The sequence below is a fragment of the Phalacrocorax aristotelis genome, chromosome 23 (genome assembly GCF_949628215.1).
Source record: "Phalacrocorax aristotelis chromosome 23, bGulAri2.1, whole genome shotgun sequence".
Taxonomy (NCBI): Eukaryota; Metazoa; Chordata; class Aves; order Suliformes; family Phalacrocoracidae; genus Phalacrocorax; species Phalacrocorax aristotelis.
Window position 1 is genome coordinate 7,757,908 of NC_134298.1, and position 60,889 is coordinate 7,818,796.

Consider the following 60,889-nt stretch of genomic DNA (forward strand, 5'->3'; position numbering starts at 1 on the left):
TTTCATTCATAATATCAGCAAAATAAAACTGACACCGGACCCAAGATGAAAACAATCCAGCAAATCACCAAGAATAATTATAGGAATGTACTGAATATTTCTTTGATTTACCATTAACTCTAGTAATGAGTCAGACAAGTGTTTTAATTGCATCGATGAATAAGCTGCTCTCTTATAAATGGCTTCAAAGAGTTATTTCCTTGCAGATCTGTGGATGGATCCAAACGCAGGGGGAAGATTTTAAAGAGTAAACTACTTCAGCAAAAAGCTACACATGTAGTCATTGCCGCTCATCAGCAGTATTAGTAGGTCAGGTACCAAAATGCATACAACTTCACAGAATTCAAAAGGAACACTATTTCACATTTAAGGCACCCACAGAAAAGCCAGTCTAAGGCAGCAGAATAAAGTCATTGCAAAAGATACCTTTGCTGAAGAAATCCCTACCATCCCAAGCCACAGTCGAGCCCTTGTCAGTCCCCTTTCACAGGGACGGAGCAGTTGGCCCGGCAAACAGATGCTGTCCAGGGCTGGGATGCCTTCAGCCTGCCCACAAAACGGCTCCTGATCTATCTAGGGCCAGGTACAACTCGAAGCAGGGGCAGTAATATCTAGCCTCAAGCAGAAAGGAGACAAGAGAGAAGAATCAATCACATCTGTGAAGTGCGCTGAGATCCACTGTTCCCCGTGATGCTGCGTGACTGACCCGTGTGACCTAGGCAGTGCCGGCACAACGTGCCTGACAGAGCCACGCTGCTTTAGTCAGCGTGCACCGGCCTCTGCAGAGCGGGCTCAGGCAGCCTCCATCAGCCTGGGAAGTCACACGAGCCCCTGCTCTGCGGCGGGGCTGTGTAGCCAGACAATGCTGCAACCCCGCTGGAACCCAGCTCTCGCTTCTGGCAGCCCTGTGCCAGACTGACGCACCCCCCAAATTCTGCCATCAGTCCCACCAGCAGGGAGCTACCCCTCCTTGGAGGGACAAGTTGGAGTTCCAATAAATTCAAGATGCACTTTTGAAGTCCCTTCCCAGAAAACACGGCCGAAGTGAAGCAGCAAGGCAGGGCGTGCAGGCGAAACACCCCCCCGCATCTAAATCCCCCGGCAGGAAAGAACAAGGGAGATGTCCGTACAGCCCCATCAGAACAGAGCCTGCTTTGGGAATCCTGCTGCTGTCTCCTTCCTTTGCCTCCTACATACATTAAATGGGTTTGCCACTTTAACATTCGATTAAGGCAAGCCTCAGAGCAGCTTATTTACCCTGCATAATGACTACAATGCTCTGCTAGTAGATGCATTTAAAATCTCTACGTTATAGCAGGGAGAGCAACGCCCCGTTCACCTCCTTTTAGAGCAGGAGCAGCCATGCTATTGGAATGCAAAGGGTGTTCCCCGGCAAACAGCCACCACCACCACCACCTGCCCTACCTGCGTAACGTCGAGGCTACAGATTGAGGCTACAGATCGGGCTGCAGAGTGAGGGGTGGAGAAAGTGGTGTGCTGGCATCACCCTGCACGTTCAGGTTGTAGTCGAAACTGACATAATTTGGCAGCTGTATTAAAGGGGATTCTCAGTTATACCCTACCCCCTACTGCTTTAGCCTTCTCCAGGCTAAACAAACCCAGCTGGAATCTCTAGCACATGGACTTTTCCAGCATATCAGTCTTTAACATGCATGCCACGCAGGTGTTTCCAATATCAGCAGCAGCAGCTGTGGTGGCCCTAGAGTCTTGCATGTCACAGGGTTCTGGGCAAGGAATTGGACCAAGGAGGGAACAAGAGGAGTGACAATACGGTTCAGTCTCACCCCTTTATGTGGGAAGCGTCTGGTATGGCAAGGAAAAGGCATCAGAGGCACTGCACAGACATTTTAGATATAGACATGCTGCACCATGCTCCAGAAGAAAGTCTGCTGTTTTGCTCTCTTAAGAACCAGAAACCCTCTTTGAGAAGCAGTGGAATCCTACATCAAAATTCAGTATTGCCAAACGCAAAGGGCCTTTAACTGTTGAGTAATATTTTTACTTTGATGCTTAATTAACCCCCACAGCCCACAAACCCCTCCCCGTTGCCTCAGTGTGCAGCCTCCACAACAGCTATGAAGCAAACAGCAATCACACATTTATTCCAACATTAATGTAACCCGAGCGGGCTCTGTCAATGCATAACTCCATGCTGCCTAGCAGCAAAACATAAAGGACAGTCTGAATCGCTAACAGCCTGCTTACTGTCCACTGGCTTCCACATCAGCAGGGCTGATAATGATGAAGGACAAAGCTACACCTAATTAACATACATGAATTTTAACCAGGAATTCATTTCCATGTATTAGAAAATAAGCCCTGGACAGCTTCTGTCCCTCCATGGCTTGTTAACAGTTTCTCTAGCAAGATAGGGCAGCCTCACAGAAATAAACTTACTTGTGCTGGTGAAAATGAACCCCCAGATCACCTCTACAGGGCCCGAGGTCTTGGGCTGTGCCTGATCTCAGGTGCTACAGTAGCCAAGATCCAGACTAAATGTTTTTGATGAGTCTGCCTGGTGCTACAGCTGTGATCCCTATTCTACATTGCTGAAGGCTCGGTGAAGGAAAGAACAGAAATCGTGCCTGGCATAGCCAGGCATCAGACAAAAGGTATTACCCAGAATCGGATGCTAAGGATTCTCAACAACACCTTCAGGGAAAAAAGGGAGGCAGGCTGCAACGGTGCTAGTGCAGTGGCTGCGAGACAAAGCCGGCCTGTTACTGCCCCAGTGCGAGGGTAGCTCTGATTAGCACAGGATGTACTTTGCTCCCCAAAAGTAGTAAATTCATCTCCTTTGCATTAGGAATTAGTATTTAATAGGCTAGAGAAAAGGGGAAGGAAAGGAGTCAATTGCTCCACCCTGCCATGGAGCTCTGAAAGCTTCCGTACAGCAAAGCATTACTCTGGTGCACTGGCTCCTACCGATTCAGAGAAACACAGCCTGGACATGACGTCAAGAAAGTACTGACCAGAAAGACTGGGTCAAAGCTCTGTGTCCAAGATTCTTCCTGCAGCAGAGCTCAGGTTGCTTGGAAGTTGACCCTGACACAGCTGCATCGAGAAAAGCTCCTGTCAAGTTACAAAAACAGAGCGGTTTTAATTACAAATATAGCGCTTACCTGACGGTAAAGCCTCAGGCAAACCAGCAGCAAGCATCGGCCTGTCCTTTGCTTCTTCCCTTGCTCTAGTGAACAGCATTCAAGGCACTCACTGATTCCTAGCACAGCTTGTACGCAGCCCCTTTAACTAGGTGCCTAGTACTTTAACGATGTTGGATTCTGCTGCTCCTTGCCCTCAGGTCATTACTGAGAAAGGCCCAGCATGGCCCAGCCACGACTCGAAAATAAAAATAAAAATTCACCTCAGCGGCTTCCTGCCCTGGGAAGTGTCAAAGCTGCTCGGAGGAAGCGCAGCTTCCTCCTCATGTATAAAGTGGCGTTTCCAACCCATAAGGTGGCTGTGAAGCTCCAGGTGCTGGGCCTCTATTACTGAAGGTGGAAGTCGGACTTGGGAAGGCAACATGGATCCCATGACGGAGGCCACGCCGGCTCCCCTCAAGCTGTCTTACTTCTCTGGAAGCATAACCTTCCTGTATCTAGCTGTTTATTCAAACCGTTTCACTTCATTCAAATCTTAAATGAGATGCAGATTACTGCAGAAGTTCATAGATTATACTTACTTCATTAGAAAGAGGGTTTCCACAGATCTAGTCTACTCACCTCCAAGGAAGAAGGGCAACGCCACAGGTGTCACGCCTACGGACAGTTATCGAGCTGGAGCTCGTACCCTACCCGCCAGAAAGGATCAAGGATCTCTGTGTGAAGATCTGAGGGACAATTTCACAGATGCAGAACAGTCTTGCTGGGCCTTTTACTTGCATCTCACAGGCAGCATTTAAGTTGTCCCCCCAGCTATCTTTTGAAATGTAGATTATAAAACACAAACCCCAGTGTGGGCTCTAGAGATAAGAGGAGCGCCAGTCTGAAGGTGAGGCTGTGTTGAGCAGCCTCAATAGTTACGAAATATTGTCACATAGAAGAAAACAGTAATGTCTGTCAGCTGAGCACACGCTTCCAGCACTTACACCACCAGCAGCAATCCCTACTTAGACCACATTTGCCTCCTCTTGGCAACTGCCAGACACCTGATAACACATTTGCTCCTCAGACTGATGGAAATAACAATTCCGATTCCAGCTCTGAAATTCTAATTTACATTTCTGACCTCCTCCAGTACGTCTCCACTCACTTCCCCCGTCCCAAGGAGGCTGGACTTCAGATTTTTTTTTTCCATATACGCCTCAATGCAGATGCCAAGTGCCTGATCCACATAAGAAGAGCTAAACAACTACGTAAAATACTTGCCAAAATAATTTTATTTCCTTTGAGCATTCCAATATTTGTAAACACAGTGTCTATAACTTCCCAAGACAACCTAGCAGCATCAAGCACCAAACAATTCTCTAAACTTGGCTACAATTTTTTTTTAAACAGCTTTAAGAAAACAGGTTCTCTTTCAGCTCTGAAAGTATAACATTATTTATGAAGTTGAATTGCTTGGCAACAGAAAGAAGCAACATATTTTCTTCCATAAAAAGCAATTTATTTTCTTTGCAGTCTCATTCTGCCGGTAGGGACTATTAGAAGCAGATTTTTATAGGGCTTATTATAGGTCACTGGGATATTAAAGTGCATCTGTTTATTATCTCTTTGTAGGTGCCACATATACTTCTCAGATATAAGACTGAGTCAACTCTGGTATAGGCTTGTGGTTTTAAGGATTGGTTTACACTGAGACTCACGCGTTCGCTTTTCAGGGGCCGTACCTGTGGATGATTTTCCTGGTTAGGCCAAGCTGGCACTTGTATATACAACAGGGGAGCTGTTTGCGTAGTTTAACACAACTGTAATCCGTGGCCTAAGATTAACCAGGCTGATGCATTAGTAATCACAAAATAATATTCCACTGTTTTGGTATACACCCTTATTCAGGGTATGCATTTATGCAAAATGAAAACACGGAGGTTACTCAGGAGTGCAAGTACATTTTAACTTGAGCCCTGAGCCCAATATTACTCTTGTAAATGACTGTCTCCAAAACGTCCTCAAGTATATAAACAGGAACTGGCTGCAATGGTAAATAATACATCACTATTTCTCTGAGGAGGCAGTGTCCTAAATTTTCTAACGTTTAAAAATTTATTTTAAATTAATTTTAAAGCACTATTTTGAAATTAGAAAAGTTCATCTTTAAAGAACAGTGGGTAATTCCATCTTTACATGGCAATGTTGTTTAAGTAACTTTATTGTTAATAAAAATGTAGTTATTTTACTCTGAACGAGAACACTACGTGCATGTAATCTCTGCATAAGTGACTTCAAAATTCTCAGTCCTTAAAATAATTACCAAAGTATCAGCACTGATGAGAATTTCTGAGCGATGGAAAAAGAACTGCAGATCACCCTTAGGACACAAGGTAAGCATCGAACTCCTGGCATGTGTAGCAAGCAACACTGTCTAACACCCACTCTCGAGTCACCATGGCAACGTTGTTCTTTTGCTGGATTGCTGAAAGACAAAGACATAAATGATAAAACTATTATCAATGAGTCAAAGCAAGCTTAAGGTGAGCTTACTGATGTCTTTCAGATTAAGCTATTTGCTTTATCTTTGACATTTTACAGGCCTTGATAAAAAACAAGAGTCTAAAAGCAGTGATGTGGCACTACTTCTTTTAACAATGGAGGTAATACTGCTGCTCCAAAAAGAATAGCTGTTTGGCAAATGGTCAGGCAGGAAGTTTTCAACACCACAGAATAAACAATAAAAGCAGAGTGCAGTCCTTGTTATCTTTTAATTTAGGACCTCCATGGCAGAGCCGCAGTTCCTGCCTGCTCAGGCGTACTCAGTATGCGATAAGCAATGAGTCTCATTAAGAAAGAGGTGACAGAAAATTACTGAAGTGCTCCCAGACTGTTCTTCACTGTTTCAGGATCTTTTTCTTTATTTTCTCATTTTCCCAGTGCCATGGAAACAGCTGTTGCTTTTACCTCATCCTCCTGCTGCATTTTTTTGTTGAACTCCACTATAGCCTAACTAGCTCCCATTCATCCCGTAACTGCCACCATCTCATTTAGAAGCAAGTTAGTCTGGAACTCTTGCACTTCCAAAGTCTCATGGTTTCTCTGGAGTGTTTTGAGGGAAAAAAACAAAAGGGGGGGTGGAGGAAAAAAAAAAAAAAAAAAAAAGAAGAGAGAAGGAAGGGGAAAGGGGGAAAATGGGGGGAAGGAGGGGGAAGAAAAGGGGGAAAGGAAAAGGCAAATATATCCCAGTTAACGCTTTGTAGCTAGATATTCTTTCCACACTATGAGAACCTTGTCCTGTCTGAGGCTTTCTCCTAGATCTTACCAGTCTCCAAGGGACGTGCTTCCCCACCGTTCAGACACTACCTCCAATGAGACAAGTTTCTGTAAAGCTGATGATATGCAGGACAATTGAGCCAAGAATAGGATTTGCCTGCCAGGGTACCTTCTAAGACTCTACTGATGCTTGAGATATACCTTGTACTTTCACGTTTTTCTTCCAGGACATACCTCCATCTCCAGATGCAGTAGGATTTTACTTCAATTCCTCTACAAGCTTCTCTAATATTTAAGTATTAAAAGGACTGAGGCGATAAAGACATTCAATGTGTACCATAAAACAGTCCATGACAGTGGGTCGTTTTACCTCTGTAATCTGTGTTTTCCATCCATGCATCTGGCTGCACAACCACGACAGCAGTTGAATTCTGGGATTTCAAGATAAGAAAACAGAAATGCTACCGTTATCTGTCATTAAAACACTCTCACACTATCTGCAGAGAGTGGTAACGGGGCTAACTCTGCTTCAGTGAATCAGAGTGCTCTCCTTCAGAGAGGACTTTAAGAAGCGATAATAGAGAGAGAAATACATTAGTTCCTAAGATTTGTCAGTGATTTCTCTCCAGAAATGCTGTGACTAAGTTAAGGCACTTAAAGGCTTTTTGCGCTGGGAAGTGAGGCTCAGTGCTGATTTCAAGACAGATTAGCTATCTGGCCTACACAGAGTACTCTGATCAGTTTTCCACTACAGGTTCGCCTGTGGCCTTAGTGGCCAGATCCCAGAACACCAGAACGGCTGCCATGCAGTTTGGCATCATTACTGTGCAGACAGCTCTAACATACCTGCATGCAGTCTTTGACAAGCCCGCGAAGGCCACGTAATCTCTCAACATGTTGTCTAGTGTGTAACTATAGACCATTCACTACCTTAAGTGCAACATTCATTAACACTTACTGTTTTGTGGGTGAACAGATGAAGTTGCTTCACTACAGAGGCGCCACAAAGCTCCACCATCCATTCTAGATGTTCTGAAGAAATCAGATAAACAGTCAATTACTTCAGTGTTTTATACCAGGTTGAAACTGATACTATTCCCTAAGCCCTCATGTGTTTGTTCCAAGATATAAACTATCATCATTTGAAAGAAATGTAAGCCTTAGTAGAGAATAAGTCCTTTCACTTTCTAGCCTGCTGAGGAACATCAATTCACCCTCTTGTCAGGACTAAACAAAACAAACCCTGAAACAGCAAAACACCACATGCCCAAAACTTAAAGAGAAAGTCACAAACAATTTATTTCCTCTTAACATAATGATGTAAGACATGAAACTGAAAAATCAGAAGTTAGAACTGTGATTATCTTTCATTAACAAAAGTAGCCAAAGTACTTAATCTCCACCAATTTGTTGAACTGATAGAGAAAAAGGTAAGTCTCTCAAGTATAAGAGCCATAACTGATGATCACTGCAGCAGGTGAAAGCACTGTATCCTCTGCAGCAATAATTGTAGATGTCAAGAGGTGTGAGGATATTTCAGCCAGTCAAAAAGAGAAGGTATATTGGACAAACAGGAAAGTACCTGCTGAATAACCATAGAATGGTTTGAGTTGGAAGAGTCCTTTAGGGGTCATCTAGCCCAGCCCCCCTGCAGTGAGCAGGGACATGCTCAGCTAGATCAGGTTGCTCAGAGCCTCGTTCAACCTGACCTTGAATGTTTCTAGGGATGGGGAATAATAAAACAACAACAACAACACTACCTTATTCTAGGGAATAAGCCACACAAATGGGGACGTACAAATATTTTAGGTAGGAAAATTCTAGCGTAAATTTTCAAAACATCTACAACACTTTATTCAATTTTAAACTAACAAAAAGAAGCTATCCTGCCCAGCTTTTTCTTTGTATATAAAATCCTGGCTTTATTGTGTGTTCCAATTTTAACATCTGCTGCTAGAGAGAGATTATGCTGAGGATGTGTCAACTGCTTGAAAAACAATACTTAGCAACTGTTTACTAAGACAGAAGAAAAAAAATGCTCAAATACAAGCGTTAAATGGCATCTAAACCAATTACCAGACAGCATGATATTTATGCTTTTCCTTCATTGTTAGAGAATCAGAGATAAACTAGATAGAAGGCCTGTTTTGGAATACAGCAAAATTGCCAGCGCAGTTCTCTCAGGACATCCAAATAGAAGAGAACACATTTCCATTCCCTCTGGATACAGAGCTGCATAAAGCCTTTACCTACACTATACCTCCTGTAGGTATTCTGAAAGTTTCAGAGTAAAAGAGGTACAAGGGTATCCAAGTAGGGATCAAAGATAAAACTCTGGTGAATGCGCACAATCCCTCTCCAAATAGTTTTTTATGATAAGAGTTCATTTAATTCCACTAAAATGACACACCTGTAGTCATATCAGTGAAAGGTCCACAGCAACAGATCTCAAAGCCTTTAAAGATCTGAAAAACAAGGAATACGTTAACAGAGTACATATGGTATCTTTAAAGGACAATACTTAATACGCCGGTTTCATTGCACTTCTAGGACTGGTTATCAAGCTATTGCTGTTTCACAAAGTATATCTGAAGCTCTTTGTAACCTACACAACAAAAGAATATAACAAAAAAACTCCCAACGCTTTGCTACCCTACACTGCTGTTATGAAAAGACACTATTCATTCACTCTAAGATAGCAAGTCACTCGAGCACATCTGCACTGCTGCTGTCAGAGCTCACCTTTCACGTACAGAAATGCTTCATTTGCACAACTCTATATGCGGAGGAGCAGAGAAATTGGAGTAAGTTCCAGATATTCAGCTAGTGTAACCACACATCTGAAACAGTAACAGCAGGACAGGATTTCCCCCCCCCCCCGATGAGCTCATACCTTTTCAGTCAGAGACTGCCTAGCCCTTTTAGGACCTTGGTGGTTTCTCCCATTGATTACATCTCCTCTAACTTCAAAGTTCTCCTGGAACATAACATAAACAAGCAATGAGAAATTAGAGACTGAGAATACTTCCCTGGTCAGAGCTCTGGATGAGAGCAGGATAAGTTGTCAATTTTCAGAACTAGAAACCTTACAATTAAGTGTGTGCAGAAAATTAATTAAAAGGCTTTTAAAGAAAGACGGTGGAGAACAGTAATGGAACCCCTGCAGCATCAGACAATTTTTAAAGAAACAAATTACAGCCAAATTGTAGTGTAGCAAACTGTAAAAGAAGGGGCACACTCCAAGGCTAAACAAAACAACCCTGAAAAAGCAAAACACCCCATATCCAAAACTTAAAGAGAGTCACTAACAATCACTAACATTAACTTATCAGTAGAGTCTCAGTTGATAGAAAGTAACAGCACATAACCTCTAGATCTTCAACATCTATTTTCTTTCAAGGCATTCACTTAGTATATAGATAAATAAAAAAAACACAGTAGTGCATTGGATAATTGCAGGCCTACATGTGGCTCAGACTCCCACTTCTCCAACGCTTTCTTGAAACTTCTCCAAAACTCCCATGCAGTCTAACCTGCTACAGGAGTATGAAGAGAAGCTGCATGTTTTCAGTTTACTTGGAGAAAAAAAAAATAGTTTTCATTACAACTGGGGCTCTTCTCCTTGCTTAAAGCAACACGAGTGCGTATGACGATGTTAACAGCTGTCCCGTATTCTAGCATTCCCAGTCAATTCTGTAGCAACTTCCCCCTTTCACCCCAAGCACAGGACAGCCTTTAATACCCCTTCCTAGGGTCTTTTTGGGACCACGGCTTTTCTTCTTCACCCTTGGCTTGACAACAGGGCACAAGGGTTTCATACCAGGAAGTGCGCATTTCTGCTCATTAGATACACAAAACCCATACTGTGTCGCTAATTTGATATTCTCCAGAAATCTGTACTAGACCATGAAAATCCAAAGTTATGAGGAGTGCCTGAGGGAGCTGGGGGGGGTTTAGCCTGGAGAAGAGGAGGCTGAGGGGAGCCCTTCTCGCTCTCTGCAGCTGCCTGAGAGGGGCTGGAGTGAGGGGGGGTCAGTCTCTGCTCCCAAGTCACCAGTGATGGGATGAGAGGAAACGGCCTCAATCTGCATCAGGGGAGGTTTAGGTTGGGTGTGAGGGAAATGTCTTCCCTGCCAGAGTGGTCAGGCACTGGCACAGGCTGCCCAGAGAGGTGGGGGAGTCACCGTCCCTGGGGGGGTTCAAACACTGTGTAGACGTGGCACTTGGGGACATGGTTTAGGCGGCCTGGGGGTGTTGGGTTGATGGTTGGACTTGATGATCCTAGAGGTCTTATCCAACCTTAATAATTTTATGATTCTATGAAATACTACCTGGGAATACAAAAATACACCTAAATCAGGGTCATATCAAATCAGTTGTTTCTGCTAGGAGAGGCAGTAAATACTGGAATGGGTTTTCAGTAGTTGGCTATTCTGAAGTTTAAAACCAAACCAAAACTATGTGCACAGCTATATTCCAAACATCGTTTCCTTAGGCAGACAACGTATCTTTTCCTCTATGCTGGAAATCCATATCAGTAGGAACACTTTTTAAAAAAATATGCCTATAAACTGTTACAAAAGCTAAGAAGGACCCATTATGTCTTCAATAGCAATGAATACACAGCGTAAGTGTGGCTTCTGGTCCTACCGTTTGGTAAAACTAGAATCCCAGTTTTAAGAGCCAAATTTCCATATATTAAATATTTAGACAATATCCGAGGCTACTAATAGGTTTATCCATGTAATAGCATTGCTTACATGCTTAACGTTTCACTCAAGATAAAAGACCTACCTCAGGCAGTATCTTTCCTTCTTTAAAAGACTGAATTACCCCTAAATAAAAAGATGAGAACACGACAAGTAATTTCATCCAGCAAAATTGTTTTTCCACTGACAATAGTCCGACTTCTGTGCTATATTAAATTGACAGTAGCTGTACTACAGGAAACTGAATACTGTATGATGCCTGAAAGAACTAATTTTTTTACCTTTTATAAATAACACTAATTTTGTGCTAACTGATGCCATGCATCTCAAAGATTTAAATTAAGAGGGAGAAAAGGCTTTTTCAGGGTAGGGAGCAATCCAATGTGATTATCTGAGAGCAGGAAAGCATTCAGAAGAGAAGGCAGCTTGATGTTGCTGTTTGTTTGGGGTTTACTTATTTATTTAAAGTATTTAGAAGAAACTCTGCAAAACATCAGATGCCAAGACATGAATTGATCTTTTTTTTTTTTTAATGGAACAAGTGAAGAATACATTTGTGGTATTTAGCTCCAAAAAAGGTTGTACTTACACTGATAACTAACTACCCATTTTCTTCCTGCAATACCCAGAAAGTACTTCAGTGTCCGTTCACACACCAGATCCTTATCTGAAGACCAAACAAGAATAAAATCTTTCAGTTTTGCCATTAGTGAAAAAACCCAGCTCCGGTTATTTGTACCTAAAAGCAAAAGTTCTTTGCTAAGTGCAGCAGCAACGTATCAAGACCACCTATAGAAACTTTCCAAAATTCTAGTGTCCTGATTCTACTAAACTGAAGGAAACAAGCAGAAACTTATCACAACTACAACTTCTGAACCCTTTTTTAGTTTGAATAACTAAATTCTTTACTGAATTTACTGAATGTAAAGAAAAGAGGCAAGAAAAAGAATATTAGTCAAGACAGAGGACACTAACAGTAGGATTCACTGCCTGACGATGGCATAAACCTTTAGATGACTAGGCATTTAAGATCATCTTCTACTCTCCCAGAACAGGCACAGCTTCAGGAGGCAGTTAATCCTATATATTTATATGAAGACAGAATAATCTACCTCCCAAAAAACATGTGGTCACAGTGTCTATGATACAATTCCTGAAGAAAGAGGCCATAGATTTTGAGTAACAGGATTTTCTGGCTCCTTTTCTGTGCTGGTTTTCAAAAGAAAGAAAGGCTGCCGTGATAGACTGTATCCAAGTATGAGCCAGCTAGAAGTGCTTCTAGGAAGCAAGATGCAAGCACAGTATAAAGCATACCTGCACCCAGATTTGGCTCAAAATACTTGCTTTTTAAGAAAACGTTGGTTAAAAGCTAGTGGTAGGTTCAGTAGAGAGCTTGAACAGAACTTATGCCTAGACACAGCAATAGAGGAACTTAATGTTTCTGAGGAACACTATCCTTTCCTGAAGTCAATATAATGCTATTTCAGAATACAATACAATATATTTGCCATATCAGAAACTGTAGTATTGTACTAAAATTTCGATAAAGTTTCTTCAAGCTTTTAACAATGGGATTCTTGAGCTCTACCAGAGAGCAAAACCGAATTTAGATACCTTAATTAAACATACAAATAATAGTTACAATGAAACGGTTGTTCTGCTTTGTTCCTAGGGAAGCACACCTCCACTACCAACTACCATCAGTTCCCCATATAGGTAAGTCCCACTTCCAGTTTTCTATTAAAGGTAAGTCTCTCTCCAAAAATCTAGAATCAAACAGCATTTATAATCCCTACAAAGAATTAGAGAACCAAAATAGTATCTTATTTCCAGAATGTTTGTACCCCATTTCTTTAGTAACTATCTTGCCAACTTTTGGTTGGCTCTGAACTACTTCGTGTTAAAGTGCTGCAAACACCTGAAAATTGTGACCAAACAGCTGGAGAAAAAAAATTAAGCAACTTTAACTTCAAACCACACGAGGAAGCAAAACATACCCTCACTCTGATTCTGTGAAATAGAATAAGAGAGATTCCCAAGTCTAAACAAAATAATTATGATAGAGGTGAAAACAATTAATACCTTTGCCTCAAACTTATTCAAATTGATTCCCGAGCTATCTGCTTGTTGGTTAGCCTAGAGGTAAAATTCTATATGGTGTGTAAATATAGGATTTGTTCACATGCCCCCAACAAACCTGTTTTCATTATGACATGGGTTGTTCCTTCAGTAATGTGATTAGATAAAGTGCTCTGAGTTTTTCTTGCAAACTTCTGGACCACCAACTGAAAAGTAGTTAAGAAAATTAATAGTTAGCAAAACAGTTTAAAAACCCCAACAACTCCTGTGTATAGGAGTATTACACAATAAGTTACTTTAAAGTAATGGTTTGTTTGTGTTGGCCCACAGAAAGTACATTTCCTTAAAAGTCAAGAATTTTGGCACCGTTCAACAGGCTAAAGTAAAGAGCAGCTCTTGGTCACTAGTTTATAAGCTGAAAGCCATCCTCTTGGAAATAGATCATACAAACAGGTTTATCAGCAATTCAGAACTGATTAATTACAGAAATCCTCACTATGAATGAGAATTTGGGTAAAGAAGCAGCATCTAAGAACATTAAGGGAACCAACCCACCAAACAGTCCCCTCCCTGCCAAGCCACAAGGCTTTCTAGAAATAAAGTCCTCTTGCTTTGGAATAATGTGTTTTCCCCTTAGACAGTAGGGAGTTGTGCAATAGTGCCATTTTTGGGCAGCATTCTTCATATTTTCAGGAATGAAAAAGTTTGACTTGAGTTGCTGTATTGCTAATCTGCAATTTCTGTAAGGTTCGTTTCCATTATACTTATAACCCTCTGTGTTGAGGGCCATAGTGGTAATCAGGAATGATTAACAAGTGATCTCTCCAACTTCTGAGCTATACTTACATGTTCACTTTGATTCAGACCTGATGCCACGATTGACATTTCTTTTCTGTTAGTTACAACTGGACTCGTGGCGTTTTCTTTCCCAGCTGCATTGTGCAGAGCTGATATAGGAAAACGCACACTTCTCTTCGATTTACGTTCTTCAGCACGGCTTTTATTAGCATCCTGAGCTGCAACAGAACTATCTGTTGCTTCTGCAGTTCGAGGGTTAAGAAGCCTTAGAGATGAAGAAGAGCTATCTGGACTCCTGGTCATGTTTCCAGAGAGGTGTGATAAGACAGATGCACTGTTTAGCCTGGTCCCAGTCTTCTGCTCATCTGCGTTTTCTGAAGGCAAAGAGAAATTACTCCTTGAAACAATTTTGTCCTTTGTGTTGTTATGGTGGAAGACTGTTGCTCTACCTTTTAAATTTAAATGCTGCAGTCACTTCCTCTCCTTAGGTGTTTATTATTTCACCTTTACCTCTGTTGTTACCTTTTCCTGATCTATAGCTGAGACACTAGAATACCCGTGAAACTTCTAGTAGCATATCTGTCAAGAAGTACCAATTTATGAGACACAGTAACTCCCATTACTGTCAAAATGTTGCCAAACCCCACCCTGATGGGCAGCTATACAGCTGGGCTACAAGACAAAACCAACCAAACAAGATGTAACATCTTTTTAAATTGAGCAGGAATATATAAATTAAAATCCTTGATTTACAAGAAAAATTTATATCTTACTGGCATGTAAAAACATTTTAAAAAAGCAGCGCTGTGGTTTAACCCGTCAGGCAGTTAACACCACACAGCCGTTCCCCCACTCCCCCTCAGTGGGACGGCGGAGAGCATTGGGAAAAAGGTAAAACTCATGCGGTGGGATAAAGACAATTTAATAGCACAGAAAAGGAAGGGGCAATAATAACGATGATAACAGAATATACAGTGCAAGTGATGCACAAAGCAATTGCTCACCCCCTGCTGACCGATGCCAGCCAGTTCCCAAGCTGCGACCCCCTCCTCCCCCCGCCAACACCCCCCTGTTTTTTGTTCAGCATGACGTCCCAAGGGATGCAGTATCCCTTTGGCCAGCTGGGGTCCAGCCGCCTCTGGCAGGGCACAAGAAGCTGAAAAGTCCTCATCTTATTGTAAGTGCTGCTCAGCAACAACTAAAACATCAGCGCGTTATCAACATTACTGTCATCCTAAATCCAAAACACAGCGCTGTACCAGCTACCAAGAATAATTTAGCTCTATCCCAGCTGAAACCAGGACAAGCAGGGATAAAAGCAGAAATCAAAATGTGTTGGATCCCTCTTAAACGTTACCTGCTTCAAGGTGATACTGGTTGTATTCTTGCACTACCTCCTGCACAGGTTTTGTCTTTCCAGAAGGAGCTTTGTTCTTCAGAACGCTGTCAGACTGAAGGTGTTCCTCCAGATCTGCTCTCTTTAACAAACAGGGTTTAGAAGATGGAAGCAACAATTCTGGAGACCTTGAGAGGGAAATTGGTTTGAATACCTTTTTTACTCTTCTAAGTATCAGAACCATGTAGCAACAGCTAAGCTATTGTAGTTGCTCAAAAGCTGAGGTATTTAAAGGTTTGTGTTTTTTTTTTTTTTTTAAAATACAAGATTAGAAATAAAATTTTAAAAACCCCAAACCAGAACAAAACCAAAAACATTTACCTTTCTTTTTCTAACTCTTTGCTTTCACTGCTGAGAGAATCACTTGATATAACATGGAAATCATTGGCTGAAAATCCCTTTGAAATGCTGCATTTGTGATTTTCAGAATTTTCTTCTAAGGTTGACTCTGCCCCTTTAAAAAAAGAAAACTGATTCTTAAAGAAGCAAAATAAAAGCAGCCATTCTTAATTGTTTCTTCAGGTCAGACGACAAGCATTCTCTAAAATCTCAATCCAGTTACGCTTTAGAGAGGCAAGTGCCCCAAAACAAACCTACACAAAATGCTAAGCCATTTGAAGCACAGCTGACAACTACATTTTACTTTAGATATTAAGTCATCTACAAAGCTAAGATGTCAGCTATGTATTAGGTGAAAAAGTAGGATATAAAATAGGCTGAAGGCAAATTTACACTGTTTAGTGCAGTTTGTTTATGAATCCCCTCAACTCATTACCGTCTCTGTTCACAAGCAGTAGAGAGGCATTTATTTGATAGCTAGATGCCTGTAATTTTTATCAAACCATCAATAACTCTGATCAGTTTAAGTTTTTACAAGTCAGACAATCCATATTCTAGCATAACAATGTAAACTTGCATTGCATTAATGAAATTATTTTAAGTAGTTTTCCCATCTGAAGAAAATGAATCATTGATTTGCTGACTTCATATTCAGGCAGTCTATTTATGCTTATCCCACAAATTTGGCCTACTGGGCTTAGAAATGTCACATTTTAAAGTCTTGTCTATGAAAGAATATTCCCAAAGTGTAGTAAGGTGAATGCCATGCAATTCAACAAGCTTTGTAACCATCCATGCTCAGTTAACCAGTCTCTAAGCGTTAAATATACTGTTAATGTTTTAACGGCTGAAGATGTCCAAAAGATGAGATAGAGAGAAGGCTGAAAGCAAAGTGCAGCTGTTAAATCAGGAACACAAAATCAGAAGAGGATTACAGCAAATTTCTTCCACAATAAATGACCCTACTTTCCTGTCAGGAATCTGAGTATCGAAGCAGCAGCCACAATAGGAAGGATGTCGTTACCTCAGGTTTTTGAGTGGATTGAGCAAACCACCTTTCAAAGGCTCAGCCTCTTACCTTTTTCTGTCTTAGCTCCCTTTTCTCCATGAAGGAGCTTCCTGATGCAGACTATACTCTGACAACAAAAACTAACTTACTAACACGCGAGCAAAAGACCCTTTGGTATAGCTGCACCGTATTGGCCGATATATTTCATATTTTTTGTAATTTTTTTTAAGATAAAGGTTATATTAATATATTTTATCTATAAGATATATTAATATCTTATAATCTAAAGGTGTCATACCTCACACTGTACACAAAGCCATTGTTCAGGAGATCAAAAGCAACCTACAGATTGTTTCATGATATTTTACTAGCACCCAGAGCAGTGGATTAAAGCCTTTGAATTTAGATAGAAAAGACTCCACAGTGAAAGTCACACACGTTACAGGCGTGATAACACACTAAATAACTTTGAATTCCAGGATGTTAAGTTATTCTAGCTGCCCTCAGAAAATAAAGATAACTGACCGAATAAGACCACAGAATTAGAAATAAATTTTTAGCAGCGAGTAGGATAATAGAGCACTGGTGCAATTTATCTAAGAGTTCAATAAGCATTACATCTTTGGAAATCTGGAAACCAGAGTTGGGTGCCCTTATAGAACTCTGAGAAGTTCAACAATGAACATCTGGGCTTACTGTAGGCTTCATTCTATGCTCTCTTGCAGACAGGTTGTCAGAACAGTAAATCTCAGTACCTTTCTTGCCTTAACAAAGAAAAATCTTAAATAAAGCCCTCTCACTGCTACTGACATGCTGGCAGCAACTCACTTTATCCTCAACACAGAGTAAGCCTTTGGTGATTACTGAAGTATTCTTTACCATTTCTCTACTGCCATGGGCGCTTTCCCACTAGGAACTCTGGGTTCATGCCCTGTTCAGGGGATTTACACACCACTATACATATTCTCCTCTTCTTTGCCCATCAGCAGCCTGACCTGTACTGTATTACTTTTGACAGCCAATACCTAACCTAATTTCTGTCTTCTTCCTTGATACATGTAAGGACAATTTCTACCACAGCAATAGAGGCCATGTCCTTTTGGATGTTCAGCCACTCTCCCAGTCCCTTACCCACTCCAGTGAAAGAAAACAAGAGTATAACTAGAACTGGCAACAGCAACGTGGATTAGTACTGCCAAGCCACAAGGCCTCCTCACACCATTTATACGATTACAGCATGTAATCTCACATAGCCTAAAAAACTCCCGTTATAGATCTAAGTGTAGTACCTAAGTTACAAATAAAACATGTATGTCTCACTGAACAGCTGAATTTAGGTAAAATTCTTCTAAAGTATCAATTTTAAATTAACGCTATAATTTGTGGTAGAGGGGAAAAAAGAACTAGTAATAGTCACACACCTGTATGTAAGAAAGCTAGGAAAGGTTTTCATTGCTATTTACCTCTTTCTTGTCTCATTTGTTCCATTCCAAATGTTCCTTCACTACTGGAATGTGGCAGTTCCCTATGGATAGGGTTAGGTAAAAATCCGCAGTCCTGACTTCCGTGCTGCTTTAGCACTGCTTCAAGTACAGCCATTTCTTGCTGAAGCTTTTTTAGGTTATTTTGCATGACATTCTTCTGCTGCAAAGGACATACAATTGCGCCAACATTAGCAAACTCCATTTTAAGCGGTAAGAATAGTTTCTTTAACAAACGCTTGAAAATTAGAAACAGCAAAATTATTTTGAATTAGTTTTTACCATGTGTTCAAAAGATGACTGTGGTGCTTTTACAGTAACAAATAATGCACACAGGCTACGTCAAAAGCAAAAAACCAAACCAAAACACAACAACAACAAAAACCCAATCACACAGTCATTTTGCTGTTCAAATTACTTCAGTTTATATGGCTCACCAGAGTTTAATCAGTCAGGAAAGAAAGAACTTCTGCACAGATTTCTTTAAAAGCCATTTGCCCCAGCTGCATTAGTTTAAATTTTACATTAAGTGGCTAATGCAATCACGAATATCAAGTATTGAGCCTCTGCACTTTCCACCACCACCACAAGCCCCAAAGACTGTTTAAAAGAAATAAAATATTTCATACTACTCTTCCTTACTTTCTCTCTCAAAAATTACAATACCTTCTATTAAAAACAAGTCACATGCACCTCCTCATGAGAAGAGCTCAGGGCTTCAAAGGGTCCTTTCAAAGACTTAAAACCTTCACCACAGAGGATACAGCAGTTTCCACAGCACCAAATACTACATCTGTAGCTCTAGCACTGGCACCAGGTGGAGCTTCCTTATTACTGAATCAGTAAAAAAACCCCAACCAAACAGAAAACCAACAAACCAAAAAAGTTCGCTCCGACCGATACTGCCACTATTCCACTCGACCCAGGCGTACCTCCTAGAATCTCTGGCAATGAAGCTACATCAGGGAGCAATGTCCTGCCAGTTGACCACATTTTGCACTGAGGCAGTAAAGAGAAGAACCACCCATAAAGCACAAAAATGAAGTTTAATCTTCTTTGACACACATTAAAACCCATAGGGCTGTTAACGCTGAAGAGAGATTTGGCCTAAGACCTACCTTGAAGTTACAGAGGACCAAAAAAAACCCAAACAAAAAAACCACCACAAAACAAACCACCAAAAACCAAACACCAAAAAACCCCACCAAACAAAACAAAACCTCAAAACCCCCAAATGAAATACCCCCCCACCAAAAACCAATACAAAAAGTCAGGTCATTAAGCAGTAATCAGGAAATTAATAGAGAAAACATGCTGCGCTAGACACACCTTTTGTTGGACATTGCCTGTTGGGTCTTATAGATAATATTTTAGTATTAAATTATTTGATATAAACTTTGTGCTTAGAAGGCAAGTTTCTGTGCTTCTAAATATCATAATATAGCAAATCCGATCCTCATCACCAATCATAGACTCCTATCAGTGAAGCTTTTAAATACAGGAAGCTGAGGTTTCCACCACTGGTCAAGTGTGGAGATTCATTAACTAGCATCTCCCACAGTTAAGCACCGTAATCAATACCTATTAGAATGTAACGTTACCATGGACGACAAAGTAGGACAAATGATGGCACAGAAGCCGTTCTACAATTCTTCCTTAGTTATGCTCTTGGAAGTAACCCAGTAACACAAAGAATTATGATGAAAGCAGTTTCCCACTACACTGACTTCACAGCTTTCACGTACTTGCTTATATCCTAGAATGCAGCTACTTATAGAATTTAGTGCATAAACTCACCTGTGTCGTTAGGATTTCACCCTGAGAGAACAGTCCACATGAATCTTCTACAATACTTGTTTCACTGTCATATCCAGACGCTTCACCTTGAAGGTGGAAGAAAACCTGAGTTAGTTAAAAAAAAAGCCCAAACCAAACATCATCCATAATCTCTTACTACACAGACCTTTAAGACAACTGTGAACTATAATGATAAAGTGACAAGTATTGAAAACACCTAAGTTAGAAGCACAGATCTACTTTAAGTGCACATTTCAAAGAACATCATATGGCAAAGGAAATAGAACTCAAAGTTTCAATAGTGATGAGAGTCCTACATATTTATGAAAGCCATAAAAAGTTCAGAATAACCACTACAGAATTCTACAGCCAATTTCAACAAACATTTCATCTGGTGAAATAGCTTAGGTAGGCTTTATGAAATTTTGCTGATAGATACAAGTATCACTTTACAGTAAGAAAGCTAGCATTTCACCCAAAATTAATTCCCATCAGACAGACTCAGTCTGGCCTCTAGTGCCCAGTCTATTAATTTCTGCTCTGAACAAAGAATACTGGGAGAACTTAATTTTCAGGAAATAAACCACTTGAGGGATTTTAGTTTGACTGTTTAGGGCTGATATATTCCTTCAAGAGCAAGCACTACATAAATACAGAACAAAGTTTCCATGCGAACACCAAAAACCTGGGTGCAATGACATAACAAATAGAGCTGCAGAGATAAAAATCTTGGTTCGTACCTAGGTTTGCTCCCACGTTTGGGTCTTCTCGGCATTCATCTCTGAAGTTAGTTTTGCTTCTCTTCAGCCCTCTATTACAACTTTCAAAAGTTTCTTTGCTATCATTCACATTGCTTACTTGTTTGGACGTATGGACTTGTATTAAAGGTTTTTTCAGCTCTTGTGCGCCATTCAGTGATTCTTCAGACGTGTTGGACTGTGAAGAAAATAAGTTGACAGAGCATTCTGACTCCTGGCTTGGTGAAACACACCCATTACTTTCGGCAGCTTCAGGCATCTTCTGCATAGAATTGTCACCATGACTTCCGTTGTGAGGCAGTGTGACAGGGCTTTGTGAAGACTCTACCAGAGATGTCCCTTGTTTATTGATCTGCAAAGGCGCGCTTACTGATCTGCCAAATATTAATGTCTGAAAACACGGTAAATCTTCATCTTCGCTAGATTCTTCATCTGAAGATTGCAGTTTCCGTGCTCTTCTTCGAGATCTTTGAACACCTGGAGATCTTGGCTTAGAATCAACACTTCTATCGTGTAGTTCTTTTACCAGGGCATTGCCACTTCTTTTTACAAACACAGCAGATTCGTCTTTCCTATCAGTTTCAGAAAAGCTGGTATTCTCTTCAATATCATCATCAGAGCACAGTAAGCCATCAGGGGTTTCAGACAAGCCTGTAAAATCACTACTCACTTTAAGAGGTTCTTCTAGAGCCTCTGTAACTAAACACTCGGGCATCCCCGTGCTAGCAGTTTGGGTTGCTTGTTCTTCATTCCCCTTTACTCGTTTTCTTTCTCTTTTGCTACTTTTCTTCCCAACGACTTCACAGCTGAATTCAGCAGGCCTTTGCTGACAAGTTGCGGGACAAATCATTGATCTGGACTGAGAAGACGGTAGTGGTCCTTTGCCGTCAACAGCTTTGGCCTTTCCCGCTTGATTGTTTTCTGAACTGAAGTGTATTTCATCGACTGTGTTTAAATCAGTTCTTTTGAAAATGTGCCCTTCTGTATTACTCTGATCACTCTGGCTTCTATTACTTCCGATTGGATTCTGTCTCAACTCACTTTCTATCCCTATGTCAGCTGACCCTGTCTTTTCATTTCCCTGCTCTCCTTTCTGCAATCGGTTTTTGTCTTCACTTCTAGCAGTACCTGTTCTTATTGGTCTCAGATTCCCTTGGTCTGCGAACTGTGAAACATCCTGATGTTCCCCTGCGTGCATACATTCAGTGCTGCTGACAGAGCACGTTGCAGGACTAACACAAGCAGATTCATGGGTCTTAAGCTTCTTTTTCTCACAAACCCTACTCAAGCTTTCAGCAGCCGTTTTCTCTTCTTGCAAGTTTTCCGTTTTTAAATATTTCCTATGCTTATTTTCTACCTGATCAGCACGTGGTATCTTGGAAGTTTTAGAAGCAGCATCTTCTACCTCACATGCCTTCATGGGAGTAGGATAAAGGCTAAATGATAGGCGTTTTGAATGCCTAAATATATTCCGCAGATACTGTGTGTCTAACTCACTATCTTCAGCTTCCTTTGTCAATTCCAAACCATTTTTAGCTATTGGCAGCTTTTCAGTTCTGAAGTCCCCTGGAATATTCTGTGTATCATGCCCACTATCCTGGGGAAAAGTAGTACAGGGTTCAGTCATCTCTTCAGGTGGGTGGGAAGCAGTTTGCACCACAGTTATTGAAGGAGACTGCAGGAGGAAAGGGCTACCTTGTATTTCACCTTTTTGGTGGGAACCTGCATCAGGTGCAAAGGAACTACAGTTTGAATGCTCACATGAAGGTGTAGGATTGAAGGGACTTTTTCCAGTTTCTGCAGTGTCAGATGAATTCTTTAGCCTAATCCGCATTTCATCTGCTTCTAGATCACCACCCTTCAGATTAGTGAGTGACTTGTAACTTGACATACCCTGGGGCTCACACAGGTCTTCGCATTCAGAAGTGTGAACCAACATATTCCTTTGGTCTCCAAAGACAGACCCTTCATGATCACTGCCATGCTTTCTTGATGCCTTAATTACTACTCCTTTTCCTGTTTCTTTTGTCATTTCTTCAGAAAGTAACTGAAGCCTCCTGCTGCGCCTGACCTGTCTTTGCTCAGAATCAACTTTCCTTCGTTCTTCACTGCTTGGATAGCTATCAATCTGTGGCTCAGCTGGATCAGGAGAAACAGAGTTTCTATCTACTACTAACTGTAGAGCACACATGGTTCTAGTAGAACGCCTGCATCTTTTTGCTGCAGAACTACTTTTTTTAGTGCTTTTCTGATCACAGTTATTCAGTTCTAGGTTCCCATCACAGTGCTTGACAGTCACCTTTTCAGCAGCTTTTTTCCACATGGATCTTCCTCCTTCCTCAAGTTCTGCTAGTGTATTATCCTCTCTCTTCTCAGAGAGGTAACTCTCATTAACAGCAGAACTTTCATCAGATCTTTTCTTTTCAGCATCCTCAAGGCACCAGCTAACACTTTGAGGGTGCCCATCCGCTTTTTCTGTGTCTTTTTTCTTGATGAAATCCTCAGGTTGCAGGACACAGGCAGTCTTTCTTTTTCGTTTTGGTCTGTCTTTGCTGGAATTATTCAAGCACTTCTCATCAGTAGCCACATCTTCCTTTTTTGTAGTAGGTAAAATCTCTCTCAAGATAACAGGGGGATTTGACTTCCTCTCTCTCTGGTATGTTTTCCCAAATATTTTGTCTTTGATGCTATCTGCTGTTTGTTTTGACCATCTCTTGTTTCTTTCAACCACTGCAATTTCCACAGAATCTACCATAGGGTCAGTCTTTTCTGAAACACAGGAATCTTTATCTGATAGAGATTTATCTTCACCTGAAACATCAGTTGCTCCAGCAGAATCATCCTGGGAAGAATCGGAAGACAGAATCTCGTCACTTTTTGAAAACCATTCATTGACTTTCTGAATGCTTCGCTTCAGTCTCTTCCTAGAGACTTGATTCACAGCAGCACAGTGAAGCGTCTCTGGCTGAAGTAGCTTCTCCTGAGGAAGTTCTTTTTCACAGAAAGAATCATTCTCAGGTTCATGCATTTCCACCGCTTCCACACTTTGTACAATATCTACTTCCTTGGTTTTACCCAACCTGTTCTCTGAGCTTTTATCTTTTAAGTCAAACTCTTTGCTTTTATTATGGCACCGAGTTTGCTCTGCATCCATTTCTTCCGTGCTCTTAAAGAAAGATGTGTCCCCCTTCCTTAAGGGACTGGCATTACCTATTCTGTCACGCTGCTCTGTGGGTAGGTCTACAGCAAGAACATTTAAAGGACAACTCTGGTATTCAGTCATATTCACTTGGCCAGGTTTGGCACATTCAGCAGTGCTCCAAGTGCTTTTCTTGCTCAAGCCTTCCATAGAGAAATCACTTTCACCTGAAGATTTATAAGGTATTATAAATTATTAAGCCCTATTTTACACACACAAGAAAAATGACAAGCTTAATGGCTACTTTGTTTTAAAAGAGCTGTTCTTACATTCCCCCAAAGCAGAATATTACACTGCACAAATCTCCCACTAGGGAAAGGGAGAACGATCAAACTACCTGTGACATATGTTTATCCAACTTCCTACATGAATTACCACACAGTGCTCTCAACTTGTATTATAACGGATAATATGGCTTATGTAGAATAGAATAAGTTTTGCACTTTGACCCAGTTACTTTTTTTCCTTCTGTTCCTGTGCACAGAATATCCGCATTTTAAGTATCTAGTCTACAGGTAAAGTCTTGTATTATACTGTCACTAGCTGTAGGCATCAACAAAACTACAACATACACGACTGCAAGTATATACATTTAATCATGGGAAGCCAAAATGTTAACTTGTGGTTTTTCTTTCAAGCTTAATCATTTTTGTCACCACAAAAACAACACACCTACGGCATTTGGCAGAATTGTTTCCTTTCCACCCAGCTTGTCAGGCTGTGCACTGCAAGAGTATTCATTCCACTTCCTGGCACTCTTAAGTTCTTCTAGCTTTTCTTGAGATGAAGACTGAAGTGCTGCTTTGTCTTCTAACCTGTTGGGAAGGGAAATCTACTTTCATTACAGAGAAAACCACAACAGGCATAATATGGAAGGTGATACCTAATTTTCCCTTTTTCACTCTCTGAAATAGTTTCCAGAGGAGTCAGGCTTCATGGTTGACACTTGCCACAACTTGATCCCTTCAGAGTTGCTTGCCATTTCTTTAAAAGATCCCCTCCCACATTCCTGAATTTAACATTTACTTTTCTAAAGCATAGTACATGCTTTCCTCTTGATCTAATGTCTGCGTAAGCAACAAAACATTTAGAAAAGAGCTTTAAAGCATATTATATGACAACTGATGGGACTCAGCTACCCATTCTGCCCTGACGCCCTTGAAGTTGAAAATCATTTGTCAGCTTGAGGAATTCTATCAGTCCTATGCTAAGAAACTAAAACACAGGAGTTAGAATACTGAACTACTGTCTTTAGAAAGCATAAATTCCTTAATTACCTTTACTTACCCAGTATTGCTTGACTGTTTATAAAGGTCTTCAGATGAATCAGAGCCTAAAAAAAAAAAAATCAGCTGTTACTCTGGTTGAAATGATTCAGAGAAAGATGACTTGCCAGAGTCAGTGTTTATTACCACAGAAGCATGCATGCTTAATTCCTCCTAGAGGTAGATGCTTTCAACGTTTATCAGATGAAATAAAGTTCAATTGTGCAGTATTTTACATAATTATAATGATTTCTACGTATTAATATCTACACGGCTCCAGCATAAATTTCTGTTTAAATAGAGTGACTGGTTAACAGAGAGCTACTGAGTTAATTAGCTAAGAGTTAGTTTCTAACTTCTAAACTTATACATGAAACAGCTGCTAGTATGTAGAACTTTGAACTGGAAGTCAGAGCAAAACATTTGAATATCTGTCTTTGGTGCTTTGATTAATCTTGGCAGAAGCGATAAGAAAAGAGAGGCAATGAACACCATCTGTTAAAAGGACCAATTCTTTCCTTGAAGGAACAGGGAGAATAACTATGCACAGCATCTATCTTGTTTCTCACAGCAGTCACCACCAGATAAAAAGGAAGTTCTGAAAAGCTAGGATAGACAGAAATGTAATATTCTTCTCTCAATTAGATTTCATTCTTATCTTTGGTTATTAAGTAAAGCCTCAAGCACTGGTGTCAAAGCTTAATATTCTTCAGAAAACAGTAGTTATTAGCTACAACAACTATAGCTTTTCTCACATCTGTAAGCATCTTCTTTTAATCTTGTACACTAAGCCTTAAAGGTGTACTGCAGCGTTATTTCCTACAATATAATACATTATCTAAAACCCCTTTTGATTGACCAACTTCGAATTGTCCACCATTTAATCATTTGCTCTCATTTTGATGTTAATAAGAAACCCATGTTTATAGAGACTTGAACTTCATAATTTTTCATTACTTTGCAAGCATCATACTTAAGCTCAATTAGCGTGGATTTACAGTAGATCTTACCAAACTCTATATAAATTCCTTTTTCGGAGCCACGTTTCTTGGTTTTGTTTCTCAGGGGACGCCTTTTGACCCTGGTATCTGTAAGCTGTGTATCCACATTAGCTTCCTGCTGACGGGAGAACAGAAAGGAATAGTTACTTATAACAGTAGGCTATCTCAGAAAAAAAGTAGCAATTATTTAAGCTACAGCAGTGGGGGGACGATACATATGTTTTTCAATTGGCAGCCTCTATAAAAAAGTCCAATACACATAATTTATCACACTGATATTGGTAATGGATTGTGTTAATAGAAAAAAATTATCATGCATTTAACAGCTCAAATTATTAACCGTTTTATCTTACTTATTCTATTCAGCTTTGAGCAGATGAGACAAGAAACAACGTACCACGAACAAACTCATACACATAGCAATCACCCTAAGTTGGGTAATGTCTTAAGAATTCTTAAGACATATTCATGGCCTTACCACTAAAAAAGTGGCAAGCCTACCAATGGTTAGACAGCCTTATTAAACAAGCAGTACAGAAAAGCTTTCAACCCTAGTTTCAGTAACAGAATATTTTATGGCAATATTATCTTTAAGTTCAGGTCATTTTATGCAAACAACTTTTTAAAGTAGGCTAGAAAGACAAAAATATTTAAATGTCCTTCTGTGGAATAATATTCAAGTCAAACAGTGACCTGAAAGCAAACTAACATCTCCTATTCCTTTTATTTATGTGTATGCACTTAAACACTATATAATCCACACAAATTGGGGGGGGGGGGGGAATATACCAAGGTACAGTTTTCTTGTCCATTTTCTTTAGCACTGTTCTTCCTGTTTCTGAAGCCCTTACTTTGGACGACAGAACTTTCTTTATGCAAGAACTCAGCAGCACTGGCTTCTGTGGATGTTTTGGGAAAGTGATGACTGTTTAAAACTGAAAAATATCAATAGGAAAAAAAGCAAAAATACTTTCTTACCCTGAGCATGAAAACAGGTCTTACACATCAATAAAATATCCTTGCACAGACCCCATGCAACTAGCACATATAGAGTTAAAATACAATTATCAAAGAAAGAAACTTGATGGAATTGTTAGTCTGATCGTTATTTATGAGTACCCTTCACGTAATAAGTAAAATCTTAATCTTGTAAACTAATTTCCCAACCAGTTTTGCTTGTAAGGATAATCTAGTAAGAACAGGATCTAATAATAGTGATTTTAGAATAACTGAACAAGTTGAAAAGAACTTGAAAAGAAAGCCTAGTTTTAAAGCAGAATACACTAAGGAAAAAAACAAACCAAAACCCACAAGCAACCACCCACCCCCAAGAATATCTTGTTTTCCAAAATATAAACAAGCACGTGCCTGACTTGCCAATACCTTTACAAGGCACTGAGTACTAGAAAGGATAAATTTGGGTTCCAAAAGGATACATCTGAATGGGACAAATTAACATACACCGCTATAGCACTTGCTGATTCAGGCTCTCAGACTAAGACATTAAAATCTGCAAGGTTGGGCATAATCAAGAGCAGGACTTTGCCGCACAGCTATAGATTAGTTATAGACTAGCTGATATACATTTGGCCATATTTCAGGAACTGAAAATAAGATTGGTTGGAGTCATCAAATGCACAGTAAAACCCCTTAAGACTATTGAAGACATCATTGTAGGAAAATCTTGGGAACTTAACGGGACTTAATGCTGCTACATCCAAGAAAAAACTTGATAATTGAGTACTGCACAGTAAATGAGATAGCCTGCAAGTAAGATTTTGACATTTGTATCACAATTATTTGAAAAAAGCGGGGGATGTACATTCACAACACTTACACTTTACTCCAGTGTCAAGTTCAAACGCATGGATAGTCTCCAACAAGCCTTCAATTAGTTCCTTAAATCTGGAATTTTCTTTCAGGCTTCTGAAATAACATCACCACATGAGTTGTTTTAAGACAAACGTATGGGTAAACCATTAATAGTGCTCCTAGAATTTAGGCTTAACAAAAAAAGGAGTAAAACTGCAGCGTGGAAGATGAGACAATGAGAAATTGTTGCCAAGGAATAACAACACAATTCCCCAAAACAACCACCACTGCAGAAATTAAAACTATCACTAAGCAAAAATTTCATCATTTCCTGATATAGGTTTAGCCCAGAGAAACTAGTTATAATGACCAAACAATAATAGAGTCTAACCTTGATAGCACATTTGCCAAGAGTGGCATCTTCACCTGTGATTACTTGAAAAAAGTTTATATTGAGGTAAGACACAAAAGAGTTACTCTTTTAGAAACTGACAGTTCACTTAAAAACCACCTTTTCTTGTCTATTTCAGTCTTCTGCTAAGACGTTAAGACCATGATTAACTTTTCCTTAGCATTCAAACTTCTCACCCTCAAGCCCACTTGCAGAGATGCATTACCTCTTGGTAACTTCAGTCTTGCACAGAGGACACTCTATCACACCTTTTTTCTTTTTGCTGAGGAGTTTGAACATGCAGAACCTGGGAAAAAAGAATAATCATGATGGTAACAAAGGGAGTGAGTGCATCCCTTAATACAAATCCTTCATTACCAAGTTGAATGCCTGGGATTCGTGTTCTGGTGCTGTGATGAATTAATCAATCCCCTTTGACACATCTGTGAAACTGCAGCTTTTTTAACCAGAATTGATTTTTCCCCCAAAATAGCTACACATTAACTTATCAGAACACAGTATACATCGTTAGCACTAAAGAAAAGAAGTACACATGGAGACTAAGGACAGAATGACTAAGCATTGCAATTACAAGTTTTCAAACCTACCTGCAGAATATGTGATCACATTTTGTTGAAACTGGCTCTTCTACCACATCCAAGCTACAGAAAGGAAAATGGAAGAAAACAACAACACAGAAGTTACATATAAAATAGGAGCAACAAATTAAGATCCAGAAATACAGTAACTTTTTTGAACCTAAGAAAATCTTGGTGGCCAAGAGAAGTAGGAGACATCTGACGGTTTTTCATTTGAGAAGCAGGTACAGTAACGAATACTGTCATTATGTGATATACACGTATCTACTAGCTCGTCACAATCTTTGTCTGCCTCTGCCAAAAAGACAGCATTTTCTGGAAATGCCAGTTCAGCAGTTCAGGAAACTTGGTGTTAGAACACTAATGCCTTCTTTTTCCACGCTGACCTCCCATGACAGGAGTAAAGGACAACGTAGTTCTGTCGGTTCAGGAGCCCACTGGACTCTTAGTATGTTTCTATGAACCAAATGCACAGATGTGTCAACACAAACAAATATTTAAGTTATGCCTTTTTCCCCTGGTTTTCTATTCTAAACACGTTCCTGTCTAACACAGTGTGAAAGTTAACATTTAACTTGACACTAGAGCTTTCAGAAAAGCTCTAACCAATTCACTCGTTCAACTCACCTTAAAACATAATCTACCTTGAACACATACTAAAACGAAACAAAAAAAAACATTTTAAAAAATCCTGCTCTAATTTAGGCATACACTGTGTTACAAACCCTAGTTACACAGGAGAGGTTTCATGAGTTTCATAGATGGTGTACGACAGGAAGCCTCTCTGTGACTGCATTCTGTCTACAACCTAGCAGTATGCAAAAAAAGTTTTTATCATTATTCCAATTAAACCACCGCCACCTCCACACTTGGATGAAAACAGCCAAAACAAATATAACGCTAGTATTGCGGAACAGCCTAACTTGTGCTTATAGCAAAACATACACCAAGATGCAAAAGCAGCCTCAGCATTACTTTTGCATGCATTATTCATTCCCCAGCCTCAATCATTCATATTTTGGGATGTTTTAACATTTTAGTTTACCACAACAGAAGAGAAAGATAATCCTTTATGCCTTAAGGCGAGACCTCACCATACGCACAGCCTTCTGTCCAGTTAATAATTACCAACGAAACTGCTACATGCGTTAAAATCCTGGTTTTGAACAGCCGTTCATAACGTGTCTTGCTATTTAAGCTAAACAGTACATGCTTCTGCAACTACTTCTACTACAAAAAAGTAGACGTTGTAAATCTCCGTTCCATGTTGAAGTCAGCTTCCTCCTATCAATCAACACTACCAGACTGTGTAAAATCACTTTCTGAGATGTTTCATTATTCCATCAAATTCCACATGCAATAAAGAACAGAAGACATAGGAAATAGTTTCTATTCTAGCTCTTGTAACACTCTTTGTTAAGTCATTGAATAACCAAGCCAACCATCCAACGGTGATACCTCAGCAAAAACCACGTTGCCTCTTCAGAAAAGTTCGTATGTGAGTTTTTTGTGTAGCACTTCAGACATTCTATGCTTTCTGCTCTGTGCCTTTGTAACAGATGTTAATAGCAACACAGGAATTATTTCGGTTTTCCAATAGCAGTAAAGTGAAATATTTCTAAATGGATTTAAAAGGTAAGGATTTAAAAACATTTGCCACATAGACAAAATAAACTTCAGCAGTTTGGTTCAATGGAAGCAAGAGTCTTTCAAAAGCTTCTCAGACATCCTAGGTATTTAGGCTTTAACTAGAATCTATGCTATTTTGTTTGCATTAAAGAACTACAGACCTCACTTACCCCTTAGAGACAAAGGACAAAGATCCAGCCTGCTTTACAATACTCTAATCCCATCAGTTAATTTTTTTTTTCTAACTGGATCGAGGACTATTAGGTTGCAATAGAAAAGCAACATTTACTAGAACATAAGAGCAAAATACAGGTTTGGTCTTGACCTGTATAAAGCATCAACGTAATTAGCCTTAAAAAACAATTCCTTTTGCTTTCTGATAATCATAGAGCTGACAAAGCATTTGAAAAGAAAGAAGAGAGAAAAACGAAAGACTCATGAATTACAGAGAGTTCACGTTTCTGATAACCCCTAGAGCTGACAAAGCATTTGAAAAGGAAAAGAAAGAGAAAAACAAAAGCCTCATGAACCACACAGAGTTCACTTTTCCCTCCTGGCATACCATATCGGGCACTCCAGGTTCTTCTGCATAGCTGAAAGCACATTTTGTATATCTCCAATAGCAATCACTGAGAGGTCCATCCTTTGCATCCAAAAATACTCTACAGAAAAAAAAAAGTCATCAGCTTTGTTTCTGACCTGTTGTGTCCCAGGACCATGCCTTCTGCTGTACGGCTTTTCTATAACATGCTAAGCAGTATCACATACTTCGCTGCTGTTTCTTTAGAGAGGTTTTATAGCACTGGTGGATTTGTACTCTGAATGTTTACAGTGAAAACCCGTCAAGTCTCTTGCAGTCAAAGGGGCAAAGGGAAAGGGTTTGCATAAGTAGCATTCAGCAGAAACTCAGCAAGAGCGCACACATGCGGAACAGCGAAGAAAAGGAGCTTTTTAGGTGGAAAAGGATGTAGAGGAAACAGCAGGCACGCTTACACAAAGGACCCTGGGAAGCCCCTACGCCAAACAGCACAGGTCAGACCCCGCAGCAAGTATCGTAAATCCTGAAAACAGAGAGAAGCTGCTTGTCCCTTGGGCGGCGGCAGCTGAGGGGCAGGGACGGGCCCTGCAGCGAGCCCTATCAGCAGGCCGAAGCACCCAGCTCGCCGCTCGCCGCGCCCCAGCCGCCCGGCCCCGCCCGGCCCGCCGCCGCAGGGAGAGACGGCCGCCGTTGGTGCGGCCCACCGGGACGCTGCCGAGGCCGCGGCCACCCTCCCGGCGCCGCTCACCCGCCCTCAGGAGCGGCCCCACTGCAGCATCGCATTTCGCGCCTTCCCGCCGCCCCGGGACACGGCGCGCCCGCGCAGCCAATCCCGCACCCCGGCCACAGCACGTGGGCAGAAAATCGTTCTCTTATTAGCTCCCTTGTGGCGCGTGGCCCTCCCACCCCTGCCGCGGCAGGGCGGTGCAGGAAAGGGCGTGGCTGATTTGCTCTGGCGCGGCCGCGAGACCCCGCCGCACGGATTTCATCGGACTGCGCAGGCGCCGGCGCGGCGCATTGTGGGAGCTGCGGCACTGCCTCGGAAGTACGTGTCTGCCGGCGGCGCGGCGCGTGCACCGCCTGCGCGCTCCCCGGCTCTGTTTATTGTTGTGGTTCCACAGCGTCTGGTCCCGCCCCCACCAGCCAACCAGGGTAGTGGGGAGGATGAGTGGCAGGCGGGGCCGCCAGTAGTATCGCGCGGAGGGCGCGGGGCTGGCCGCGGTCGGTCCGCCATGTTAGGATCGTCGGGCCGGCTGGTGGGGCTAGGCTCGCCGCCCCCGGAACGCGGCATGGAGCCGCAGGTGAGCCTTCGCCTCACCTACCGCGGGGAGACCCAGACCTTCCTGGTGTCGGACTCGGCGCACACGACGTGGGCGGATGTGGAGGCCATGGTGAGCGCTGCCCGTCCTGGCCTGCGCCGCCACCGGCGGCAGAGTGGAGGGCCCGCCGCGGGGCAGCGCTGCCGGTGCCGCGGCCGCGGGGAGCCGTCTCGGTGAGGCGCTGGGACTGTAAGCGCCTCTCCGCGGGCCCAGCATCTTCTCCCTCGGCTTCCTAATCCGTGTCCTCCATTTCACAGGCTGGTAGAACTGGTCTTTTTTTCTGCTGTGTCTCAGTTTTTACCTTAGCGTTAACAGCAACGCTTATTCCTGTTTTATACTTGGGAGTGGCGTGAAAAGCCTATTTTGGATAAAACTTCTTATGGGTCGCTTATTTTTCGTTGTGAGCAGGCGGCCTTCGCTCTTTTCCACAGTTAGGGGTACTTGATTTTGGCATCGTACCCCTATAAAGTCCAGTCTGCTCCTCTTATCTCCCATTTTACTCATTCAACTAGATACGATGTAGTAACACTCCTCTGTCGCTTATAGAACATCTTCCTGAAGACTTATGTTTGCTGTCTGGGTACTGAGTCACTAACAGACATTTTTGGTTTCTTGCTTCTTGGTGCCTCGCATGTGCTAGTTTGGGTATAACTGTGTTAGTGGGCCATGCATGTATCGACAGTTGCTTGGGACTGTGTATCATGCACTTAGTATATTGAATAATTTCTGTTTGGATGTTTATTTCCGGTACTAGTTAGTGAAAATTCCTGTATTGGGTGAGGCTGAAATTGTGTCGTAAGGATTCCCTTGGTTATGAGGAAGCTGCAGTAGGTTTTTTTTTGGGTTTGGGTGGTTTTTTTAATTTTTCATTCTGTAACAACTCTGCTGGTTTTTTAAGTTTACTCCCAAAGTTGCATCTTAGGATATCTTGCCAGTATTCTGTTTTCTCTTTTTCGGTTCTTTTTTTTTTTTGCTGATATATTCCAGGGAACGTTGTAGGAGATTCGTGATCTGTGGATTACTCAAATTCAGAGTTTGAACTGCATCATCTTCGCTGATTATATTTCAGTCTTCTAGAAGAGGTGCTAGTTCAGGCTTAAAATACTTGGCAATTAGACCCTGCAGGAATGTCTGAACTAGTCTGAATCCTACTTGCACCAAAGCTGGAAGCAGATTGCTATGTAAGCACGGTGTTGCCCTTAATCTTCAGCAGTCTGACAGTGAGGGTGTGTTTGTTCAGGTGTGGTGTTCTGTTACAATAACTTTAATCAACGTAGTACCACTGGGTGTCTCTGCGCTGTGTTCTGTGAATTACTGCTTCAAGGCAGTATCAGTGAAACTGTGTCTTGCCTGTGTTTTACAGTATTATTAAACATGTTTGGTGTTTGAGGGGTAACTTGCTCTCCAGTTCTAGCTTGAGGTTTAGGGGAACAATTTGTGGTACTAAACAATGTAGACACGATCACAGTTTCTTCTTGACAAGCTGAGTTGGTTCTCTCACTGCACTCCCAAAATCAGTTTGGGCTATATCGCTGGAAGAACCTGGCTGTAGCACATTCGTTGCAGAATGTGTGTAGCTATGTCATTGTGCTCTTGTGCTGGTATGCAAGTCCTATCCATCTGCTGCCTTCTAAGGCTGCTAGTTTTCTTCTCTTAGGTCCAGGCTAGCAGAATGTGTCGCAGATAAGCGTTTTTTTCAGAGAGTTTCCATTGAAGGAAAATACAGCTTATGTAGGTAAATGATAGAAAAAGGCACAGGAGCCTCAAAGACTGTTATACAACACCCCTTCACTTATGGCTCATTTGATGTTGTTCTTTCTGTCCTGCTAATGCAAAACACAAAATAGCTGCTCGGCTTTATTCTCCTAATTCTGACCTTTATAATGGGTTTATATGTTCAGATAATGGATTTATATGTTCAGATGTACAGTGCATCAGCTGACAGAGTAGTAAATGAGATACCTCACTCTTTTTAGTACTTAAATTAATCCTAGTTTCTCAAAACACAAATAAGTGTGTGGAAAAAGGCTGCTCACCTGTGTGAGCTGTCTTCCTGGTGCTTTTTAGTGTGAAAGGTAGCATTCAGTGATTGCTGGCTTTAGCCTTTGTATATTGCAGTGTTTACTATGACCAAATTCATTAACCCTGAGGTAGTCCTCTTAAAAGAGAAAGGTTATTATTATTTATTTTGGGGTAAACATTAACTAGGGCAGGTGAAACATGAAAGAAATGAATCTTTTCATTATAGCAAATTGGTAAACGTTGGAGGCAAGGCACTGAGGAGAGTTGTTCAACTCCAGAAGAATGAATTTTGTAAAACTGTTTATTTCAACTGAGATACTGAAGGGAGGGGTGGAAGGGTTAAAACACTTTTCCCTGTTAATAATTACGATCTGTAGTCCTGTCTTATTGCGGCTTTGTGTTCTTTTTTCCTTGCAGGTTAAAGTTTCGTTTGACCTGGATAACATTCAGATCAAATACATTGATGAGGATAATGATGAGGTAAAATACCCCCTACCCTCCCAACAAGACTACCAAAATATTACTGGTGTGAATCTTTCTGTCTCTTGACAGTTTGTAGTGGGTCCTTGGGAGTGTCTGTTATGTGGAACAGAGGTGATGTTTTTGTCCCTTTGATAAGAAAATAGCTGTTAGTCTTGTGGTTTGACTCTTAATGTAGCATACTTATTTTAAAATATTTTTTTAGAAGCAGCTGCCTTTCTTTTTCCCACCCCGTAGAAACAGCCAGCAGTTCTGTGTGCTCTGAGGGAGGGATGCTTCTGTTGAGGGACTTTTTTTTTTTTTCAGAGTATTATCAGAATAAGGTAGTTGTAACTGTATTTGCAGCCATGGTAAAGCCCTGTCTCTTCAATCTACGCTCCTTCCTCTGAAAAATGTAGGTCTGTCATTAGCATATGTTTACTTCAGTGATCTGGTGTACTCAAATCCTCTGCTTGTTTTATGCAAATGCTATAATCTCCAAGCAGATTACTGACTCAGAAAACAAATTGGTTACTTCTAGTTGTCCTTGTTGAGTAACTTCCTGCGTGGCACAACCTCACCCCTCATTCTTTCTGTTTATGTAGAGATTTAGATGGCTTTCAAACAGAACATAACTTTTGCAAACGCTGTGTTCCACTACTTGGTTTGTAGCTCTACTAAATTGCAGAGATGAGGATCTTTGTTTTTAATTTTTTTCCCCCTAAGGGGAAATGTTAAGACGCTTGCAGCAATATTTCAGGGAAAGATTCTCCACTTATTTTCCAGCCTGTATCTATATAAATATATAGGTGCATCTGTTAAAGATCTTTTCTAAATACTAATAGAGTAAGCGTTGTTCAGAATCATGCAGTGCTGTAGTGATTAAATAGCTGGTTGTATTAGTAACTTCAGTGTGCGAAGTTGATAAATGCTCACTGGTAGAAGATGGGCTTGGCTTGTATCTAAATCAAAAGAATAGTTAAGTGTTCCATGTTGGGCATTAAAAACAACTGCGTCCAACCTCTGTGTACTCGTATAGCGAGGCCAGTGGTACTGGCGCCAGCTCACTTCCAGTAGATGAGACTACACTTGTTCTGAATGCGAGTGGGTGCCAGAGACCTTGCTTGTTATGAAAAATCTGATAAAGAACATGGCCTAGTCCAGGACACCACAACATTGATTAATGATTAAACATGGCAGCAATAACAAATGTATCTGAAGGAGTGGTGTTTTAGAAACTCTGAATAGAAGTGCACTTATTCTGAAAGCATGTTAATTTTAAGAGAATCACAAAAATATACCGGTGGCTCTTACTATTATTTCTCTTTGCAGGTCTCTGTGAATAGCAAAGGTGAGCTGCTACTTTACTGAAGTGAAATCAGTTAACGGACCCCAGCTGTTGTTCCTGGTTTCAGAGAAGCAGTCAAGAATGTTTGCTTTTTGATTTTTGTATTTTATGTATGGTTGGGCATCAAAGTATTCCCGAAGGAGTTTGTGATCCATAGGGACAAATTTGGAATGACTAAATTAATGGAATGTTAAATCTCTTGTCTGTGAGAACATACATGCTTGTTGCCATATATACAACTTGTTCCTTCAGTAGCACTACTTCAAAAGAATTTACAGAAGGTTTGGGAGACACTAGTAGATGTAAGGGTCCCTAAATACAATGCCATGATAAACTTGAATCTCTTGTTTGAGACAGGGAAAATTCACATTTCTTTCCCTTTTTCTTTAGAGGAATATGAAGAAGCTCTGAAGGTAAATGTTCTCTTTGAATTTTTTCAATATATTCATCCTTCTCCAATTAAAATTGGTGTAGCTGAGAAAGAAACAGCATTACCTGTCCCATGGAAATCAGAATAGCTCGATTTTCTGGCTTTGGACACTAGCTTGAATATTTTGCTATGATTTTTTCCATCCAGGTTAATCTTGATTTGTATAAATTAGTTGAACAGGCAGTTGTGATTCAGGGCCCTGAGCAGCCAATTCATTGGTTAAATGATTGGCTTTCTCCAACCCTTAAACAGTAATCCCAGGTTTGGAGATACTGGGCTCTAATGGGATCCCTTTAAAAATCTTGCCGTGTGGACCCTAATGTAGTACACTCTGACAGTAAAGCGTGAATTGGTGTCAGTGCTTAGTTACTTTATAAGCAGTTAATTTTACTTAGGCAAATTATGAATCACATTCCTTTAAATCTCAGTTGTACTGCTTTCAAGAACTTTTTGCTCATGGTCTGAACTTCAACTCTGATAATACTGTAATTTGAAAATTACAGTAAAATTTAATCTATTATTAATTCCTGGACAGAATCTGTATTGTTTACTGGCTCATATGAACAGCTTCATTGTAGACCAAAAAATTCTTGCAGAATATCTGCATAATTAACCTTCAGCTTATAATAAACTTTTTAATAAACATATCAGTAACCTTTACGAAAGGCAGAATAGACTATCAGCTGACTGTACCTTGGCATTACACCCAATTTTTCTTTTTGTGTGTGTTAGTCTTTCCCCCAACTCTCTAGTGTCCTGTATTCTTACAGGGCTTTGTATGTTGGTTGTAAGTGAAGTAAATACAGTGTACGTATGTACTGTTTATTTAGATTGCAGTTAAACAAGGAAATCAACTTCAGATGAATGTGTATGAAGAAAACGCTTTGAAAGAAACTTCACGTTCTTGTTTTTTGCAACTACATGAAAAAACTGAGAGAGAAAAGTTGGCACCTCTTAAAGATGAGAAGAAACCTCTCTCGCACTCTTCCATGCCAGCTCAGGGCTTAGAGGAAGACTTCAAAAATGAAAAGGAGCTGACAAATCAGGTAGGATGCAGAGCTGGATTATGTATTCCTTAAAGAATTGCTAAGTGTAATCCACTTCATAGGCTCATCGACATGTTTACATAAAAACCTTGAGTTCAGAAGCTGGTCTTCGTTTTCAGCTGCCCACACCCATTGAAGCTCGCAAAATTGTTTGAATGTCTTCAAGGAGATATTTTGCTGCTGCGTTTAGAAATACAAATTCTTCCACATTGACCGTTCTGAAGTATTTTGTTAAACAAAGCAGTTGGTCTCCTGAAGCCCTCATTGCCATCTAGTAACTTCTGGTTGACTGGCTTTGATGTGTAATTACTCTCAAATGCTAATAAGGCAGAAATCTTTCAGGAAAATGTCAGTGGCTTCCTTGTGTTGCTTCTCCACTGTTTTCCAAAGAATTTGAAATCTTTTTTTTGTAAAAACACTTGAGAGGAAAGCTATTTGAAAGTGGTTAACTTGCTGCATTGAGGTTTTTTTTCAGCTTTGCCTACTTAAAGTTTGTGACTTATTTTTGTGGTGGGTTTGTTCCTTGTTTTCTTTGTTTTTTTTCCCCAGCAAAAGTTAAATCACACTAGAACAGGAAGAACAAATGAAAATCCTCCAGGATGGTTTACTAGCTACTTGGAAACAGTAAGTGTGTTTTCTTCTGAATTTTGGTATTCTTAAAGGGGTACATAAGAGGCTGTGGGTAGAAGAGATACCTGTGGTGCCTAACTCCTTATATCTGGTCACACTTGCTTTCAACACTTGTGACCAGGATCTTAAGGGGCATTTAAACACCGAATCACTTTGCTTTCATGGTGATAAGTAGAAACTACGTGTCTAACTATGATTGTACAGTGTGGGTGTTACCTTAAAAAAAAGTTTGATACATGCCAATTCTTGCTAAAAATGGATTGTTTAGTTTATGCACTGGATTGATTTGAATGTAGTTTTAAGTAGCTCTCATGCTAGAATCTTTGTTGCGCTCCACATAGTCATGGGAACTTGTCATGGTAACCCCAGCCGGCAACTAAGGCCCACACAGCCACTTGCTTGTTCCCCCCTCGGTGGGGTGGGAGAGAGAATCGAAAGAGTAAAAGTGTGAAAGCTCATGGATTGAGATAAAGACAGTTTAAGTAAAGCAAAAGCCGTGCATGCAAGCAAAGCAGAACAAGGAATTCATCACCACTTCATCAGCAGGCAAGTGTTGAGCCGTCTCCAGGGAAGCAGGGCTCCATCATGTGTAGTGGTTACTTGGGAGGACAAACGCCATCACTCTGAATGTCCCTGGCTTCCTCCCTCTTCCCCAGCTTTTTGTTGCTGAGTGTGACCTCATATGGTGTGGATACCCCTTGGGTGAGTTGGGGTCAGCTGTCCCGGCCGTGTCCACGTCCATCCCCTTGTGCACCCCCGGCCTCTCGCTGGTGGCGTGGGGTGAGAAGCAGCAAAGGCTTTGACTCTGTAAGCCCTGCTCAGCAGTAACAAAAACATCCCTGTGTTATCAACGCTGTTTTCAGCGTGAATCCAAAACACAGCCAGCCCCATACAGCTTCTGTGAGGAAAATGGCCTCTATTCCAGCCAAAACCAGCATAGCACTTCAGGGCACTTACAGTGAGAGAGAGCATGAAATAGTGTCGCTGTTGGGACTCTTGTTTGACCAGTTTCAGTAGGGTAATACTTAGGATTTCCTGAGATTTGAAGCATAGCATTTGATGACCTTGCTTTTCTTGATTGTTCCGCTTCAGAAAATATTTTCAGAAGGCCAATGTGTATAGCCTTTAGATGTAAGATGATGTGAGTGTTCATTTGTTTTGAATGGCTAATAAACATCACTGAGAAGCAGTTAGATATGAATGCTAAGAATTAATTAGATAGTGAGTTCTTGAAAATAAAATGCATATGCTATTGTACCACTGTACCTTTATCTTTAAGCTTTTTATTTTTTCCTAGCATCTTCCTTCCTTTGCCACTTCTTTCTACAAACTAAAGATAGGGGAACTTAATGGTTGTATTTTAAGACATCCCTGGTGACAAAATTAGAACTTAATGATAAGAGTCCAGAGGGATTTGGGACTTGTGTTAATTTTCTCAGAGATTAGTTTCCTTACTTTTGTGCAAGGTTATAGAAGAACATTAATATTGTAAACATGAATATATGATTTTTAATTTGCCTTGTTAAAACTTATGGGCTGGTATTTTCTAAAATACAAATCCTCTGAGGAATATGGTACTTGTTTAATTTCATGTGGAATGTGCTGGGGAAGTGGATTCTGAGCTCCTTTATGATTTATGGACTGGGGCACTTGGGACAATGTAAACCAGCTTTTGAAGCTGCATAGGTGGGTCTCATCCTTGACTACTTGAACTTTTTTCCAGTTCAGGGAACAAGTAGTTAAGGAAACTGTTGAGAAACTGGAACAGAAGCTGTATGAGAAGCTTGCTCATCACAACCAGCCTCCAGATTCTTCTGAGACCTCTATTACAGCAGCACCTCCAACTTCAGAGAACCAGTCAGGGAATGGCAACCAGTGTGACTGGCTGATCTCCTGCTGCAACTGCCAGGCCAGAATTGTTGGAGTTCGCTACCAGTGCAGGTAGAATATGATGAGAGATGGGAGTGTGGGAAACCTAACATGCAAGACTTCTAACCTGCAGCATGCTGTACGTTTCTGGACCTCTAGTATGTCTCTCTCAAAGAGCTTATGTTCTGTGCTGTGGCGACTAGACCTTCCTGCATAAGAGCAAGATTAATACTGTTTTAAGAAACCATGATTGTTAAAGTGAGAGAACTTTATACTGCTTGCTATATTCTAAAGCACTCTTTACCTTTTTTGCATATGACATGCAGTAATTGTAAAGGAAAAAGTTTCATTCAGTTAACTAAACAAAAAAGCAAAACTTATAACTGCCAGACTGTAATAGTCTTTCATTTAGTTCTGACAGTCAATGAAGCTAAGGCAGGCCATGCTTTTCTAACGATGTCAGTGTTGTCAGTTTAATAATATCTAATAGGTTTTGATGAGTGTCTTAAGTGAGGTTTTTGCTTGAATGAGGCTATTGCTTTAAAGGTAAGTATCTTAGGGCTAGGCAGCAGCAGCCAATGGAATGCCAACAGGGGCTTTTCTTTGGGTGTTTATTTTTCTTGCTGGCAGGAGTTGACAGTTTCGTGTATGGTTTGTTTTTTTTTTTTACCAGTCCTGTTCCTGCAGGAGCAATCTGCTTTGCACCCCTGAATACTTCAGTTGACTTATCCTCTGTAATTTCATAAGTCTGGTGCTGTTTCTAGCATTGGATTTCAGCATAATGTTTTATCCTTTATAGCAACAATTGTTAGCCACTTGTGCTGACGGAAGCATCAGGTTTTTTCCGCGTCTATTCAAGAAGGAAGTGAGAACCGTGTTGCAGTTTTGCCAAGAAGAGAGATACTGATCTAGGTATTCCAGGTGGCTCCAAATATTGGTGTATAAGTGAGAGAACAAGTTCCTGTTTCACTCAGGCACTGCTTACAATGGCAGTATGAGAGAGTTGTTTCCCTGCAGAAACGTGAGGATTAATTATCCTTCAGTTTCTAGTGCATTAATGCTTTGTCTACCTCTTGGTAACCTTCTGCCTTTTCTGCTTTGCAGCCTCTGTCCAGCCTACAATATCTGTGAACAGTGTGAAGCAGGAACGTATGCACACGATCCTAATCATGTCTTGCTAAAGCTGCGAAGACCTGTGCTATGTATTGCTGAGAATTACAGCCTTGCAGAGTTTTCGCCTCGCCTGCCTGCTACTCTGGAGCAAGTTAGGTAAATGGTGGCACTTGTCAGTACCTGACAAGATTATCCTGATAGCAAAGTGGAAACACCTGTATTGGGGTTGATGTTCAGCTTTTATTTTAGAGATAACAAGAAATGGAAATGGTACTTAAACTTTATTGTGAGTAAAAATAGTTATAAATGGCCTAAGTCACGAATCTTACAGCTTTTTTAATAACAAAGTAGAAAAGACAGAATTTTGCATCACAAGTGGGTAGCGAACTTTGAGAGATTCCTTTTTCTTCGAGCTTACTCCAATCTGCCTTTAAGTTTGCTCTTTCACTGAGGCTATGCAAAAATATCTTTACAAGCAACTATGAAGATGTTCTTTTAAAATCAGCTGGTATCCAGTCTAGAAGTGTGAGGCATATCCTGAAATGTTCTCTTTGAGACTGACTGTGCTGGCTAAAGCTAAATTCTGATCAATTTAATGCATTGTAACAAGGTGGCTTATTCTCTGCAGGCTCCAGAAACAGATGGACAAAAGATTTCTGAAGGCAGAAAAGCAAAGATTACGAGCAGAGAAGAAACAGCGAAAGGCAGAGGTCCGAGAGCTCAAAAAGCAGCTAAAATTGCACAGGAAAATTCATCTGTGGAACTCTGTCCATGTATTGGAAACTAGTGGCTCACCTACTCTGAAATCTGGGAGTCTCCAACCTAATACCTTCCTGTAAGACATGTTAGCTGAGCGTTTCTTAGCTGTGCTTTCAGTCCTTTCATGATGAGACCTAGTTAAAGTGACAGGAGGAAGGGTATGAAATCACACAGTTAAAGTATTGTTTGTCAGTGGACCCTGTGAGAATTTTGTCTAAATGGGATTTGCAAGGTGGAGTGTATCTGTTGTTTTTAATCGGGAGGAGAGTAGGAGAAGGAAATAGCAACTTATGGTTATTACCAGAAACTTACAGATTTATATAGACTTAGGAGGCAGGGGAACGTCTAGGATTATATATACACACACGTATGCATGTGTATTACGTATGCAATGTAAATTAACATTACTGCTAGTTTTAAAAAAGTCTGTGTACTCCTGCTACATTAAGCGCTCTGCATAAAGTCAAGTACATTCTGTGTGCGTATGTTCAGTGCTCTTTTTTTTTCTTCTTCCTTTGTGATCTTAAGCTGAGCTTCACTAGGCAGCAGCCTTTGCAGGCAGCCACTTTGCATTTTCTGTTCGCTTTGATTTTATGAATGTACAGGTGTAAAACTTGTATAGGTCTAGTTTCTTTAATTCAACCCTTCCGTTTAGGGTATTTAAAAGTCAAATTAGCATTAATCAGTTATATTTGTAGGGAGCTTGAAATAGTTATCTTTGCTTTCTTTTTGCTGAACAGGCATATTACAGGAACAAAACATTTAATCTTTAACTTTTAACTTTAACTAATCTTTTAAAGTTGGCATGCATGTGAGCTGCTTCACCTGTCCCCTCTGTGTGCCCAAATTAACAGTAAAGCTTTGGATTAAAACTATTTTTGCTCCCCTTTCAGGGAAAAATTGTGGTATGTTGCTGAAAAATGTTGCTTGTAAGGCCAAATAAAAGACACTAGCACTTAGACTACAGCACAGTCTTTTTGATTCAATGTTGTAAAGGTAATGACTTCATTCTGTAACAGAACAGCCTGAAGTGCTCTAAAACTAAATCAAATCAACTGAAGAACAGTGAACTTTTCTGTTAAACGTGTCTTCTGTAATTATAATATCCTTGAATCTGGGTTTGTTTTTTTTCCTTAAGCAAAGGAAAGCAAAGTGCTGTGTGGTGTTCAGACTTGAAATGAAAACAGTAGCTAAAACATTAGAATTTTGAAACATTCCTAGAGATAAAAGGCAAAAACAAACTAAATAGCCTCCTCCATTTTTAGCTGGTGAAATAGTAGCTGAATGACTTCCGCAGTTTTGGTGGGTTTTTGGTGTATTTCTTTGTTTCCTCCTCCCAATCCCAGGAGTCCTAGTCAACCTTTCCAAGCAATTGTCCCAACACTAAGTGCGGTATTTGTGGATGAGAATTTGCCAGATGGGACTCACTTGCAACCAGGAACAAAGTTTATCAAACACTGGCGAATGAAGAATACTGGCAATGTGGAATGGAGCTCAGACACGAAGGTATCTTTCCTTTGTTGTTGTTTTTACACACTGAAATAGTTGTGGAAGATAATATTTGTGTGCATTAGGAATCTGAATTCTCTATCAGAACCTGTTTAAGGATTTCTTTTGGCCTGTTAATTCACAAGCTGAGAATTCTGGGGTGATAAGCTGTCTAGGTACTCTTTAGAACTGCAGGCTGTAGGAGGAAAGCAATCAAGATTCACATCACTGAGCTGGTCTTCCACTGCTATTATAATGTTACAGTTCAACCTTGTTTACAACAGGTGTGTTGCTTTTCTGACTTCAAAAAGCCTTTCTTCAGTGGGTGATTGAGTTCATGTTGAAAAGTGGGGGTATCTTCTTACTTTGTGGGGATAGGGAATGAGACTGTTTACTAGCAGCCTCTCTTTTCCACACTTAGTATCTACAAGGCCTTTCATCAGAGGAGCTTCAGGTGCTCCTTACCACCCACAGTTTGCAGAGAAGCTTGTGAAGTTAACTTTTGTTTTGTCTGTTGTATATTGCAGCTGAAGCTTATGTGGGGAAATCTGACCTTGGCATCTTCTGAAAAAAAAGATGTGTTAGTGCCATCCCTTGCATCAGGACAAGTAGGAACTGTTTCGGTTGAGTTTGTAGCTCCTAATATAGAAGGAACTTACACCTCTCACTGGAGACTGTCACACAGAGGGGAGCAGTTCGGGCCCAGGATCTGGTGCAGTATTGTTGTGGATCCCTCCCCAGCTACTGACTTTGCAGAAGGCAATTGGAAAGATTCTGACTCCTGTCAGAAGGACAAAGCTTCCAGCACCAAACAGGCAAGTAACTCCTATGGTATGTGGGGTGGCTCTGAGTTCCCTAGTAGAAGGAGCAATGAATATTGTTTGGTGCAGTGGCATAGTCTCCCTAACTATATTGATTTCCAGGGGATTCTTTAGTTGTTTCCTTCTAATTTTTATTTTTAATAGAAAAGAAACACAATTTCTATTGAATTTCTAAGTTCTAAAATGGTCATTCTTTTTGACAGGCGTGGGATTAGTTGCAGCTATTTGTCCCGTTCTTTGACTGAACTGAAACACTGCAGGATTTATCTTTATGTTAGATCTTGTCCTTTTGGCTCTAAAATGAGTTTCAGTCTCTTTTCAAGTTACTTGGGTTCTTATAGACAATATGCAGGTTTTAAATCTCATGTAATTGCTTCATTTGCTACTTGCCCAAGGGGCCTCTGGGACATTATTTTTTTGCTTTTGCAGGACACTTCCTTAAAGACAGAAGCAGGTGTTCAACTGATGGGTGAAATCGTGGAGCAGGCTGAAATACCTCTGCCAGCTATTCCTTTAAAGATCAAAAGTCTGCCAAGTGAGAGAGAATTTTACATCCCATCTGTTGATCTCCTCACTGCACAGGTAAAGTGCTAAAATTCAGGTTGTGATAAAACAAAACACCTCAGGTTTGATATCTAGGTGCATAGACATCCATAAGAATAAAAAGCTTCCGAGCTTTGAAATAGCAGCTGTATTTTCAGGAGGACTATATTGTATTTTATACAGCGGAACTATTCTCTTAAATTAGTATTGGGGACTGTCACTATATGGAAGGTATGTGCAGGACAGAGTAAGGTTCTCAATAAAGAGCAACAGGGTTGGGTCTTTCTCTGGCCCCTAACGAGGTAGTACTTATCTTTACCTCTTGCTGCCCTAATTTGTGTACCATATTCTATGACATGGATGTATGTTATGGGAAAACTGCCCTCTGAGATCATGCCAAGTAACTAACAAAGTGGAATAGACTTACCTGTAAGTTAATGGGATCTGGTGCTGGGAGTTACATCATAAGATTGCATTTCAGGGTTTGATGAAAACTCTGTTTCTTTCTGTAGGATTTGCTGTCCTTTGAGCTGTTGGATATTAATATAGTGCAGGAATTGGAGCGAGTGCCCCACAATACTCCCGTCGGTAAGTTGGTTCTCATGTTCTGTGTACTGTCTCTAGTGTTCTGAGTTAACTGTTTACCCAATGAAAAGCTGAACTTGGTTGTGCAAATGGCATATTTGCTCTTCACGTTAGAGTACCCAGCTCTCCAGTCTTTTCATTTTAATTCTTGCTGCAGTCTTAGAGGAGGTATTTGATAGTGCTTGGTATCCTTTGTATTTTTCAGTCTTGTCATCTTTTATGGTCTTGGGGATGTGAAGCTGAAGATTCCAGGCATTGAAGAAGGCTGCCATTTTCTTTGCTCAGCCAGTGCCAGTGTAATGCTAAGCTAGTTGTTTATTTCAGCAAATGATCTTGCAGGATAACTGAGTTTCTTCAGACTTAGAATATCCCTTAAAAAAGGATAACTTCTTAAAAGGTTGCCTCCTGGAGGAAGGAAGGTTCTTACTCCTTTAGTGCCAATTGTCTTTGCTACCTTTGTTTTTCAGACATGACTCCGTGCATGTCCCCTTTGCCACATGATAGCCCCTTGCTGGAGAAACCTGGCTTAGGTCAGATAGAGGAGGAGAATGAGGGCAGTGGATTTAAACCAGTGCCTGGTAAGCAGTAGTCATGGGGAGCTTGGGGTTGAGGGGAGGAGGACATTCACTTCTGTGTGGTCAGCAATCTTGATGTCTAAACAGAATTCGAACTCCTGTTTCTCCCTTCTGTGGAAAAACAAATAGTTGTTTGGCTCATCAGCGAGTAGTCTGACACTCCTCTCTGACACTAGAGGTTGGAGTGTTGTGTGTGTAGAATTCAGAAAAACAAATGCCTCTCGTGATTTGTCTGACTACTAGAATTTTGGGACAATTAACAACTTGCCCTTAATACACTAGATGATATTCGGAATATTCCAGGTGTGGCCCCCATTCTTCTCCATCACTTTCACATTCAACTTGAACTGAATTACAAAATCTTTGTATTTTTAAAAAGAATTAACATGTAATGTCAGTATTAGACCTGGCTAGCGTAAAAATTTCTTATACTTCACATCTCCTTGTGATGATGTTAAAATAATCTGTTGTTTCCCTTTCAAAGGAGTGACAGAAACCTGCTTTCCTGCAGATACTTGCATAGTGAAAGTGAAGGCTGAACATCCATTGAACCAGGAGGAAGGGGAAGAAGATATGAGTGGGACTCAGTTTGTCTGTGAAACTGTAATTCGTTCTCTAACCCTGGATGCTGCACCTGACCATAGGCCGCCACAAAAAAAGAACATCCTCCAGAGTAAGTACTGTCTTTGGCTGGCTTCTGTGGCTTTACTTTTTTGCAGTCAGACGTTGGCCACAAATTTCCCTGCACTGCAGGTGGCAATATCGCTTTAACTTGTTTTTCCTGATTTTTTTTTTATTAGATTCTCTGCAAACATTGCAAGACACCTTCAGCTGCAGTGTAATAAATGAAGAATCTCCTAGGATAAAAACTTATTCCACTCCTAAAAAGGAAGCAAAGATTCATCAGTCTGAGGCGATGACAGAAAATGGCTGTGGTAAGTAAAATAGCTTTGAATTTTAAGATAAAGCTGTAACAAGGGCTACAAAAAAAAAAAAAAAGATAAAGCAGGTGTAAAAAGATCTTAGTCTTCTAGGAAACTGATCCTCATTAGATAAAGAGAGTTATTATTACATCAGAAGACTGGCGTCAGTACTCTGAACAAGCAGATGGTTTAACAGCTGCTTTAAAAAAAAGTGAAACTGGGACACAAAGGTTCCAGTGGGGTATTCAAATAAGTGCTCATATGTTAAGCATGGCTTCCGTATTTTGTACGTGTAGCTTGAAGTCAGTGCTTTGAACTTCCTGATGCATGTAATTTAGTGTCTGAAAACTGCTCATTAAGTTCTCAGTGTAGCTCATTCTTTTTTTTTTTATTAGAGGCATTAATATCAGCAGCATATCTGCATGGGCTTAACAGTAAGATCTACCCCCCCACTGCCCCTCCAGTAGACAAAGAAAATAATACCATTAATATCAGTAGCAAAGGTTTACAGTCGTTTCTTGAATACTTCTGGGATAACACTGTCTTTGCTGTTATCCATACAAAATGGGCAATTGTTAATGCTTCATCTTTTTTCCTCTCCCTGTACCATTAGGGGACCTTCCACTGTATGATGAGAGAGCAAGCCCCTGTAGTGATACTAGCAATTCTGATGAAGACGATGATAAAGATGACGTTCAAAGTCAAGGCTCCTCTGCTTCATCAGAGGATTATATCATTATTCTCCCCGAGTGCTTTGACACCAGTCGTCCTTTAGGGGAGTCTATGTATAGTTCGGCTCTTTCTCAGCCCAGTTTGGAAAAGACAGGAGAACCTGAAACAGGAGCAGAGAATCCAGAAGGGGGAAGCCAGCCACAGATCTGCAGTGTCAGTGATATTTTGACAACTTCACAAACACTGGCTGTAGTGCCACTAGCCCCAGAGATCGTGGACGCCTTACCGCAGACACAAAGGTATGCTTCCTGGACAAGAACAAAATGCTCATGTTAGTGTTGCTGTAGAGTCTGCAGGGTGTCGTGCTTAAGTTCAGTGTCCAAACAGAAACTGTTGCAACAAAAGTTTTTGTCGCATACTGGAGTGAACCTAAATCCTGCAACTTTTTATAAAGCCTGTACTGGTTGATTAGGTGAGCTTGAGAGAGGCAATGAAAGGAGCGTGTGAAGCTTCTCCTTTTGCCTGTTGATCTTGAATTACCTACATGTGTACATGTGGACTGAAAGTACTAATTTTTTTTACCTTATGTTCTCAGGAATTTTGTATCTCCTAAGAATCATATCTTCCAAGAACCAAACGTATCTGCAGAGAATATCTCTTCCACTCATCATGATCAAATAAGAGAAGGTATTGACAGTACTTAATGAAGGGTGCATTCACAGTTATCGCCTGTTCCTTATGCTTAGTGTTGTATTTGATGTCTTCTTGTTCTTGAGGAGAGCAGAAATCTACCAAGTAATGAATAGTTCATTTTTCTCTGGGTGTTGAAATAATTGGCATTGTGGATCAGCTAAGAACATGTATTAATTAGAAATGGTAGCAGGGTACTCAGAAGCATTTGTAAACATCTGGACAGTTGCCTTGCTCTGGAATTGAGCTATGTATTTAAGCTGTTGTTACGGTCACTGGGAGCTCTGACAGCAGTTCATGTCATGTTAAACACCCGCTGACTCATCAGCCAAATGACTTCTGAAATTCTTTTGATTGTTTTGACTGCAGAGGAGCCTGTATACCTGGTTTGTGTCTGGATAACTAAACTTGAAAGTATTAATTTTGGACTGAATCCCACTCCTTTATGTACATGTTGCATCTCTTCAGCCTCTCACTAACAGGACCTGTTGATATGATATTTTTTCTTCCTGCTCCAGAACCCAGTGGTGAAGACAGTCATGGACCAGGATCTTCTGGATTTCTAGTTAGTAAACAGAAGTGCTCAGAATACCCAAGGTAATGAAGCTGAAGCTGTGACTTCCCAGATACTGTTTTAAACTAAGAACTGCTAAATTAGTCACCTAGGAAAAAGCACTGGCTTGCAGATTCCGTGTAGTCAGTATTTTGGTAGAAAGGCCTCCCTTCTTAAAGGAAGCATATGCTGACTTATATAATGCTATATTTTTGTAAGATCTTGGTGTCTACTTAGACGCGAATATGAAGGATGCAGAACTGGCAAGCAAAAGTGTATGAAGAGCTCAAGCTGAATTCTTCTAAAAATCTGTGGGCTTTTTCTGGAAAATCTCAGGATTTTTAAAATAGGGATTTTGTAAGTTAGCTACAAAGTTAAGCATTTTAAAATACTGAGACTGGAGTAATAAGACAAAACATTGAGCAGAATATTAAGTGACTTCAGAACTGATGGAAAACAAACAGAAGTGACTCGGGCCTGAATGGATGTGTCATAGTGCGCAGCTTTCATGTATACATGTGCTCTTCTGGGTGAAAATATTAAATTCTTTGCAAACGGCCATGTTATGGAAAGCAAACTAATGTAGGTTAGCATAAAACCACAGTTTAATAGAAGGTATCCAGGAAGAAGGGATGAGCTTCCAGGATAGCTCAGTCCCAAACAGCATTGATTCTTTTGGGTCATAGGCTGTTCTCTCCAATAAGAACTGTACCTCAAGTGGCCCATCAACAGGGAGAGACTTGCATTTCATATGAAACGCTTGTCTTTACTGACCTAAAGTAATACTTGACCTCTCTGCAGATACCCTCAGGGAAGCAGCATTGCCGGAGAACTAGTTAAAGGAGCTTTGTCAGTTGCTGCTTCTGCCTACAAAGCATTATTTGCTGGACCACCTATCATAGAACAGGTAAATGTTGTTCCTGTATGCTCTGTGAGTTTCATGAATGCCAACCTTCAAATTATAGGTCTATGTTTTATAAATGTATCGATATCCTATATAGGACTTCATGCAACAGCAAAATATTAAGCTTGATGGCATCCCTTCTAAAGTATGCTGCTCCGCTAGCAGATACGGAAATCCATACCGTGGGGATAGAAGCAGGTCTCCTACAGCGCCATTTAGTAGTCATTCACCTTTGTAAGTGGACAGTGGAAGTGAATATAAATGGCTTAACAAAAGGGCCTCCGCGTCTTAATCGTGTTCCAGTGTAATGCAGGACCACTGCTTCAAATAGCAAAAACTAATTTTTATAGCTTATCTTACTATCTTCTGTTTTCAGCAGCTTGCAGGTACAGAAGAGCACACTGCCACTCTTCTATCCAGTCTGTGTGAGATGGGGTTCTGTGACAGGCAGTTAAACCTGCGACTGCTGAAGAAACACAACAATAATATGGTTCAGGTGGTAACCGAATTGCTTCAGATCAGTAACAGTGACTGGAACAGCAGTAGATGCTGAACCTTCCTGGTGGAGGGAGGAGTCGTCTGCATTGAGTAAACTGTCATTAAACACTGCAGCAGTAGCAAGCTGCTCCTCAGCTGCTTTCTGTTCGGAGGCGTGGCTAAAACTTTGGCGTTTCTTTGAGCTTTTGACTTTTTTCTCATGGAAATGTCAAACAGTGCTTGTCACAGCATCTTATGAATTGGAGACCAGAATTTCAACTGTTGTTTGGACCTCATAGTTAAATGAGTAGTCTTTAAGTCTCTAATTTCATACTGAATCCTTCTATCAGGGAATCCTGTAGAGTTACTTCCTCCTGATAAGAACTTCCCCTTTTTTGTGGAAGATTTTTTTTTTTGGCAGCTGGAAAGTTGTTTTGTTGACTTTTAACAAGCTTTTGAATGGGAACCAATGTAAAATGCTGCCATAAAACTTAGTCTTGCCCACAACTAGCAAGTTGTTTCTTCTGATATGGTTTAGAAATTGATTTGTCCAATGCATGATAGTAATGCATCAGACTTAAACCTTACAAGCGATTCTTAGAAGAAAAAGGTTGCTCATATCTTGAACCATCAAACAACTTTTCAAAAGTCTGAAAGCGTAACCGCTGTTAGACTGATAAATACCAGGTCTTTGTTTCTTGTCGCAGAATGAAGCAGGACACTGAATTTACCAGCAGCAACTGAACCATCTCTAGTAATGATAGTGCAAAACATAACTAACAGGAAAGTACAGCCTACATGAAATATTTTGTTAAAAGCGGAGTGTAAGGCTCTTTGTAAAAATGTTAAAATTTTGACCACTATCTCTTTTCAGTATAGTGCAAACTTCTTATTCTGTTAATACCACATAGAAGAATTGAAGAACGTGTAGAAACCTAGACTTGAATCAGAGTACCAATTCTGGTGAAGTTAAGGAATGGCAAAAGTGCTTGAGGTAGGGATCGTGTGACTTACAGTTTGAAAAATACGCTAACTTAAGCAGTTTTAAGCGTACAGTCTCCTGTGATGGTTCTAGCTGCTCCTGTGTTTCCATAGACGCATTTGTACAATTGTTTTTTCTCACAAGATTTTTGCTTTAGATGCCCATATTTGACTTGGAAATCTAAGAATTCCCTTCTAAATGTGCTGAGAGAGATTCAATTTTGAAGAATCACAAGAAATGAGCAACATACACTGCTGTGCAGTGGTGTACCAGTAGATAACTTTTCAGAGTCCAGTCCTCTGAAGGTGACAGCAGTGTTCGCTACGTTCTGACTTCCAAGCAAACCATTTTCCTTGCTGCAATAAGATACCGTTGATCCTAAAGTACTTTTACTGCTGCTTCAAACTAAGGTGTTCCTGTTTTGTCACCATGTAGCTGAAGCAGTATCCATATTGTGACTGACCAGGTGATCAGTAGTAATTTTTTTAAAGACATAATACCCTTAGAGATAAGATACCATTAAAATAATTGAAGAAAAAATGTATCATACCATTTCTGTGTTAAACCTATTTTTATAGATTGAGGAAGAGATACTCTTAAATGTTTATTTTGAAATACAGTAGAACTATTTTGCAGTGTTTTCCCATCTCTCTGTACATCAGTACACCAGTACAGACCAGATAGAGGTCTTTCTGCAATGTGAAACTACTGCTTCCCCCCTCCTGGCCTTGACTTAGGCATACTGTTTGGAGAACCTTTTGGCTTATGCCTGCTCCGGCCTGAGGCGGGAGGAGGAAAGGCCATGGACGAAGTGCAGTAGCTGGTGAAATCTCTAAGCATAGTGTGGGGGTCAGCTTTGACCTGGAAAGCCCAGCAGGACCCCTGTTCTGTATGTGTGTACCTTCCTACCTAGAATGCTCATGTGTTCTATCAATTAACAAAACACTAACATGTTTGAGGAGGAACACTTCATTGCAGATTAAAATGTGAAGTGTGAAAGGCTGTTTAGGCTACTTTTTACTAGGGTTTAGATAGTATATGCTCAGGCTTCAGATATATTTCTGTTGGCTTTGTATATTTTGTTAATGGATGCATGGTATAATTTATAATATATTCTGTAGTGCAAGTATGACCTCTGTATCTGATGTAGAGTGAGCACTTTAAAGTCAACTGTGATGGGGGGGCGGGGAGGACCACCCTTTCCTCCGTCCTCACAATAAAACTCTTTATCCCCTCGGCTGTCCTTTGGCCTCTTCACAGGCGCGGTGTGGCGGGGCGGGGGGGAGCCCTGAGGGGGGCCGGGGCCGCTCCCCCGGGGCCGTCGGGCGGGAGCCCTGAGGGGGGGCCGTCGGGCGGGAGCCCTGAGGGCGGCCGCCGCCGCTTCCTGCAGGGGCACGTGCCCTGGGCCGGGGCGGTTCCGCGCCGCGGCGGCGCTTTCGGTTCCGCTTGGCCGGGCTCGGCTGCAGCCCGCGGCGGGCGCCCGGTAAGCAGGGCCGGCCGGAGGGGCGGCGGCGGGGCGCAGGGAGCCCGCGGCGCTGCCCCGCGGAGGGGCGCGGCCCGGGGAAGCACGCTGCGAGCGGCGGGGTCGAGCCGGGCCTGCGGGGCTGGGGGTGCCGCTCCCGCCTGCAGCGCTTCGTGGTGGCGGGGCGCCGGTCCTGCCTTTGCGTCCCACTTCGCTGTGCAGCGGCCGGGCCCCGCCGCAGCGGTGCTGGGGCGCGGGGCGGGAGGGGTTACCCCGAGCCGCAGAGGCGGCCGGAGGGGCGAGCCTCACCCGCCGTGCCTTTCGCTTGGCCTCGCTGACACCCGCTCATGACTTCCCCAGCTTTGGTGGTTGGTTGCCCCAGGTCTGCGAAGAGGCTGTCGCTCCTCCGCGCCGCTTGTTTCTGAGAAGCTGGTAAAGGTTAACCGAGAGTGTAGGCAAAGCTGCAGCTCCGCTGCCTGGGGCCCTGCAGAGGTGGGGACTTGGCGTCCGGTGCAATGAGGCCCTTTCCGTGTTAGAAAAGTCCAGATCCTTCAGGCGTCCTCATCCTTCCCTCCGCATGCTGTAAGCGGGGGGAGCACCGAGCCTTGAGCCCCCAAGCAGCGCCTTGCAGAATTTCATAGTCTGGGGCACTGGGCTGCTGAAAGGTCCCTCGGTGGCACGCCAGGGCTGCATGGGCAGTGCTGCAGCCGCCCCCGCCTCTGCTGGTTAAGTGAGATCCCGGTTATTCCTTTCTCAGCAAGAAAAAGAGCAGCTGCCCCTGGAATCGGCCCATGTCCTGCCACTGTGGCCCACGTTTGAGGGGTGTGGAATGAGCCCTGTGCTCTGCAACTGTCGTGGTGGTTCTCTGCTGCCAGGTGGTGATTTTCATCCCCAGTATGTTTTACAATTCAGCCCTGAGGGGTTATTCGTGCAAAGCCTCCAGATCACCCGGGCAAATGTAGAAGCTGCTCTTTATCAAAGCTAAACGTCCTACCTATATCTGAGTTGCTGAAACAAGGCTGCCTAGAGGAAAGACTGGCACAGGTGGGGAATTGTATTCAGCTGATGTCTTTGTGATGGAAATACAGTTGCTTTTCCTTAGCTTGGTATTGTTAATGCTTTTGGGAGGATTACTAGGAGCTGGTGTAAAAAATTTTGATTGTCAGAAGCCTGGGAAAATGAGTTCAACTGTATTTTTAACCTTAAAAATAGACTAGATTCTATTATTTGATTTAATCTATTTTTAGATTCTCTTTGCACGCTATTTGATTTTAGTTAGGCTACCGTGTCTGTTAGTAACGCTGCTTGATTAGGAATGCCAAGGCCATGATGTTCAGGTTCCCTCTCTGGACGTAGGTGAATAACGACTAGTCAAGAACTTGGCAGTTCTCTAGGTTGTGATGTCATCTTGAAACCTTGGGGAACTTTGAGTCAGCGTTCCCCTCTCTTAGCAAATATTATGAGAAGAGGAATAAAGAGAAGAAGAATCTGGTATGCTATTCTGTAGGGTGGCATTCTCAGACACTTCTGCAACTAAGGTGTCTAGAAGATTGGCTGTTTAAAAGAGTGAGTTACTTGCAGTAACTCAGCTTTTTAAGCAATTTCAGAGCTGTGCGTAAGAAATTTGCTAAACCTTGGGATACTTGTGATCCATTACGGTGCTGCTCTTGGAAGTTTGTTCCCAGAGATGATTTTCTAAATGCATTTTTGTGTTGGATACCTAGTGAGAATTCTTTCAACCATGGGTGGAAAATTTTCACTGTTCTGGAAAATACCTGGCCAAAAGGAGAGCGAAGGCAAACTGATTTTACCCAGGCAACTGGATGCTGAAGATGAAATCACCAATTACGCTAGTATCAATGACTCTGCTACGTCCTGTGTGGGCATTGCACGCCGAAGCTATGTCAACTGTCCTACGTGTCAGGGAATGGGAAGGATCCCCGGGGGTAGGTGATTTTTGAGCCTTCTGAGGTTGGTACGTGTCCCTTTGCCTAAAGACCTTGGTTGAACCAGTTGGTCTTTATTGTATCCAGTCTAGGAATGTTCTGTCCTGGCACCTCCAGCTCACTTGTGACTTCTGTGGGCTGCCTCTATTGAGGGAGGATGGGGTGGGAAGGCAGGTAGTGCTGTTTCTAGGTAATAACTCAAAGCCCACCCTGGAGCCCCTGGGTAGTTGTTGTTTGCCCAGAGATGGGAACGCTCAAACTGAATTCTTAGTTGCAGCACACTTGCCTCCTAACTGGAGAGCTTCACTTGTGGAGCGGGTGCAGATGGATACTAGGCTGCTGTGCAATGTCCTGCAATGCAGTTTGCTTCATTTACTCGTGCGTGTACTGTGGTCTCTGACCTGCTGACACCTCTTTCAGAGCAAGAGAAGCAGCTGGTGGCTCTGATTCCATATGGTGACCAGAGGCTGAAGCCTAGACGAACGTAAGTCCTGTTAAATATTCCCCTTTTCTCATCTTTTGAATATTTCTTCTGCGTATGAAGGAAAGCCTCAGTACTTCGGGTGTTTTGCTCTTTGTGCTCTGACTTGCAGTAAGTTTGGTGTTTACTGTGTCTTTTCAGCAGTAGCAGATGTTGGACAGTCTTCTGCGGGCAGTTGTTGGAGATCTCCAGCAATTTGTACTGTAATGCACCTTGTCAGTCTGTGGGACTGTACCCTGCTTCTGCTGTGATTTGGTTGCTGGCAGTAGTTCTGCACCAACCCATCCCAGTTTTTTGGCACCCAAGCTTTTATTGTCTCCTCCCTTTGAGCTGGAGCAGAACTGCAGGTGCTTGCAGCTGATAAACCAAGAGAATAATTGTGGCCCTGGTGCTGTTTTGCAGGACACTTTATGTATGTCTTGCTGTGACAATCTGCCTGCTGACAACATCTCTCAGTATTTTCTTCCTGTTTCCTCGCTCCATTACTGTGCTGCCTGCAGGACTGAACGCCTCCTCCATTGGCTTTAATGCGACCACCACCAGCATATACCTCAACGTGACGGTAAGTGTGCAGCTCACAGGCAAAGAGTGGATCTGAAGGGCTCGCTGCTTATCTTCTGTGCCACTCCGCATGTAGGCTAACTAACTGATCGCCATCTGAAGTTGGTCGCACGCTTTCCACCATCTCACTCCACGCTCTGGCTGCTTTGAATCAATGTCCAGAGTGTGTTACAGCATCGAGGCGTGGCTGGCCTGGCTGCGAGCAAGCAAGTCACGCAAAGTGGCCAAAGGGGCGGTGTAGAAGCAGCACTGTGATTAGTTCTGGGAGTCCTTTTTCTTTTGCATCCTTGAGCTGCTTGGTTGTCCTCTGACTGTCATGGGAGATGCTGCAGGGTACGTGCCTTTGTGACTAGGCTGGATGTACATCTGAGGATTTGAAAGTGATGATGTTGTCCCATGTTGCTGTCAGGTCATAGCAGGAGTATATTTAAAGTAGTTTTGCAACAGTACCATATGGCCCTGCTGCAAGGTGATTTGTGGTTTTCAGTTTGGTTTTTTTGTTGTTTCTCTCCCTAGAACGTGCTGAACATAACTAATTACAACTTCTACCTGGTCACTGTCGTGCAGCTAGATGTAGAGGTTTTGCATCAGTCCCTGGTAGTAGGGAAGACCACCATGAAAACCCTGCTGCATTTGAGCCCTTTGCAGAGCAGCCAGGTGAGCTTTTCTGTTTCTTCCATTTTCTCCTAAACTAATCTGGATGTCCTGGACAGGGAGGTGCTTGTTGTATGCTTGATCCATTCCTTCATCCTCTGTCTGCCACATACTTGGAGGCCTTCCACATGCAGCTTCCCGCATCTGCCTTTGGGAAGGGGTGTTGTAGTAATTCACATGTTGCTGAGTTTGAAGCTAACACGTTCCTGGGCAAGGAACACCTGTCTGCTCTTCGGGTAGTGGGCTGGGTTGTGTGCTTGCCTTAAAATGATGGGAAGCTTACAAACAGGTTAGACAAAACCCTGGTGGGAACAGTTTGAGCGCAGCTGATCCATTCTTGGTGTAAAGGTCAGTTGGGCGGCCTAGACGACCTTTTTAAGGCTTTTTTAGATCTAATTTCTGATTCTATTTTCTTGCTTACTGTTAAAAACAATTGTTAGGCTAGATCTTGAAATTCAGGTTCAGACACCTAATGAGAGTCCAGTTCTCCCTACTTCAGCTCCCTGAATTGTATACAAATGTAACTGTAGTTCTCGTGTACTTCCTGCTTTCTCATCTGTTCACACTTGCAGATCTATTACCTGGTGGCCAGTAGGATATTGGACGACAACACCTAGTGAGTAACTCTTGAAGATTTCTTTCCTTGGTTACTAGGTAACATTAATGCTTATAAGCTTTTCATGACTAGATTTCTTGTCCTGGTCCTGTCTGTAGAGTGAAGGTGAGCGAGACTGTCCTTTTCAGTTTAATATGTGGAGGAGCTAATATGGATACAAGTCTGGCACGTCCATTTTAAACTCCTCCTTTTCTATTTGTTGGTATTCTCTGCTTAGTGTTGGCTCAACAATGTCACTTTCCGTACATTCTGATGAGTAAGTGATGATATCAATTCGATGTCTAGGTTTTCAACTTTAAATGCTCCATTTGTGAGCAGCTAAAGGTACCTTGTACAAACTGCATTTCTCTGCAGCAAACTACGTGAAGTTCATAGCAACCAAAGCTCCTGTGCAGACAGGGTGGTGCGCTGCGTATTTACAAGGCCCATGCTTACTAGATCCACAGTTACGGGATTACACCAGCAAAAACATGTTTTACTAGTGTAGATGCTGCTGTGCTTGAAGGACTTTGCATTCATAGCTGTTGTCAGAATATTGCAAGGACAGACCTTTTTGGAGAAGCAGAGAAGCAATGAGATAATCAGGACAGGAGATGTGGTACAGGCAGCTCCTGTGAAATTAACTCTCTCTTTTCTCTCATAGTAACATTTGCACCTGGACAGAAGTCAAAGTTCACAATGTTCTGCTGCATATACAGTAAGTGATGCCTGGTTCAGACTATAACTAAATCCAAAACACAGCACTATGCCAGCTACAGTGAAGAAAATTAACTCTATCCCAGCCAAAACCATGACCAGGCTCTTCTGCAGATTCTGTTGCCTGAGGCAGCTCCTCTTCAGGGATGGACCAGAGGACCATACTCAGCTTGGCTGTGGTATAGAGTACGACAGGACCTGCTGGGAAAGGAAATGCAGGTTGGCTGTTCCTCCCTGCCAGGGAGGAAGGAGCAGAACTGCAGTTGTATAATAGATATCCTGCTGGGACAGGTTGCTGCTGTTCTGGTCTTGAGTTAGAGCTAAACCCGGTGAGGCAGGGAAGCTCTTATGACATAATGCAGCGCTAGAATGCCTCCATGCGGCCATGAAAGAAGGGTGGTCTTCATTAGCTGAGTTTAAGCCGCTTTGGAAAACTGCAGCAGAAATTGTCTCCTTGTGTAGCCTGTGTCTACTAGAGGGATCTCCCTGCACATCTGTGTTGACAGACTCCAGGTTGCAAGCCCGCTTGTGGAAGATGGACTTGTAGGTTCACCATCTGTAGACTGTTGTCACTGAGTCCATAATTTCTTCAGGAAGGAGGAACTGCCTTTGCATCATGGTCTTTTGAGCTAATCTAAAGCTAGGGCTTCACCTGCTGTATCTGGAAATGGACTGTGAATATTAAGAAAAGTGGTTGATTGGAAAAAGTATGTGAATCTCTTGGAGACATGCCAGGCTAGAATTCTCCCAGGTCACTGAAGAAATGTCACTGGCGATCTCCTGAAACACAGGTGTTTAAATCTTGGTCTTCTGTTGCAGTTTGAAGGGCTGTATTGTGAAGTTTCTTGTTTTATGAGTCTTAATGCAGGTTTTAACTGTAATTGGTGCTGAGTGATGTGAAGTTTAAACAGATAAAGTATGCAGAGAAACCCCTTGCTACTTGAAGTACGGTAAAAATGGTGCATTTTGGACAGCATGGAGAATGGCTCTGGCTGTTAAGGCAACTCTGTCCTTCTTAGCTGATGCTATGGGCTGACAGGACCTTTGCTCTCCATTAGCCAGGAGCTGAAGATGATTCTCGTCATCTTATACTTTTCTGCACCACATCTCCTCCTGCTTCCATTACCCGTGATGGCTTGCATAGTCTTAGGAGAAACTACTTGATACAAACAGCTCATGAGGGGGCACAGAAAGATAGTGATTGAAAGAGAGATGCTTTTGTCTAGCTAAGTCCATAAAGAGCCACCCACTGTGACTTGCACTAGCACTTTGAGAACAGGTAAATGGTGAAATGGCACAGGAGTGTTACGCTGGGGTAGGAAGTCTTAACGGGCTTCTAGAATGGCCAAAGTGTCTGTTGTATGGTAGTGATCTTGTAAAGGCTCTCTTTAATGCAGTCTGAAAGATGCTTTCCCTCTCCAACATGTGAAATCGAGCTGAGGGTATCTTGACTGTTGTATTATGGGGCTATGTAACAGGGACAAATACGGATGGCAGTGGGAGCTCACCGTGGGACCTTTACCTTATGAGAAGTCTCATCTGGGACAATCACAAGAGCAGTTCTGGTCTGCTTTTGCCTTGCAGGGGTACCCTGACCTGCACATACCTGTGTCGTTCAGAGCAGCTGGCTTTTGAAGACTACCAGTACGTGGACTGCCGGGGGAATGCCACGCTACCTCGCCCGTTGTACCACCGCCCGCCATGACAGGGCCAGAGCTTTTGGGTGCACCATGTTCCACCACAAAGGCAAGTCGTAGGAAGACAAACTTCTGGAGCTTCTTCTCAACCTATGCCTTAAACAGGAGGCTCGGTGTTTCCTGGATAAGACTGCCTCTAATGCAAAGATGGTAACATACTTGGCCTTACGAATGTGGACTCTGCTGCCCTCAGATCGCGGCTTTCTTCTTTCGGCACCCTGTCGCGGCTGATGCTTCAGCAGAGTGACCAGTGCACAGGGCGTCTCTGTGCGGCTGACTGGAGTGGGCCGCGCTCTTGTGTTTCACTGCTACTTTGGAGGCAGTGCCCTGTTAGTCAGACTCATTCTAGTTGTTTCCTCCTTGCATAATTTTGCACTTCTGTCCTGAACTTAAGTGTTTAATTTGGAAAAGGAGGACTGTGATGAGACTTTTGGCTGGACTGCATCTGCATCAGCAGAATCAAGTGACTCTTGCACAACCTGCCCAACAAGAGCAAGAAACAGGACTGATGTCTCCGTATCTCTGAGTCTTAAGAAAAATTACTGCATGTTGTGCCAAAACCTTGAGAGAGTGACTCTTGGGCGCTGCTGTTTTAAGCTGTCCAGTATAGCAGGTGAGAGTATGAGTTTTGTGTATACATATATTTACATATACACATACACATGTATATGTGTATTTTTATAACAAGCTCGTCCACTAGCTGTTCCTTAATGGCATCCATTTCAGTGAGAAGAAAATGCATTTTGTATCATGAACCAAAAAGACCGTTGCTTTCCAGCCAGTCGTGTGTGCTGGCCAGTATGAGCTGTTTGTTGTATTGTTTTCTTGGATGCTTTGACATATAATTCTTTCAACTTGTACATGCTTAAGAGAGTTCACCTCTGACTGGAAAAGCTTAGTTTGCACAGATCGGGACACAGCTGTTTTTGGAGTGTGGGGTTTGGGTGTTTTTTTGTGCTTTTGTTTTTGTTTTGTTTTGTGTGGTTGTTTATTGTTGTTTTTTTTGTCTAAAACTGCAAAACTACCCAACAGACTTTACGAGGAGGAACAGCCCTCTCCTCCCAGAGCTGGCAGCTGTATCCCCCAAAAGGTGGAGGGGTTAAATGTTGTTCCTTAGGTTCTAGTTTAGATGCTGCCTGATGCATTCTACATGGTAAAATAGAAGCCTGGGAGTTGCTGCCTAAAATTTTACTCAGCAGTTCAGCATTTCCTGCATCTGTCCCACCAAAGGATAAAACCAAAGCATCAGAATAGTTGAAGAAAGTCTCTGATCCTGTGTTCAAAATATGTTTCCTAAACCAGTGCCTCTTACAGACCTGTTGCAGACTGTTGCTCCTCACTGTGATCCATTAAGATCACACTGAAATGGGAACTAGTCAGCTTCC

The 60,889-nt window shown here is 41.7% G+C and overlaps 3 protein-coding genes across 15 annotated transcripts; 2 read left to right on the forward strand and 1 right to left on the reverse strand.

Annotated features, from left to right (window-relative positions):
* Window positions 1-4,381: 4,381 nt before the first annotated feature.
* On the reverse strand, window positions 4,382-32,074 carry BRCA1 (BRCA1 DNA repair associated). Of its 10 annotated transcripts, none has more exons than XM_075116713.1 (24): window positions 31,932-32,030; window positions 31,639-31,706; window positions 31,208-31,307; window positions 29,026-29,079; window positions 28,644-28,724; window positions 28,052-28,140; window positions 27,004-27,149; window positions 26,224-26,329; window positions 25,236-25,281; window positions 24,621-24,763; window positions 20,732-24,115; window positions 19,992-20,077; window positions 18,177-18,357; window positions 15,687-15,819; window positions 15,327-15,493; window positions 14,018-14,343; window positions 13,290-13,377; window positions 11,682-11,759; window positions 11,178-11,218; window positions 9,277-9,360; window positions 8,794-8,848; window positions 7,342-7,415; window positions 6,754-6,814; window positions 4,382-5,592 (listed from the first exon to the last, which is right to left on the reverse strand). In XM_075116713.1, exons 3-24 carry the CDS (start codon window positions 31,294-31,296, stop codon window positions 5,489-5,491), a joined length of 5,616 nt encoding a protein of 1,871 aa, XP_074972814.1. In that variant the 5' UTR covers window positions 31,297-31,307; window positions 31,639-31,706; window positions 31,932-32,030; the 3' UTR covers window positions 4,382-5,488. The 10 variants fall into 10 exon arrangements, with proteins under 10 accessions (XP_074972814.1, XP_074972811.1, XP_074972813.1 ...); XM_075116710.1 differs by having other exon boundaries at window positions 26,224-26,332; window positions 31,932-31,980; XM_075116712.1 differs by lacking the exon at window positions 31,639-31,706 and having other exon boundaries at window positions 31,932-32,074.
* A 299-nt stretch (window positions 32,075-32,373) lies between these two features.
* NBR1 (NBR1 autophagy cargo receptor) lies at window positions 32,374-52,624 on the forward strand. The gene is given in 23 exon segments (XM_075116720.1): window positions 32,374-32,591; window positions 32,593-32,646; window positions 32,648-32,675; window positions 34,942-35,004; window positions 36,316-36,334; window positions 36,722-36,744; window positions 37,592-37,807; window positions 38,357-38,431; window positions 40,161-40,378; window positions 41,411-41,575; window positions 42,048-42,254; window positions 43,525-43,684; window positions 44,194-44,481; window positions 44,917-45,069; window positions 45,543-45,618; window positions 46,083-46,193; window positions 46,675-46,863; window positions 46,991-47,125; window positions 47,727-48,084; window positions 48,381-48,472; window positions 48,994-49,072; window positions 49,830-49,935; window positions 50,309-52,624. Coding segments are annotated over 23 exon segments (3,168 nt in total). The 5' UTR covers window positions 32,374-32,415; the 3' UTR covers window positions 50,486-52,624.
* Window positions 52,625-52,741: 117 nt separating this feature from the next.
* Window positions 52,742-60,364, forward strand: TMEM106A (transmembrane protein 106A). 4 transcript variants are annotated; one of them, XM_075116725.1, is made up of 9 exons: window positions 52,785-52,874; window positions 53,214-53,285; window positions 54,578-54,799; window positions 55,220-55,283; window positions 55,683-55,842; window positions 56,358-56,498; window positions 57,068-57,111; window positions 57,755-57,808; window positions 59,392-60,364. In XM_075116725.1, the coding sequence occupies exons 3-9, from the start codon at window positions 54,595-54,597 to the stop codon at window positions 59,510-59,512; spliced, it is 789 nt and encodes a 262-aa protein (XP_074972826.1). In that variant the 5' UTR covers window positions 52,785-52,874; window positions 53,214-53,285; window positions 54,578-54,594; the 3' UTR covers window positions 59,513-60,364. The 4 variants fall into 4 exon arrangements, with proteins under 4 accessions (XP_074972825.1, XP_074972826.1, XP_074972828.1 ...); XM_075116724.1 differs by lacking the exon at window positions 53,214-53,285 and having other exon boundaries at window positions 52,742-52,874; XM_075116727.1 differs by lacking the exon at window positions 52,785-52,874 and having other exon boundaries at window positions 53,256-53,345.
* The last annotated feature ends 525 nt before the right edge of the window (window positions 60,365-60,889 follow it).

Excerpts from the sequence above, each read along its gene's own strand:
- BRCA1 (XM_075116709.1), bottom strand. The coding sequence starts at position 31,296 with ATGCAAAGGATGGACCTCTCAGTGATTGCTATTGGAGATATACAAAAT. Across the intron at positions 27,150-28,051 it reads ACTTGACACTGGAGTAAAGT|TTTTAAACAGTCATCACTTT; the intron begins GTAAGTGTTGTG and ends GATATTTTTCAG. Across the intron at positions 11,760-13,289 it reads CCATGTCATAATGAAAACAG|ATAAGGATCTGGTGTGTGAA; the intron begins GTTTGTTGGGGG and ends TTTGGTCTTCAG.
- TMEM106A (XM_075116724.1), top strand. The coding sequence starts at position 54,595 with ATGGGTGGAAAATTTTCACTGTTCTGGAAAATACCTGGCCAAAAGGAG. Across the intron at positions 56,499-57,067 it reads GCCCTTTGCAGAGCAGCCAG|ATCTATTACCTGGTGGCCAG; the intron begins GTGAGCTTTTCT and ends TCACACTTGCAG. Across the intron at positions 57,112-57,754 it reads ATATTGGACGACAACACCTA|TAACATTTGCACCTGGACAG; the intron begins GTGAGTAACTCT and ends TTTCTCTCATAG.